The following is a 72,089-nucleotide window of genomic DNA, read 5'->3' on the forward strand; positions in this document are numbered from 1 at the left end:
CCACCAAGTTTTGTGTACCCCGGTCTTTCAGTGTCCCGGGAATCCTTGTTGGTGTACGTCACTAAATGTACACATAAATTATTTTATTGTAAGGCCCCCCATGAACGAAAGTACACAAAACTTGGCATGCATTCAGAGGGTGTCATAATGATCCTACACTTTTAATTTCGTGCAGTTTTGACCTTGTCAGCCAGAGATATTGAGATGAAAACACCTAATGTTTTGCTTTTTAATTTTTAACTAGGTGGCGCTATACATGAAATAAGTGGTAATGGGATGGGTTGACATGCCCCCTTAAGACCAACATACAAAAAAAAGGTGGACCTCCTAGGCCCTACGGTTCTCGAGATATTCACAGAAAACTGTCTCCGGCCACCTACAGGCCAGTTGGTGTATAGTAACATAAATTAATTTATTGTGTGGCCCCCCATGAACGGAATTCCACAAAACTTGGTGTGCATACAGAGGGTGTCATAATGATCCTACACTTCCAATTTCGTGCAGTTTTGACTATGTTAGGTCACAGATACCTTCAATTACACCACCTCATTTTTACTTTTTTGTGTTTAACTAGGTGGCGCTATACATGAAATGAGTGGTTATGGAATGGGTTGACATGGCCCCTTGAGATCAACATACAAAAAAAAAATGGTCCTCCTAAACCCTACGGTTTTCGAGATATTCACAGAAAACTGTGTCTGCCCTACCCTCCTTTCGGGGGGTCCAATTCAGCGGGGGGGCTACAGATCAAAACGAAAAACGATGGTTCCATGCTATCCATGTGGGGTTACATGTCCACCAAGTTTCGTGTACCCCGGTCTTTCAGTGTCCCGGGAATCATTGACGGAAATTTGGGCATGCGAAAAAGAAAAAAAAAAAAAAAAAAAAAAAGAAAAAAAAAAAAAAATCTGACTAAACCTATATGACCGCCGCTTCGCTGCGCGGCGGTCATAATAACTATAATGATAAAAGCGTCCACACTGAACATTGATAAACAAAGTCTCTCCTTGTGTTAATGAATGTGACTGCTAAAATTTGAAGGATTCTGATTGGCTATTAGCTTTTTATCGTTCTCAAAATCGCTCTGAAAGTGATCCCCAACAATATCATTCTTCATGTCGTTATCGTTATAGTTTATGTGTGAACGTCGTCATTCATATTAACGAGAACGATATTTGTTTATAGTTATCATTATCGTTTTATGATGTGAATGACCCCTTTACTCTGTTCATCCAAAATATGTCTTTCACACTATCACCCTTCTATCATGTTTTGTGGTTGCTATCCTTAAGCGAAATTTATTTCAACCGCAGGGACGCCCGCCTTGGGAAAGAGCTCAGCGCACTAACAAGCTCCTTGGAAAGATTAGGAAGTCCAAAATCTGATTTAGATCATTTTGTATTTTTTTATTTTTTTAATCATCCTGAAAAAGTGGTGGGGGCTTTCCAACTCGTCCGCCCCAACTCTCGTCTCCTGGAGTAATGAAACACAAACTGTCAGCATGACTGGGTCGGTTCCAGGGCCCCGGTCGCTCACCGCCACTAAATTTACACCCACAGAAATAAAAAAGAAGGAAAGAGATGGAGAGGCTTGTTTTTTTTCAAACATCACCTCGTACCCTTGGTGATCTGACACGTTCCTCGGGAATAAATTGAGAACACGAGGAGAGTGGCTGTCAAAATGCAAACACTGACAGACAGAAAGAGAGAGAGAGAAAGAGAGAGAGAGGTAGACAGAAAGAGAGAGATATTTCACTCCATCTGTTTTGGGTCTACGGTACCTCTGACTCCCGTGTGGTGAAGCATTCGCTGGAAGGGAGCAGATAGGCGATTAGATGATTTAGGTCCAGTCGAGCTGACACAGATAGAACCTCCAAGCCTTGGAGCACAACCTGGCAGCACAGATACCCAGAGAGCCACAGGCCTTCTGAAAGATAAGATCCTCGCCAGCTTAGGCCTCCAAAGTTCCAGTTCCGCACCATGATATGTTTTATTGCATTCTCCTGGACAGTGGAGCTTTAAATTCTTTCCGTGATGGCTGCAGTTGGAAGAAGTCAAAGGTCATCGGAATGACGGGTGCAAGATGAGCAAAGGCTGGGAGAAGGGTCATTGTGTGTATCTATGTGTGTGTGTGTGTGTGTATGTGCCTGTGATGTCCAACGAGATGAAGGCTGACGGGCCTCTGCTGGATGACATCACCTCAAGCAGGAGACGACTCCGACAACTTGACTCCGACAACCACATTTGGACAGGGAGGGCACGCACACACACAGACACACATGCATGCACACACACACACAGCTGGATGTCATCTCTAGGCACTCACGTGGAGAGGGCAGTATCAATAAAAGGGGGGCTTTGGGAAGAAGTTACCGTGTCTCCCTGTGAATTGTTTTCTTTTAATAAAGTGGGGGGAAAAGACAGCAACATCATGGTAGCGACACAGAGGATTTGCCTCCCTCTCTCTCTCTCTGACTCACTCACTCATTTTCTCCTTCTCTATGGCCCCAGGGATAACACTGAAAACACTCAACATCTCCCGCATGTAAATGGAAGCATATTATGGATGATTGCCACTGTAGCATGAAGAGCTGCTCTCACGGGAACATATCATACTGTGAGAGAGAGAGAGACCCTCACACACATAGGCTACACATACACACACACACACACTCCCACAGAGACAGACACACACTCACACAGGTCTTAGGACTCAACACTAGCCTCCGCCCCCCCTCATCTCTCTCTCCCACTATTATCCCCTGGCACAGGATCTAGGACTCACATCAGAGGGCCAAAGCAGGGTGATGGGCACGATCAGCCCGCCACGCCAGCTGGCACGCATGCCAACGCGGCTCTATTTCTGCTAACCCATCTGTGAGCGCTCTCACCTTTGTCACGATTCAAGGCCGACTCGTCTCTCCGCTCCTGCTCTGCAGATGTGGAAAAGCTCTGAAGAGGAGGCGGCGGCGGTGCTGAAAGGCTGTCAGCGCTAAACTGATAACTGGAGCTTTGGCACCGGTGGGCGACTGGAACTTTTATGTGTCAAGTGATGGGAGTCGTACCACAGATAGAGGGAGACAAAACCCCCTAAGACGCTGCAGGAAGGAGCCAAAGCCTTCTTTTTTTGTGTGTGACCAACTGCTTATTGAATTGGTTAGACAGTAGAAGTACTATCAGATTGCTAACTTGAGTCCACTTGAGACCACTGATACCACAGACCACGAAAACAATAACAATAATAAAAAAAAATGTATTCATTGTGTTTCTAATTTGACTAAAGCAATACTGGAAATAAAGAAATAGTAGAATTCTGCTGGGAATTCTGAAGTGAAATGGAAAATAGAAAACAGAAATAGAAAAGTGCTTCTGAAGAGTAAAAGTTGATCAGTAGATTTCAGGGTCTTCTCTTATCATCTGATGTAAACAGTTCCTTGGGTGTTGTGCCTCTCGCACTCAGGGATGGATTACTGCACGGGCCTACCGGGCCCAGGCCCAGGGGCCCAAAGGGGTCAGGGGGCCCCGAAGCCCAAGCCATTGCATGGAATCATTGCCTCAATATCAGCAAATCAGGATGTAGGCTATGAATCTGATTGGATTAAAGTATTGGCCATTCCCAAAATGCACAAGAATACAGGAAATCACATCATACAAATTAAAAAAATTCTGGAGGAGGACCCCCAAACCCCTCTTCCCACATATGCGACAATTAGTGGGGGGCCATTACAACTGGGCCCAGGGGCCCGGAAGTTCATAATCCACCCATGCTCGCCCTGTTTAAGCTGAATCTCACTCCAGTGAACCTCACACAGGCCAGTGGCATGAGAACACCAAACAACCTGCCACCTGGAGCAAGAGTGGAGTGGAGCTCAGCCATCCGCCATCCTGTCCCATCCACACAGGGAAAGACAGTAAATACTTTTACCTCCACCGCTGCCAGGTGATGAGGAAGGTGTGTGTGTGTGTGTGTGTGTGTGTGTGTGTGTGTGTGTGTGTGTGTGTGTGTGTGTGTGTATGAGAGAGCAGAGAAAGCGTTTATCCACATGCAGGAATTCTCCTGGCCAGTATTTGTTTTATGGGAGATGGACAGAGTGCTTTATCTTTTTCCTCTCCTCCTTCACTCTCTCTCTCTCTCTCTCTCTCTGTCTCACAGCAGTAGCACAGGGACCCAGTCTCTCCCAGAGGCAGTAAATACCCTTCTGAGCCCATAACTCTGAAATGACTTGCCGACAGTAATTGACATGAGGTGGGGGTAGGACAGTAGGCCGACGGGTGGGGTAGGTGGGTTGGGGGTTTTGGGAGTGGTGGGTGGGTGGTTTGGTGGGTATGAGAGAAGGGTGTGCGAAACTTGGCAGGTACGGAAGAGGATGATCTAGAGGTCTAGAGGTTCAAGGGCCGACACATGAGAGGACGAGTAGACGCTCCCAACCTCCCTCCGCAAAGCCCAGCGCTGATGGGATTTACTGACGCAGACGTTTACCCCTGAATAAGAGAAAAAACAAGAGCATTTTCAAATCTGGGCAGTAAGACACAAACTATCCAGACTGAGCTGCCATTGAGATTCTGAATGTGCACCAAGAGTGTGTGTGTGTGTGTGTGTGTGTGTGTGGTGTGCGTGTGTGTGTGTGGTATATAAAAGAGTGCACAGAAGCTAGGAAACACAGCTGTGGCCAAGACCTTCTAGCTGAGAGCGTCTGAGAATGTGTGTGTGTGGGGGGGGGGACAACACCCTGCATCTGTTGAGTGAGAGTGCACACACTTTAACCTTCTCCACTGTAAGCGTTCGCATCCCCCCCTCCCAAACAAACAACAGTTAACGAAGAGGCAGAAACTGCTCTCAACCATTCTCTATAGACAGTATCCCTTCCCACTGTCAAAATTCGAATACATTCACATAGCCAAAGCATTTATGTTATGTTATATTAAAAACAAAAACAAACAAACAAAAGGAAAAACAATAACTAGCACTCTCACTAACAACCAGCACTCTCCACACTAACCAAATGCATGCTGGGAGATGGTACTGGTCTAAAAGTACAGCTCCCTAAATTCCTCAAAGGACCAAACCGCTTCCACAGGAGTCAAACACCAGACATCCGCGGCACACTGCCTCCTGAAAGCCACAAATCACACCAACAGCTCTTGGTTTACAGGAAGTGCAGTAGCTGTAGCCATGTTTACAATTCAGCCCTTGTGGCTGCAGCATGGGGGACCGGACAGGAGAGGGTCATTAGTTAGATCTACCCCTCGTCTTCTGCTATGAACTCCGAGTCTGTCTCTCTGTCTCTCTGTCTTTGTCTCTGTCTCTCTCTCTCTCTCTCTCTCTCTCTCTCTCTCTCTCTTTAAATTAAATTGTTTTAGTGCTTTTATTAGAATGGCTGCGGATACCATCTTGCCAAACCCAAAGCCATTGTTTAGAGCTTAACCCTCTAGGCGCCACGGTCGAGTTTACTCGACAAGATGCGGTACTGAATAAAACGGCCGATTTAGTCAAGTAGGGTGTCATATTTCGTTCGACCTCCACTCCACTAGATGGCAGACATGTCATACGTCATCCCTGAGTCCAAAAAAGGTCATGCTTTAAACAAAACTTTCGAGCTACAGCGCATTGAATCAGTGCGTGCAATACCAGAGCTAGTGTGCGTGTGAGCCACTTTATCAGAGCGATATTGTCAACGTCAGCGAGTATTTGCATTAGATTATCGTCTAATGGCATCAAAAAAGTTTACCCGAAATGAAGTGTTGGGTCTTCTATTCGCGGACCCTGATTCTGAAGGGGAATATCTGCCTTCAGAAAATGACGGTGATTCGTTTAGTGAGGCTTCAGATGCGTCCCTGCCTTGCAATGATGCAGCTGGACAAAGTGAGAGTTTAGCTTACACCAAGCACAAATGTTGAATCGTTTGCCCAATGTCAGTGGTGGGAATAATGTTTCACAGGGTCGGAGTGTTAATCGGGAAGTTAGCAGGGTGTTAGTGGTGTGGCGAACGAGGCTGGAGGTAATGTCCATGTAGCGCTAGCTTCTGTCTTCTGACCGTGTGCCTCTCCGCAATTGCGGCGACAGTAACGTGGTGGAGCCTTTGTCTAATGCCACTGGGTATGTTAGACGAGGTCGAAGTGCTCATAGGACAGTTAGGGGGGAACGTAGAGGCAGTGTGGGGAGTCGCAATGAGAATGACAGTAGGCCTAGTCAGAGCTGCGCAAATTCTCTCCACTCGGCGCGCGCGCTAGGCAGATCTGGCCATGCTGCTCGCAGCAGGAGCAGAGGTGGTGACACGGGGCAGGGGAGCCATTAGGCCATGCATAGTCTATCACAAGATGATGGGAATGCCGGCCCTGTATGGATAGGGATAGGGAGTCATTATCTCTACAGCAAAAGGCCTGCTACATAAAAAAAAAAAATTGTCAGCCATTTATTAGTAATGATTTACACTGTTGATTTGCTACCTATTTCCCTGACCATTTAGAACATACACTATGTGTTCTTTTTTGTGTGTTCATATCAAACAATCAACAATCAACAAAAAAACATCAACAAAAACAACAAAAAGAAAAAAAATACTAACATTGTCTCTTGTCTTGTCTCGTCATCTCACTCCTGGTCTGTACCTTGCCGTGGCAAGTGAGCTTTTGAACTAAACAGGTCTTGTCTACTTGTGTTTGTGTGTCATCTGAATAATATATATGTGCCCCATACATGGAATCAGAGTGCCTACTGTATGTAGTAAATGGAAAATCTCTACAGCAAAAGGCCAGCCTACCGCTACATGCATTTGGTTTGTTTCTGCCATTTATTAGTAATGATTTACACAGTTTGTTTACTACTTACTATTTACCTGAGCATTCAGTATTGTGCAATATAGCATACAGAAGGTGAGGGACATTTTGGGGTGAAAGAAGTGGTGCATTTATCATTCAAACATGCGACTTTTCATGAAAATTCTATAATCCAAGATGGCCGCCACTATATGACGTCATAATATGCAAATTAGATACAAACATTTAATTTCCACATAAACTTTGGGTCATCCTTAATATTTCTCTAATTTACAGAAAGTCTCTATCTCTTATCACTTTTAAGATATAGCCTTTTGAAATGAAGATGTCAAAATCGAACGTTTCGGAAAAAAAACCCTCTGGCGCCTAAAGGGTTAAGTTTAAAAATCTAATTACAGCAATGTGTGAGTATGAGTGAAAATGAGTACATTCTCTTTCTCTCTCTCTCTCTCTCTTTCTCTCTTTCTACCTGGTGATCAGACATGCTTTAAGACCGTCTTAAAGCCTGTCCACACTGCTCACAAATATAACTATATAAATGCAACTACAGTATAGTAGCCACAATGACCTATGAAAAGGAAAGATAGATTCTGATTGCCTGTCAGTGTTTCTGTCATACACAAACTTGCTCTGAAAATATATCCCCAATGATATCATCTTTATGTCGTCATAGATTACAATGTGGATGTTGTTGTATTTTTGCTGTAGCTGATTTTATTTTTATGGTCTTCATCATAGCTAGTCTAATTCTCTTACACAGGCAGTTTGGACAAGCCTTTAGTGCAAGCAAGAGGCTGCCATATTGTACTGGACATTCGTGCCTCTGCACAGACTCCTACGTATTGGAAAACAGTCAAACATTACAGCTGGACAGAACAGTGTGAGACACAGAGAGACCTACTCGTTAAAAGTGTGTGAAACAATCACATACACAAGCGTTGGACTGTTCCAGCTATGAACACTGGTTTCCAAATTATCAGGCCACATTAAGTGGGGTGGACACCCGTTTCCAAGGACTTGCAGCATTGGCCCATGCGTTGGAGGAGGCCAGAACTGACTTCATAAGCACTGTTCTGGGGGTGGTGGTGAAGAAACATAGAAGTAGAAACAGACCACACACACATACACTCTTTCTCTCTTCCCCACAAATACACATACACACACACACACACACTCTTTCTCTCTCCCCCCCACACACACACACACACAACATAACAACTGTAAAAACACAGACGTGTTAATATTCAAAAGCTCTCAATATCCTTTCAAAATAAAACAGGGTGGGGAATACAGTCACTGCGCAGCCTTAAACCAGGTCACACACACACACACACACACACACACACGGACACACACGGACACACTCACAGACACACAGAGAGAGAGCACAATACTCCATGTGTACAACACAGATGGGTGTTAATATTCAACAGTTCTAAATATCTTTGCTAAAGAAAACAAACCGGAGCAGCAGCACTAGTAGCACACACGCACACGCACACACACACACACACACACACACACACACACACACACACACACACACACACAGGTCAGAGTACAATTTGTTGTGACCACCATCATAAACAGGCACACTGACAGCAGTCACTCATCACAAAGGTATTGACAATGCTGTTTTGTCTGGCAGTCCTGATTCTGTGTGGGAAAATATCTAGATGGAGATGAAGAATCATGCCTGTCGGGTCTGCTCTCCCTACATACGCCCAAACCCATAAGCATGTCCGTGTTTACTTTGGGTTAGCGAACTATTTCATTTAGTTTTTAGAATGATTGGAATGCACTCTAATATGACCTGATAAGCCTAGCGATCCATTTCACTGTACAACTAATGAGCGGTAATGAAAGGTAAACTAAAATGCATGCACACACGTACACGTACACATGCACACACACACGCAGACACACACACACACACACACACACACACACACACACACACACACACACACACACACACACACACACACACTCAAATATAAATGCACACTTATACACACATTCGCACACCACATATTCGACATGTTAAACTATGCGAGCATATTCACAAAGACATGGGTGAACCACAAAGATATCAAATCTCCACTGAATCATTGTTGCCCTTTTCCCTCTACCCCTGGCCAAGGAAACTATGGACTAGTAGGCGAAGCCAAGGACCGTTTGAACCTAAAAACACATTTGGATGAATGTGAACCACTGCAGTCTTGATGGTACCTCAGTGTTAAAAAAAGAAAGCCTAAATTTGATTGCTGCGACTGCAAACCTCAGTCAGCAGCGGTTGTAATTAGGCAATGGAGATTGATATAGCAACAGCCCTGGAAAGCTCACAGACACTCCCGCACACAGCAACCCCCAGATGGGTCGTCATATACACTACATTACAGGACTTTGCGCTTGAGCAATATATCGTGGAGACTGCCGCCAGCTCACGCTCCAGACTTCAGTCCAGCGGCTGGCGACTTTATATGTGGATTTATGTCAGGGTGAGCACCTGCTAAGATTGAACGAGATTGCAGGGGGAGCGAAGAGGGACGTCACAGGACAACAAAAGACCAGAACTCCTTACTCACAGAAACAGTAAATATATCAGAATCAGAACTTTGACTACAATAGTAAATATATCTGAACCAGGAACCTTTACTTAAATAGTAAATATATCAGAATCAGAACTTTTACTTAAATAGTAAATATATCTGAACCAGGAACCTTTACTCAAATAATAAATATATCAGAATCAGAACTTTTACTCAAATAATAAATATATCTGAACCAGAAACCTTTACTCAAATAGTAAATCAGAACCTTTACTCAAATAATAAATATATCACCAGGCTGGGGGTCACTGGACAACAAACTACTTAGAACCTTTATTTAAATAATAAATAGGCTATTTCAAAATACCATGAAGGAGAGGGGATTGTACAACAAAGAACAAGGTACCTTAACTCAAGATTATAAATATTTCAGAGCGTCACAACACCACTAATTCTGGTATCCATACTGCAGTATGCGTACACAACAATGTCGGAGTGAGCAACTTCACCCAAAAGCAAGTCTTTCAGAACGAAAACCATGATGGGTATAATCAGAAACATTTTGTAAAAAGAACATATTATCATTACTTTGTGAATTGCAGTGTGCATCATTTTGAGTATCTGATAATCTGGAATTATGTTCTTTCACACAATCAAGGCAGACTTTCAGAGGGTTTCATTTTGTGACCATTCTGCCTGGATGACCAGAACTCGCTGACTCAAAACAACTATGCAAGAAGTGGAAATGTTAAACCGAGTGTGCATGAACTCTGTGGCCTCCAACCCAACCCAACCCCTCCATAACTCTCACCCCACCTCACTCCATAACCCCTCCATAACGCTCACGCCACCTCACTCCATAACCCTTCCATAACTCTCACCCCACCTCACTCCATAACCCCTCCATAACGATCACGCCACCTCACTGTATCCAGGTCTGAGCCAAGCGAAAGAGACGAGGCCGTCCAGAGGACAGGAGGCGAGAGGAAAGGCAGTGGAGAAGGAGCTCAGTTGGACACACAGACAGCTCAGTGTGTCATACACACACACACACACACACACAGTACACATACACACACACACACATAGTACACACACACACACACAGTACACACACATACAACACACAAACACACACACACACACTCGAGGAGCAGCTCAGTTGGTCTCCTCTTGGCCGGGGCTGGCCAGGATTACTTTCATCAGCAGGCTGCAGATTAGAGGCTAATGAGGAGGTGGCCAAAGGCCAGTCAGAGGAGCGTAGCGTAGCACCTACATACACACACACACACACACACACACACATGCACACACACACACACACACACATGCACACACACACACACACACACACACACTCACACACACACACACATGCACACACACACACACACACATGCACACACACACACACACACACACACACACACTCACACACACACACACAAACACACACACACTCACACACACACGCACACACAGACACACACAATAACACACACACACACACACACACACACACACACTCACACACACACACTCACACACACACACACAAATGCTGGCGTAGCATAGCAGTAGAGGGCAACCAGGGAGTGTTTATTTCTTAGGTGCTCCGGGTGAGTGGTAAACAGGAACTGACCCCAAGCAAAAGCAAACAGACGAATAGAGCTAATGACAGAGAGTGGCAAAGAGGGGGACAGAGGGATAGAGAGAGGGGATGGAGAGAGAGAGAGAGACAGAGAGAGAGAGAAAGAGAGAGAGAGAGAATGAGAGAAACTAAGAGGAGGTGGAGAGAGAAAGAGTGGGAGAAAGGGGGAGAGAGAGAGGAGGATGAGACAGAGAGAATGACAGAGGGTGGCAAAGAGGGGGACAGAGAGATAGAGAGAGGGGATGGAGAGAGGCTTAACACTCCTTTATTGAAACAATATCAGGTGTTTAACCACTACACAATAAAAACATGTTAAAACACATACAAGTTACAAGTTAAAAAGAAACATCACAGAAAGCTCTCAATGTCATCAACCATCCTGTAAAAAGCGTATTCAGACTTGATTCTCCCCCCCCACCACGCCCCTAAAAATCTCCACAGGATTGGTTGAAACTCGCCCCGCCATCTTGTACTTCCTTGACAACCAGATTGCCATTTTTGCTGCACCCAACAAGAAATTGACTAAACACACTTCCCTTTTCCTTTTGGCCTTGTATACAACCCCTTCAATGAAAAATTGAAAAGAAAACACTACTCCTACCTTCGCTACCCAGGCACTCAGGAGCTCAAAGAGCTCCCCCAGTCTCATCCAACCCACAAAAGGGACACCCCCTCCCAATTGCCGGATTCAGGTGTGCCACATGTCTGTTTGTAGCTATAGCCCCGTGGACGAGCCTCCATTGTAGATCGGCCGTACGTTTCTCGATTGGAGGCTTGTAAAAAGACCTCCAAGCAGGTATAAATCCTGCACCAAAAACTTCTGGCCACCTCCCCACCCACACAACTGTGTTTACACTGTTACTCAACAGTATTTATGTTATAGGTACTCTATCATAACAGTGTATAGTGTGTGTGTGCGTGTGTGTGTTTCAGTATGTGTGTGTGTGTGTGTGTGTGTGTGTGTGGCCCTGACTGAGAACAAGTCAAGGGTGGTGGTACAGAAAAGCAGAAGGCTCAGCAGCTGGTGTTGAGAGAGAGACACACACTCCAATATCATCAAAAAAGTGTTTATGCAGCGGCTGACTTCAGACACTCTGAGTAAGCTCTGTTGGCCTGATGCAGTATTCATTAGCTGAAGTCAATCTTAAGTAAATGGAGGGTTGGAATAGTTGGAGAGTTTGGGGTTTGTATTGAGTGGCTGAACTGAGGGTGGTGTGGTCTCGCGGTGGCTGGGGGGTGGGGGGGTGGCATGGTTCTCTGTGTAAACTGATCAAATTGATCTGAGTAGTGCAAATGAAGAACAAGCAACTCAGATGAAAAATGTGCAGGGCAAAGCTCAAGCTGACGCCAGCATGGCCCGTAGTATACAAACGCGCACTCACCCACACACACAGACATACACACACAGACATACACATACACACACACACAGACACAGACATACACACACAGACATACACACACACACACACACACACACACACAGATGCACACATACACACACACAAACAAACACAATCTTCCTCTTTCTCAGGAGGACACACACACACACACACACTCACTCACTCAATCACACAGACACATCACATTCACTCAAGATAATAAAACTCAGGCACACACACACACATACACACACACACACACACACACACACACACACACACACATAGAGAGAAATAGAGAGCCAGTCGGGAGACACACACATCCCGAGTGAAGTGAGTACACAAAGTCCTGATGAGTGGCTCCACTGGGTCCTCGGGACAGCTGAGGCAGGGGAGCGATGGCAGCCGCCACACTGCAGATCTGTTTACAGAAACACGTCCACTGTCTACCGATCTTTAGCCCCTCTCTCTCTCCCTCCCGAGTTTAGTTTAGTTTACTTTGTTACGTTTATGTCTTTCAACAACTGTGTACAAAATGCATTAATCACAGAAAGAGAAGAGATGCCTGATTATTCCACATTCAGTTACAATCTAATCTCCATCTGTGTCTGAGGGGCTGTGTGTGTGTGTGTGTGTGTGTCTGTCTTGCTGTCTGTGCGTGCCTTACCCATCACCTTTCTAGCTACAGTCTGTCTGTACAAAGATCTGTAAAGCTTTCTTGGCTTTAGTTATTTCTATCTTAAACCTGTTTATTGCATTCCCTCTCCCTGACAGCCGCAATGTCTGTTTTTCTCATCTCCCCTCTATATCTAGTACTGTATCAGTGTTTATTAGTGTCAGTGTAAGTCTCTACACCTAGCTGCCTGTGTATATTACCTATATTAATATATGTGATGGTATCTTGATGATGTCTTATATCCTTGTTTCAACATAGCTCTTGCTTCCCATCACTCTGAGATCCACTAAAATGTACATTTCTCTGGCCTTCCTTCAATATCATATGTGCTTTACAGTAATGGCCTCCATCTATATCCTATCTAAATCCTAATCTATGGATTATAAGTAAGTATATATAAGTATATATACTCTTTTGATTCTGTGAGGGAAATTTGGTCTCTGCATTTATCCCAATCTGTGAATTAGTGAAATACACTGCACACAGTGAACACACAGTGAGGTGAAGCACACACTAATCCCGGCGCAGTGAGCTGCCTTAATCGTGCCGTCCCCATATCTACATGTATATGTGTGTCTTGACCTCTCCCTCTCTGCCTCTGTGGCTTGTCCTGTCCCTGTCCTTCCCAAACACATGTGGTAGCTGGGTTCCCTGGGAGTTTGGACATGAGCTCTGACTCATACTGTATGCTAGGGAGGGAGAACGCTGTGAATGTGGGTTGGGGTAAGGTAGGGTGAAGGCTCTCTTTCTCTCTCTATCTCTCTTCTCTCCCTCATCCTGTCTCTCTCATATTCTTTTTTTTCTCCTCTGTTGGGAGCGTGTTCTGTGAATTTACAGTTGTTCGCCTCTCTGCTGATATATTTACTGCCCGGTCATGGCTAAAGTGATGGGAAATGGGAGGGGTGGGTGGGGGGGAATGGAGGAGAGGAGAGGAGCGAGAGGGAGAGAAACTGAAGCCCCAGGCGCCGGGCCCAACTAAACGAAAGCGCCTCGGCAGCACTGCACTGGACTGTGCTGGCTCACAGCTCACGGCTGGAAACAGCTGCTGCGCGTGGGACCAACGGACACTGATAGAGACAAAGTGTCCAGCAATTACCTCCATTTAATTACTGTGGTGACAGGACCCAATGGAGAGAGAATGGAAAGCATTGTGTTGAGGAATGAAAAACAGACAAAGGAGAGTGAGAGAGAGAGAGAGAGAAGAGAGAGAAGAGAGGGAAGAGAGGGAAGAAAAGAAAGAGAGGATTTTTTCGTTAAGCCCCCAGTCATTTAGTCGGAGAGTCAGCCAGAGAGACATAAGGAGGATATGAATCAAAGGAAGGAGCGCTGCCATCTAACACACACACACAAACGCACGCACGCACACACACACACACACACAAGCACACACACACACACGCACACGCACGCACACACACACACACAAAAACACACACATGCACAGACAAAATGAAATACAGAGGTCTGGATAGAGAGGAGAGAGAATAGAGGAGGAGGGAAAAGAGTGACAGAGAGAGACAGTAAAAAAGAGGAAGAGAAACAGGGGAGTGGGAGTGACAATAAGAGATAGAAACTGAGAAAGAAAGAAAGAAAGAAAGAAAGAAAGAGAGAGAGAAGGAGGGAGGGAGAGACTGAAAGCTAGGAAATATACACTTATTCCCAGGAAGATACGTGTTCTGTGTCATCCAGTGCTTCAATGAGGTTGAGTTGAATTGCAATTATTTCTTAACCAATCTGACTCCAATTCTATTATAAAAGTTAGCCACAGATATACTGTTGGCTACTGTATGATGTATTAATAGTAATATGTACTTCCAAAAGAATTATCTCTATCAAAGGCTTATCTGTTATATAGGATCCAATCCAACACCTTTAGCAGTTAGTTTTCAGTTCAGTGACTGTTAATATATGAAGTTTAACTTAGTTGTTCAGTGAATCTTTGGCAGTTTATATTAAAGGTGCCATGTGTAACGTCCGCCAAAAAATCAATTCATACTCCACATTCCATAAAAGATGGGGGCAGTATACCTCCAGAAAGTGAGTTGGTCTACCCTAGAGTAACAACCGAGAAACGTGTATTGCAGTTTGGCTGGCGGTTATGTTGCCCGCATACCGCCTCCCATGGCCGAAACTGGTATTATCAAACCTGTCAGGCTGTGGCTAGTAATTTAGCATGCTAATTCAGGTTGATATCTCTGCAGCACTATACCTTGTCATTTTTTTAATGACATCATCGCCCTTATTTCTTCTCATTCTCTTGATGTGTGTAGCTAATTTTTTGGATATTTTTACCTCAATTCTTACACATGGCACCTTTAAATCTAGTTTCAGGCTAGGCCTAGCTTTCCGCTCAGAGGCTTGGTGCAATTTACTGAAAAAGTTCAGGGACTGCTCTAGTCTGACGAGCCCTCAAAATATATGGAGTTTAACTAAGAATTCCTGTAAGGGACGTCACAGACGCTCGTCAAGATGAGAATTGCATTGGCCATCAGTCAATTTGGAGAAATTGACTGTATGTTAATTAGTTACCCCTGTGTGGTAAGGAACGTTCTTTGTTTGAGATGTGGGGTGGTCATTTGGCTGCTTTGATCCAAAAATCCTGGCCTTACACAGAGAGAGAGAGAGAGAGAGAACGAGAAAGAGAGAGAGAGAGAGAGAGAGAGAGAGAAAGAGAGAGAGAGAAATACAGAGAGTGAAAATGGAAGACAGAGAGTGACAGAGGTGGTGTGGATGTGGACACACACACACACACATGCAACACACCAAGGAGAGCCAGCAGGCCCCTCTCCTCCTCACCCTACACCCCCCCACCGCCCCCACCTGCCTGTTCCTGAGGAGAAGACGGAGTGAACCCAGGGCCTGAGAAAAGTGCTGAGGACTGCAGAGCAACGGAGAGCAACAGGGTCAGGTGCTGAGTACTGCAGAGCAACGGAGAGCACAGGGTCAGGAAAACAACCAGGCTGAAGACAGCACACAGGGAACCAGAGATGGTCGGGTTCAGGTGACACAGGCAAGCGGCCATTTAGACTCTGGGCCCATTAGACAGCAGCTTCTTAGCTGCCGGGCTGAGGACCACAGGTTGACAGAGACGGGGTCAGGAAGCTGTGAGTCGAAGAGCAGGGCAACAAAGAGGGATGGGAAGTGCAAGGGTCAATGTCATTGTCCACACTGACAGACTCACACGGACTGATAGATAGATAGATAAATAGATAGATACTGTAGATAGATAGATAGATGGATAGATAGATAGATAGATAGGATAGATAGGATAGATAGATACTTTATTGATCCCCAGGGGAAATTCAAGGTGTCAGTAGCACACAGACAACACACACACATTCACTAACAGCAGAAAAAGTAATTAAAAGTATATAATATAAAAAACAACTACGCAATAAGGACTGATGTTAAAAGAGCAGAGGACAGCAGAGAAGAGAGTGGCTAAAGGCCTTTACACACACAATCTGTTCAGGTTAGAGATTTCCTACTGCAGCATTCTGTATTTAAAGGAATTATCAGGAGTAAAATGCACTTTAGATCAATTTACAGATGATTGGGAGTACATACGTTGAGTTGACATCCAAATCATGTCATTCGGATGTGTTTTGAGAAAGTTCGATGTTACCGTTTTTAGTCAAAACTCGTTAACTTGGAAGTGACGCGGGCATGTCATGGAGTAACACGCTCTGGAAATTCACAATTTCGTCGCCGTTTTTTTCAAAAAAAAAAACATAGTCCAGTCCATACAACTTCATTTCAATTTCGAATTTCGAAAAAAAAAAAAAAAAACGGCGACGAAATTGTGAATCTCCAGAGCGTGTTACTCCACACTCAGCAATCGACTCCTACGGACTTTCCCCTGAAGATGGCAGCAAAGATGGCAACATTTCCGGAAAGGTACTGGCTTGATGAAATTCATTCTGGACTCTCTATCCGACCACATAAAGACCACGGGATACTTCGGTTTGGCTTTAGGGACCCTCTACTCACTACCACGTAAGTGTAATGTTGTTTGGAACTGTAGAAGAGGTATAAAAATAGCGTTTTGTAGCGGCGAAATTACATGCCCGCGTCACTTCCAGGCTAACGAGTTTTGACTAAAAACGGTAACATCGAACTTTCTCAAAACACATCCGAATGACATGATTTGGATGTCAACTCAACGTATGTACTCATACATACTCACACATACTCACACACACACACACACACACACACACACACATACACACACACACACACACTCTAATTTTAATGCCTTATTATCCATTTGCATTTTGTGCATTTTGTATCTCGCTCCACAGTAGGTGGATGGAGGTTTTGTAATGGTATAATAATTGAAGTGTAACCTGTCTTCATGTTGCCCACGTCTGAGAGACTGGAGAGTGTGAACTCTGCAAACCCACAAATTATCAGGTTACAGACCACAAAAAAAAACTGATTTTAGTGCAAAGAAGCTTGAAACTACAGCCAGGCAGCCATGAGACTGAGACTTGAGACTGAGCAGGCAGCCATCTTGGCTCTCGAGACACAGACCAGGTTACATAACTGCTGGTTAATAAATAGCAAAGTCAGGAAACTACCAACCAAAGAGCAGAGAGTGAATGGGGAGCCAAGGGCAGACAACTGCTTCCTGGACGCCGGGAGCGGAGGGTCTGGACAGAAGATTCAAACAATGTGAGGAGGAAGTCTGCCTCACATTCCTTTTCTCATCTGTGGCATATACAGCTCATTGTTTACCGATCTGCCGATGATCAAGCCCTTGAGTCTGCATATCTGGAGAGAGCACAGCGGAGCGGTCAGCACAAACACAAAGCTGATGTCAGTTTAAACGGAATTTGATGGTGCAATGGAGATGAGTTAACATGAAAGGATGAAAGGAAGAGAGGTTGAGGTGTGTGTGTGTGTGTGTGTGTGTGTGTGTGTGTATGTATGGGGGGGGGGGGGGGTATATGTGTGCCTCCAGGCTGCTCTAATCACAGGCACAGCTGTGTAAGAACACACAAGCCCAGTTCAGCTGTGAGGACCCAGGCCTGGCTGGACTGTGTCGGACCGGACAAGATGGAACCCCTTTCCTGACCACAAGCCAAACCCTGTAGCCCACACCATTACAAAACCTCCATCCACCTACTGTGGAGCGAGATACAAAATGCACAAAATGCAAATGGATAATAAGGCATTAAAATTAGAGTGTGTGTGTATGTGTGTGTGTGTGTGTGTGTGTGTGTGAGTATGTGTGAGTATGTATAAGTGGGGGCGGGGGGTGTTTTAGTGTTTTAAAAGCGTGCAGTGTCAGACATAAAACAGGAGTGCTTTTCCAGAGGTGTGATGGTGTGATGGATGGATGTGTGAGACCTTCTCCACTCTCTCTCCCTACCCACACTCACACACACACACACACTCACACACTCTCTCTCTCTCTCTCACACACACACACACCTACTAATCCCCCACTGTGCTGCTGAGAGAGGAATGAGGGGATGAGGAGGGGTAGAGGAGGAAGAGAGAGATAGAGTGAGAGAAACAGACAGACCGTAAAATGAGAGATGAGGGAAAGGGATAGAGAGCAAAAGATGAAAAGAGGACAGATAATAAAACTGAGTGGAGGAAAAACATGAGAGACAGAGGAAGAGAACATTTTATGTACATGTGAAATGATAGAAAGTGTGTGAAAAAGGGGGAGGGAGAGAGAGAGAGAGAGAAACAAAGGAATTTGAGCAAGCCTCCATACTGCTGACCCGTTCACTGCATGCTGAATGAACAAGATCCACTGAGTCCAGCTCGTCCATCTAGCAGTCTCCCCATAGACAGCAGTAGCCCTGCCACCCCACTCCAGAGAGAGGACCAAACCCAAATCATCCCCCTCATGGATTCCAATGGCAAGTTTGTGGAGGAGAAGATACTTCTCCCAAACCACTGGACAAGGAAATTATGGTGCGCTAACAGTAGGCCCTGGACATCCTTTCAGAGGAGCGGTTGGGCAGCCTCAGTGGGCTATGACCCGAGAACCCAACAGGAAAGTAGCCATAATTCTCAGGAGGGTGATAGAGAACACCTGGAAAAATCCAAACACTTGCATCATGACAGGTACTAACTTTGAAATCATTGGTCCAGCCTTACCAATCAGAGATTCCTAACGTTACTTCCTACTTCACCTAAACTTTACAAACTGACAATAAATAGCATCAACTGTCACGGAACAATGTATGTGGGTCTACCTTTGATGTAAATAAATTGATGTTGATATGATGTAAATATTTTTTGTATATTCCCAACTGCATTTTTTGCATTATTGCTGCTTCTGTTTATCACATTAAGTTTTGTTTCCGTCTTCCCCTCTCGTCGCTGATTGGCCTGACATTTTTCTTGACTGAGGGAAACGATTATGAATTATGGTGTTCCAGACTAGATCTTCCTGAAAGAAGATCTAGGTAGGTAGGGCCATGCTAAGAGAACACCTCTTCCAACTTCCCTGACTCCAGAATAGTCATCTCCATACTGCTGCCGAGAACTGACTTCCACCCAGACAAGAAGACCAATGGCAGTGTGTCCAGAGACTTTGCTGTAAAACAAACAAAAAAATGTCTGACTCCCGCCCTAAACCAAAAACCCCTCTTTGACCATGTCCACCTGCACAAAGAAGCAGTACCCACTTCTGCAAAGACTCTGAAGGATGTCGTCCATGGATATGACGCACCAGAGAGCACCAGAAGACTAGTGCGTTCCAGCACTGTTCGTTCACTACAAGCCGTCTGTATCTGTCCCTGGAGGGGTGGACACAGTGGCTGTACGCCCAAGCTTGGAACTTGCGTATGTAGCAGGCCGAGTAGAACTGGTGCTGATGCGATTGCGAGAAGACCCAGTAGCCTTTGGCAGTGATGTGCGCTGACTGAGTGTCCCTGGCGTAAGCGCGCCAGACAGATGCGGACGTCCACTTGCCTCTTGCGCGTCTATTTGGCTATCATGCATTTTGGAGTCAAACTCGAGACACAGAAAGAGAGAGAGAAAGAGAGGGGGGGGGGGGGGGGGGGTTCTTCTCAAAGACCTCACCTGCGCTGAACACAAGAACCACTTCATGCCTTGGGAATAACCCCACCCAGCAGTGGAATATAAATCTGTGTGAGTGTGAGCATAGGTATTTCCTCCATCTTAAATCAGTCCTTCAGCTTTCCACTCCAAGCTCATCATTTCCAGGCCTTGGTCTGCAGACTTAGTGGAAAACATCTAACACGCATAAAACGGTGGCTAAAGAGCTTTTTCACCCCTTTGCACTTAAACATAAAAGTTTCAGTTAATATTCTTACGGAGCCCTATATCGCACAAATATAACAGTAAAATGCAACTAGATACCACAAAGAAGTAGTGTACGATATGACTGCCGTATAGCCACCTGCAAAGACAATAAATTAAGCACATCTCCCATGTTCTCTCCATGCCTTACTCCTGCAACTCTTTGTCTTAATAAAGTCTCAGATGTTGTCCCCTTGGTTACTTAATCAGTGTTTAACAAATCAAGACAATAATATTCAGTCTGCATGTGAAGTGAAAACTGTCAGCTAGTCCTGGATGGAATTTCATTAAATTTGGCCGTGGTTTCATTAACTTTTAACCTTCACATCAGAAGTTATTGGCATTAAACTGCATTTTACGTGCCCATTGGCAGCCATTTTGTTGAGTGAATCAAATGAAACTTAAGGACATGTGAGCAAATGTGGCCACATGTAAGCATAGCCCACCAAATTGAGTTTAACCATAGTTAAAGAGGTTCTTGATAAAGAACATAAATTACAGCGTCCCAAATGGACAGAATTTCACGAAACTTGGCGTGCTTCTGGTTCCAGAAATGTTGTGCCACTCACACCTTCTTGTCTCAAGATGTTGGCAATTGGAGTGGCCATTTTTAAATATTTTTTTTATTTATTATTATTTCCTTGAAAACTTATTTTAAGCTATAGGCGGGTCAATATATGAAAAAAAACACCTAACCTCAAAGAAATTGATACAAAAGGTTTTGCAACTGATTATGATACCTTTAGATGTACTTAATAACATATTAAAAATCTAGTAAAATCTGACCACAGTAAAGGGGTCATTTTCAAGATGGCGTCCAAGCTGGCCACCAGAAGCTAATTTGGGATATCTGAAGCATTATTCAGCCTAGGAAAGTGTTTTTCGTGTTTAATCAGATTTAAAGGTCACCAAGTCATATATGTCACACTAAATTGTCACACTAAATTAACAGTTCATCATTTTCAAAGACTTGTCATTTTCAAGATGGCGTCCAAGATGGCCACCAGAAGCTAATTTTGGCTATATCTGAAGGATTATTCATCCTAGGAAAGTGTTTTTCGTGTTTAATCAGATTTAGAGGTCACTGATTCATATATGTCAGACTAAAGTATCAGTTCTTAATTTTCAAAGACTTGTCTTTTTTTAAGATGGCATCAAAGATGATCACCAGAAGCTAATTTTGGCTGATTTTGGCTAATTCTATATCTGAAGCATTATTCAGCCTAGGATTTTTTTTTTTTTTCGTGTTTAATCAGATTTAGAGGTCACTGAATCATATATGTCACACAATCCTTCATTAAATCATGCCACCCTAAAAAGATGTTTGTGGCGTAACAAGATGTCATGAATTAATTATAATCTATTAAATTGTAATTAGTCCCTCCTTTTACACAACTTTCCAACAATGCTGCCAATTCAGTCTATTTAAAGCATAGAGAACGAAAGACATCATTTCATTACTTTGTAATTTGTATTTTATTGAGATGATGAAAATGCCTTCGTATTTTGTATCAAAATACTTCAGTGTTGTGTATTTTTGTATTTTCAAAATACTGTAAAATACTTTCTGTGAAACACTGTGATGACATCTATCTAACTATCTATTAAGCACGAAATCTCGGTCTGTCTGTGGCACCCTCGCATGATCAAGCCCCTGTGATACCGTTCTCGGCAACTAGGACCAAAAGAAGGACTTGCCATCCTTGGAACAGTATCCACTCATCAAAAACCTTTTTGTAAGGTTCAATACCATCATTCCGTCTTCTGCTCCAGTAGAGCGTTTATTTTCCTTTGTTGGACTGAATGCAACACTGTTTGAGAAGTTAGTTGTGCTTATAAAGGCATCAACTGAGGAGACACCATTACACACACCAACCTTGCTCCAGCAGCGAGATCACAACACATGATTGGCACGATGTCTTCACAACACCATATGACTGGCTCATGTATTCACATCACACCAAATGATTGGGTCAATGTATTCACATGTCGACATTTTGCCATGGAAGGGGTGGGATATACATGGATTTCTATGCAACGTCACGAAAACATGCGTGCGCAACCAAGAGGCAGAAAGCACCATAGAACAGCATAGAGCAGTGCTGTCCATGAAAAGAATAAAATGAGTTTTTGTGCTGAAAACTGCACCAATTCGAAATCACGAGAATGTTAGAGAATGGTTAGAGAATGTTCAATATGTTCAATATCCCTAACGGAATGCATGTCTTCGCCAAAAATTAAAAAATACGATGTTAATAATAATGCAAATGAACGGCAAACTCTGAAATATAGTCTGAAATGAGATGTTATTATCATTGAGACAACAGGGGTATACAAAACAAATCTGATTGTAGCTTACAGCAGCTGACTATTTAGGTTAAGTTTATAACGTTGTGGACAGCCACCAAGCGTCTTCTGCCCCACGGCTGTGCGTGCATCTAGTTTTGTTGGTAAACGGGAAACCCGGGTATATGTGTGACAACTGTGTTACAAACTAACCCCATGCATTTCTATGGAGGATTTTTGGAGTGCTGTGTCTCCTCATTAGAAAGTCTCTGCTTGAGTTCACAAGTTTAGATCACAACACTTGAGTTTGCTATTTTACTTTCTTTTTACTGTTTTACAGTTTTTTTCTAGACTTTAAGACTGTCTATGTTCTCTGCCCTGTGAAATATTTCATACCTCAAACAAGGACATTTGCAACCTCTTGCACATTTTACATAAGAAATGATTGATAATGTCATAATTATTGGCTTCTAATGGGCTTAACTGATTGGATGGTATTAATGTGACAACCTGTTTTTTTATGTATTTACATTGATAGAGGTTGTGCGCACACATCAGTTTCAGGTGTATACAAAATTATTCAACTGTGATGAAACTCACAATTTCATTTTATGGCTGGTGTATTTTGTAGTTTATTTTGATACATTTTTAAGGTGGGTATTTTATTTGGAAATACATTTTGATGTATTTGTGCCCATCCCTGCTGAAAGTGAGAGAAGCAAAGAGATAGATAACTTTGATAACTTTGGGGGATTGCAGGTTTCCACATCACAGCACTAAAAACATGGGCGGCCAAGTCTATCCTTTCCCCAGCTGAAAGTCATACTCCAGGCCAGAGTTCTCCCTCTGCCCCTTCATTGATCCCCTCGCAAATTCCGTCGGATCTCTTCCACAGTGTCCCGGGCCAGGACAGGTCCGGTTTCATGTTGTTCCGCCTCGACACGGAGACAAGAGGAAAAATACCACAAAAGAGTCGAACAAAAAGACCCACACCCATGAAAGGATTATCATGACCACGGACCCTGGGCACAGAATCAGAATGCCTCCCTGGGACGCACGCACGCAGGCAGGCACAGGCGCCAAATAGCCTACAAGCCACTCGCAAAGAGCCCACAGTCAAGACTAATAACTTTTGAAAGAAGTTGTGGTAGCGCAGGCTACTATACGTGTAGATCTAGGCCTACTTGTGTTGGATTTTACAACAGCATCGAACGCGATTCAGCCAATCATTATCAAGGATCTGAACTATCCGTTTTAGAAGGTCATGTCTTGTTTATGTCGTAGGCTAGGCCAGTTTTTGTGCTCTATTGTGACAAACCACGAATGTCGGTGAGTGGTAGCTAATAGCTTTGTGGCCTACCTACTGGGACCGTGCCCCAATCCAGGGACCGGATCAAGTGCCCTGGCACATCATTTAAAATCGCCCAAATCTAAACGTGCACCATGTCATCCGAAATATCTGAGGTAGGTCCATGCATCCAAGTAGTCTGCAACAAAAAAGTATGTAGGTATTTTACGAGACAAATTTAAACATGGGAGCTAAAGATGCCTGTAAGAAAGCCCTAGGTTTAACTTACATCACTCCTAGGTTTAACTTACATCACTCATCAACAAATGAAATTCATCTTATAGCCTAATCACTCTCTTTTTTTATATTGTCATTAGTCGAGATTTTATTAGCTAAAATTGGTCAGAAATTGAGCAAAAAATAAACTGTGAAGGGAATTATGCATGTAAAACATGAAACCATGTAAAACAATTCTCATCAATTAACTTGGTTAATAGGTGTTTATACTTAGCCAATGTTCCCCTGGTGGACCCACCACATTATTAGGCTTTTAAATCAATTCAGACATCCCAGTTCATGTAAAAATATTTATCAGATGTTTACTTTAGCTCAATTACAAATTATATAGATATCATTTATGGTTCATATTTGCTGTGAGATCACATTTACGATCATATGATTTTCGTTTTTTGTGAGAAAACAGGCACAAAAACCTTACCAGGGTTAACTAGCCTACTGAGTTATTCACACAATAATTTGTCTCTCGCACCAGAGCCTCATGCCTGAGGAGTCCTCCCCTGTCACCGGTGAAACAACCAAACAGAAGAAAAAACAACTTGGGACACAAAGCATGGAACAGATTTCAGCTTCACTGTTAGTTGGAAACATTCTTGTAGCCACTTGAGTTTCAGTTCTTCTTGTTATCAAAGTATTGTGGCAACCCAGTGGGTGGCCTATGCCCATGTCTTAGCATATGACTGCAGCTTTGCTGTTGAACAACTTATATTAGGTCTTTTTCGTTTGTTGGTTCTTGTCAGTGGTGCTGGGACCATGGGCGAGTTATCCTGCTTGTCAACAGACCAGCCACTCTCTGATGAGGCGCTGGAGGGTGAGGGAACGAAGCCAGAAGACATGGCACCGAACTACAGTGCATCATAGGCTGCCATAATCTGACCGTACAGTAGCAAAAAACACATTAAGGACCACATTAATTCACAATCCTCACTTTAACTCAACTTAACTTTTGTTGCCTGAATTCAAAAGCTAAATCATTTCAAACAGAATACAAAAATGGCCCATCTCCTTTAGGATTTATGATGCTTCATTATGTCCATATTACTGGTACTTTTTGGCATCATTTTGCAGTCATATCATCATACTCAATCAATTATATGATATGACTCAAAGAAAAAACAATGATGTTTGTATTACTTTCAACCTCCGTATGGTCCGCTGTTTTCCCTTTTGCAGCATTTAAGGCTGCTTACGAGCACGCGAAAGGATCAAATCCAGCAGAGCAGACGAGTTCAGAGCAGAACAACACAACCTGTGATGATGGTGAGCACAGACAGACAGAGGCTCTCCACTGGCCTCCCAATGACACAGTCCTGGGGACGTATAATGTCCACTGGGTCTCTGGCTGCTGTCGGTCTCTGGCAGAATACCTCCTGGAAATGAGAATGAAGCATATTATGCACATTTAATGTATTTTATATGTATAGACTAGAGGAGAGAAGAGTAAATGTCAGGTTTGTAAAATAACAACTTATTTGAGTGTTATCTTGTTTTGACATTGTCTGTGAGACTGTTTGAATAGAAACCTTTGTTTTCAGATGATGATGAGGCTGGAGATGAAAGCCCCCCCCTCCCCTTTCCTCTGTGTATCTAGGTGACCCTGAGACTGAGTCTTATGTCCACTTTTATAGAACCCTTAACAGAATTCTGCATGCCGATAACATTCCCAGTTTTGGGGAAGAGGAGCTCATGAGGTAAACACGGTCACGTCGCCACAACCTGACAGTGTCCAATATTCTGTCAGTTTTTTTTCTGTTGAAAAGCTCCTTTGGGGAGATTTGGGGTGTTTTGATTGTTATGTATCCCGTGATGTTGGATTTTGAACTTCAGTATGCACCAGTACATGGTTATATATACAGTACATGTATCCAGAGCTTGTAATGTTACAATTTGTCGTAACTTTCTATGTAGTGTAGATTTATTTTCAAAGCTTTAGAATGCTTCAGTTATCTACCATCATTGTGTAGCACCCTCTTCTGGGACATAATGGCCTGACAACTACCAAAGACAAACAAAATTGTCGCTTGGGTCAGGTGACCTTGAACCACTGTTTACTCTGAATAACTGCAGGTTCTTCCTGAATGTTCCAGATGCTTCAGAAATACAGTATCATGTCAATGATTCAAAACATTCAGGGCCCTAAAAAGTCAGGCAAAATGCAAAGTCTGTCAACAAAAAAAAATCTTGTGCATGAACAATAGCTATGGTTTTACATGTGGGAGTATTGAGCTAACTCATCAATTTTCGCATTTAAGGTCACATGTTGAGTTTGTAAATTGATTTTGACTGGATATTAAATTAGCTTTAGTTAAACTTAAGACTTTGCACTTTGCCCATCTTTCAAATTACTGCCCTTTGCCATCGGTTAGTAAAACACGATGACATTCTGCTTCAAGTGAAACTTTTCTGAACTATATATGGCAATTAGATTTTGTAACAGAAGATCCCTGAATTTTCTGCATGGAGTACCCAATGAGGAGAAACACAGTGAAACACTTGATTACCTATTATGCCAAGGGAGCCCATCTGGTTGGACTGCCATCCAGACGGCTGCTGAATTCTGCCAGATTGTTAGCATCATCATCAATAATGTTATCTGATCTAAGTATTTTTAACACTTTTTCAGTGAATTTGCATGCTCACAGATGCATGTGGGGTGTAATGGGGTGTGAGCCCCTAAAACATTTTTTACAGAGATTTTTACAACACTTTACAAAGTTGTCTCCTTCATCCAAGGGAATGATGATATGACGAGCCCTTATTCCAAGCGGCCATCCCTGAATGCTAGCTACAGGCCACGCTGCAAATTCATTTCATCACCAAAGATTCAGCATATAAAATCCACTAAAACCAAGAAGACTATGGAGATAGAGGATCACATCAGAAAGGTTACTCAAGCATACACATCTGTTAGTAAACTTCTGTCAACTTAAGTAGAGACTTCCATGCATGTAGTTGCATAGATGACCTGTCAAAGTCAGTAGAAAGTAATGGTTTGTGAAAACTAACCCTATGCATTTCTATGGAGGATTCTTTGAGTGCTGTGTCTCCTCATTAGAAAGTCTCTGGTTCCCCCACTTGGCAGCCACTTTGGGAAGTTATCGGGCAGCTATTTTCCTATTCAAGTGAATAGGGAGGCATACAGGAAGGGGCGGGATATGTGTAGAAAACTGGCATATTGGTGTTACAAACTAACCCCATGCATTTCTATGGTGGATTCTTTGAGTGTGGTGTCTCTTCATTAGAAAGTCTCTGGAGGAGGTGTATGTCAAGGGTCTGAAAGCTCAGTTTATTCTCCATTACCATATGCATCACTTTGGCCTCCCAGCACACCGGTTGGGAGTATGTTAAGAGAGTGTTCCACCCCCCTTGTTAGAAAGAAACAGAGAGAGAGAGAGAGAAGGAGGAAGAGAGAGGAGGAAGAGAGAGAGAGAAAAGGGAAATATATTGTAGCTCCTCGAGTCTTCAGATCTCTGGTCCCCCTTCTACAGGGCCTGCCAAAGTTGAGCAGGGGTGGCCAAAAACAACATGAGGCTGAGGGGCTTCAGGAGGCTGTGCTGATGAACACACACACACACACACACACATGCTGCCCTCATAGCAATACCTGAGGATGCAAGTGATGGACAGATGGCAAGGAGAGTGACGTGAGGAGATGGAGAGACGGGGTTGAGACAGACAACAGACATAGAGAGAAAGACTGAGGAAGATTGATGGAAAGACATGAATAGAGAGAGAGAGAAAAAAAACAGGGTAAGAGAGGAGGGGAGGGAGAGACCTGTTCATGCCTCCACCTAGACCCCACAGGAAAACTACCTCCCAAAGACAAGGACCGCATCGAGAGTTCACGACAGTGTCACTCCCTGCACAGCAGGATGAAACCATACGCCAGCAGAGGGAGGAGAATGGGGGGTCAAGGACTAGGAAGGAAATAGGGCTGCATAAGGACTCTTCTGTATGTTATACAGCATTTGGTTTTGAAAAGGTCAACTGTTTTGTATTAACTTCACAAACTACCTTTAATCTATAACTTCTGACAGGGATGGAGAACTTTGAATGTAGTTTTGTGGTATCAATTTATACATATTGAATGAGCGTTTCATTGCCAGTGGGCGAGGGTAATAATGTCTCCGTCAGGAGTCTTTAATGCCACCTCTGATGAACTGGCGGCCTGTGCCAATCAAAGCAAAGCAGGTATCGGATTACTCAAAAATGTATCAGTGGTGACACAAAACCAATAAGATGTAAATGGCTTCTAACTCCAGCGCTGACGTAGAGTTTGTTCAACAAGAACATGCATGGAATATCAGACGTCATTGGCTTTCATGACATATAAAGGTAATTTGGACAAAAGGGGGCTTTCGAATGTTGCGTTTACTACTATGATTCCAAGCCAAGAAAAGTTTCCCATCCAATTTAAAGGCAAAGAGTACATGATGTCAGCAATGACTGACATAATGATGTCTGAACAAGTACAACTCAGACATCGATTAATCTAATTTGTTTTATTTCATTTGGTTACATTAGAAGGTGGGATCTGGAAATTCTCCCTGTGAAGCAACACTCCCCTTAACTCATTCATGGCTACATTAGGCATTCTTTTCAATTCCCCTGAAAGTCTTGTTTTGTCTCTGCTTTAGTTGTATATTTTTGCCAGTATACCCTGTCACAACAACAGCAAAAAAAACCCCAATTGTTTTTGGAGTAGCTAGATTATATTATTGTTTTCTGTGATTTAGCCGATTCTGCAAGAGTGTTGAATGTGGAAACAGAGTATATTTGGTATGTGTTTTGTCCATTGCTTTCTGGATCTTTATATGAATCTTTGCTTTTTCTCCCGGTCCATTAGGGTCTAAGCAGGGTGACATCAGAGCACATGCGCGGGTAATGAGTGGTGGTAAATCACAGGTTAACCGGCAGGGCCCTTGGGCTACGTTTAGAGAGCAGAGCTGAGCGCGGACCAAAAAAGTAAAAGTCACCATTACACTGATTTGTGGTTGTGGTTTTTGTATAAAACGCAAACACCTTTTGGTCACACGTGCAGAGGGCTTCTATACGGCTCCCCAGAGTCTTTACCCCAAGGAAACACACATACATACACGCACACTGAGGTGGTCACATGTGTCGAGGTCTTCCATGCTTCTCTCCTGAGTTTTTACTCAAGGAAACACACACACAGACATAGACGGGTGCATACTGTACACGCGGACAGACACAAAAGGACACACACGCACACACACACACACACACACACAACCCATGGTGGTCACACGTGTAGCCGTCTTCCATGTTTCTCCGCTGACTCTTTACCTAGGGGATAAACACACACACAAAGTAACAGAGGATCCATAAATAATGAGAATGTAGGCCACCTGCTCTTTAAAACCATTCCGAAATAATGGTTGAATTGTCCAAGGAACACAAAAAGTGTTCCTTCCACACGCCACCAACTCCACATGGCCAATTGTCAAAAACAAGCAGCCCAAACAACTGCTTAGCCTGTCCTATTTAACTGAAAACTAAGCTCCTGATTTGTTGAAATCGATAGTTGGAACCCTCCCACATTGAGGTGCCAACTAGAGCACCACAGTCCTCCGAGAGAGCTTATGGTGCTTTCGAGATGTCTCGTAAATCCGCCGCCCGAGTTGGAAAGTGTAAATTACCCAGCTTTCTTGCGGCATTTTGGGCAGGCACGCCCACTTTACCTCGGAGTACTTGAGGGTACCCGAGGTGGAAGTACGACCTTACAACAAACATGGCTGCGCCCATAGTTGAGATGAGATGACATGTATTTTTTTTGCATAGTACTGTGTTGGTCATGTTAAAGTTGATGTAATGCTCTTACACACTAGATTACATTGCTGCTTCAATCCGGTCACCAATTCATGCATTGCACGGTCTTGCTGTGCCTGCAATACAATGTAACAATTTGTTTTCCAGCCGTTTAGCTAGAGGCTACATGTAGCACAAAACAATAACAATGACTAGCCTCCTGCTAATGCCCCTCGTGGCTCGAGAGAAAGGCGTTCCTAAAGCCACTCATTGGTACATGTTGTACGGGTGAGTGTACGATGATTTACGAGACATCTCGAAAGCAGCATTAGTTTCCAGAAGTAAATTTCCCATTAATTTCTCCCATTGACATTTTGGAAAAATCCGTATCTAAAGAGTTTTAGAGCATGTATTAGGCTAATCAGCTACGGCGTAACTCATAAGCATACAACATATAATTTCGAGTGAAAAAATGAAGAGAAAGTCCAAAAAAAGTCAAACGTACAAGACTGTGTACATATTTTCATTTCCAAGTGAAGGAACTACTCATCCCATAAACCACCGCGCCTCACTGAATAATATATAAGCAATGCACGAACCAGCGCGAAATCATTTCCAACCGGCGACAGTACGAGAACCCTTTCCTCCAAACAGTGATTTTTATATAGTGAATGTGCAGTTATTTCAGGAGTAATCGTGTAAATAATAGTGTTTTGGTATTGAATGTTATATTAACCATTGTGTATTTTATATAATGTGTGTGTGTGTGAAAGCGGTTAACGTTAGCAACATTGTGCAGTGCTTCGTATCCGACTGCCATCCTGATGCATGGACCGGTGCATGGTCTGCTCTTGGACCACCATATTCAGTTTATTAACTTGCTGTGAATTATTACACAAAATGTTCATTAAATGTACGAAGAAGTATTTCTAGGTTAATGATTGATGATGACTCGTACAGTATGAAGGCTACAGTAGCCTAGCTAATGTTAACTAGCATTACCAACCTCCCTGCAAAACTCACCACACAACTTTGTAGGTCTTGTCCCTCATGCTAGCCCTTACAAAACCCACAAGCTAACCCTCGGACACACAACAGTCAATAATGTGACCCGATTTAAAGTGGTTTTCACCCCTTTGGACACTCTTGATTTCGTCCTTGAAACAGTGAAATATTCATGGGGTCACGGACGGTTTGCTAAGCATCCAGCTTGTGCTATCTAGCTAGCTAGCTAGTTCAAAAGTTTAAGTACTTAATGAGGATATACAGGGCTTTTTATGCCTTGACTAAGTTGATGTTGCCTATAAACAATTCATGTTAATAGAAACAACAAGGTCACTAAAACATAATATATTTCATACCTGTGTTGCAGCATGTATGCTAATGTTAGCAGCATTATAATGACATTCTAATGTCTGAAAGGCTAATGATTAGCCTATCGGCTACCTGAAAAGTTAAGTGTTTAAACTAGCATTTACAGTGTTCTATTTGATGGTGTATTGGCCCTGACTAAGTTCGTGTTATATATAAACCACAATCCTTGTTGATACAAGTACCAATGTTCATCTAGAAAGTTTTTATTCACATTAAGATTTCCGCCATAGGCAGTAAAAGACTCTGCCATCTTTGTCAATAATTTTCGCTGAGAAAGTTTCAAACTATGATCATAACGGCCTTTCCACCAATCAGAGGCATCACTGTGGGATTGTTCAGGATTGTGGGTAATGAAGTACTTATCCAAGTGTAACCCACATGGATAGCCAACTTGCCCATTGTGATGTACCAATAATTCTTTGGTGATACCCTTCCCTGGACCATTTGTGTCTACGCCATGGATACCTCGAATTCCCTGCTGTGATACCCTTCCCTGGACCATCCTCATCGCCATTCTTCCTTGCAATATTCCCAGAAATTGAACCCCCGCCTTCATCCACTTTCCACCCAGTGACTGTGGTAGGATCTGGGCAAATACACCCACACCCACGGACTGTGACATTAAGGAATTACATCCACCACTATTTTTTATTTAATTATTTATTTTGAGTGCACTCTCTTTTATTTTTGGGGTTTATGTTTATTTTGTTATTTTAAGTTCAGAGATCTCAAGGGAATTATTTATTGAAAAGTTACCTAAGTGCCGGCACTTCTGATAAACTGATATTATAGTTATATGTTAAGAATTGTATTTTTATTGTATAAGGAAAAGTGATTTAACACCATAAGTATATAAATCAAATAAGAAGCAATAGTAATAAATTGAATATAGAGTCAAATAAAATAGTATAACATATAACGATTAAAATAGATCAATAAATAAAGGGTATATCAAATAGGGTTTAAATAGACTATAAATAGATTTTAAATAGAATATCAATAATACAGTCAAATGAAATATATATATATATATATATATATATATTTACTATCACAATAGTTTTTTATATTTCCACTGATACCTTAGAATAGAATAATATATGATTGCATAGAGTGAATTGAATGATATTTGAATGTTATTTGAATGTCTTGATTAATGACCCTAATTATGCAGGTTGAGAGTCGTTCTGATGGTTCTACAACACTTTTTGGGTCGTTTGGTGGGTGCTTCGTCTCCCCCTAGTGCTTCTCTGCGGAAAAAACGAATTTGCAACTTTCTGGTCCCGGACCGAAGAAATTAGTGATGGGCGAACATAGCCTTGTGAAGCTTTTGAAGCTTCTTCCTGATTGTATCGCAAAATGATCCGAAGCATCAAAGCATCGAAACAACACAGTGACATCTGGTGGTCAGCAGAAATGACAGCGGCTATGAATTCGACACACCCGAACGAAGCTTACAACATGAACATGAGGGACAGAATGGACACATGCATAAATATTAATAAACATAAATTAATTAGAACTAGGGTATAACGTTTGAATATAGCCTAGTGTGTTCACCGTTTGAATTTACGTGTGTTCAGTTGGTTTTAACAAACTGCAGCAAGAAATGCAGCCGTCTGCTATGTGGCAATATCAATTTACTTTAAATAAATAAAGTGTAGGCCTTATCCAATAAACTGCCATAGCCTACTCATAACCAAGAGGCCTTATTTGGGTAGTGTGTTTTAGACCTAAACAGGCCGTTGTTAGAAAAAAATAGTTCATTAACATCCTTTCTTGCCGTAGGTCTACGATAGAGTAGAGGTATCGGTGAGGACAATAAATCTGGCGGCGTGGGTTCAATCCCCGTGAGTCACTTTACGAGGAATTTTTATTAGGCTTATGCAATAACAAAAAATATTTAAAATTTGACTTCAAAACTTTAAAAAGTTCTTTAGCAACAATGATTGCTGAGTAACTAAGACACGTAACACAGGTTTTGTTAAATTAGAGCAGCTAGAGAATACAGCAGTGTTGCGGACTGTTGGGTATCAGGGCAGCAGCAAACTTTCGAATCCAGCAAAACCCTTCGGTGACGTTTGAAGCTTTGACGTCACCAGTCACGTGCTTATGCCAATTTGATACAAGCTCCAACACACTGTGTCGAAACAATTTGCTTCACAGGAGTGATACAAGCTTCGGTGCCTCAGTGTCGAATGTCCCATCACTAGAAGAAATCCGGATGTGACTCGAAAGGCCTCGAAAATGTAGTCAACTGCAAAACTGACTCTGACTTGGCTTTGTTGCTGCTTAAATTGTAAGTAGCCTACCCTTGGGTGAACTTCGTTTTTGTAATGTGGTTTGATAGTCTCTTGAACAATGTGTTTGCTCGACCGTTTTATTGTGAGCCCTGTATGTGTTTAACTTGGTTTCGTGATGGCTAGCTCGCTAGCTAGTGGCGAGCCCAAATCAGGCGAAAACCCAGAAACAGCGAAGGAATAACCAGACTTGCATAGGGCTTTTTTAAGTCTACCATGTATGGTTACGTTTTTATGGCTTATACCCCAATTGTCAATGGAGAAATTGTATTGAATTCTTACTTCCGGAATCGGCTGTGGGCGGGACTGTGATGCTCTACTGTCACTTGGTCTGAAAGCTCTGCAAGTCGCTGAATTTCATTGCAACATTCCATGGCCTGTCGTCGCTACATCACCGCAAGTCTCCTCCTGGGTGATTAGGGTTCCCGAATACCGGAGAGTGGGTGGAGGAGGAAAAGGAAGGAGAAATAAATGTAGTCCAAGGTCAGGGGAACCGCGGTGAAAAGCATTAAGTCAAAGAAAACGTTGAAGTGGTCAAATGACAACACCACTGTTTGTTGTTTTCTATTAGCTACAAGCGGGCTTCTCTCTCTAGATATATGAAATTAGGCACTTTTCCTCCTCACATTTGTAGGAACCAGTAATTAGCCAAACAAAGTTGTATTAATCCAGACCTTCCTTAATGATAGTTACAAACTGCCTTGTTGCACAGACCTTACTTTATAAAAGCATTTTATTTTAATTGGTAAAAACGTATACAGTACCTATGGTTCCCCTCTTTCCACCTACTCAGAGTGGACCTCTATAAGCAGAGATCGGCCTCCAACTGCACTCCACCTGGGCTCTAGGGTGGCGGCCGCATGGGCCGAGTGCAGGCCAGCACACCCGTGGCTTCAAAGGGGCCGAAGCCTTGTCCTCAGCCTCCCTGCTTAAACACATCTGCAGAGCTTACTGTTAACAAGCACGCGAGCCCAGGGGAACACATGCAAACACACAGGCCACCAAGGAGAGCCAGGAGGGGGGGGGACTGAGCAGGTACACACACGCACACACTGGATTTGATGTTGACACCAGCTTCCAGCCGGCACTTAAAAGACACACCAAAAATCACAGACGCAAAATGGTACTCAAACTCAAACGCTTACACACAAAACACAACACAGGAGTGTGTGAGCATCTGTGAGTGCGTCACGTTTGGGGGTGCAAAGGGGCCATGTGAAGCCGGAGCATTTCTATAGACCCTTTCAACAAGGTAAACAAAAACAATGCTTGAACATTCTATTTGGGCCCCAATCTACTTCCTCTGCATTAAGATAACATATGGAATGTTAAAAAGGAAGTCTTGTGGGGCCAACTATGATGCTGATAATGGAACTCTCTTGAAAGGGTCCATTGCCATTCCCACTGCCTCTGGAGCAGTTATCAACAAGCTGCCCACCTGTTCTCTCTCTCTCTCTCTCTCTCTCTCTCTCTCTCTCTCTCTCTCACACACACACACACACACACACACACACACACACACAAAAGAAAACCCTCTGGCCTTAGCCCTCCAGGAAACCCTGCGGCCCTCAAGAGCGGACTCTGACCAGAGGGAGAGAGAGCATGTGTTTGAGAGAGATTGAGAGAAACAAAGTGAGAGAGAGAAACAGAGAGAGAGAGCCTCGGCAGGGGCCAACCCTGCTAAAGACATCACCACCTCACAGATGTTGGGATGCAGGGAGCGGCACTAGAGCGGCCATCACATCGCATTAGATCCCCGTCACGGTCGCCGTTCCACCTCTTCAAGCACACACACACACGCACACACACTCGTGTGTTTACGACTCCGCCAGCATGCTTATGGAACAACTGATTTCTATTAAGCACAGTGGGGGGAAAAAAACTCTGGCACTGTAAAAACATTAATCTCGAGAGACCATGTTTATGACTGTCAGGACAAATTGGCTGAGTACTTCGTCAAAAGGCCAGAGAACCTCCATAGTACTGAAGACTAAAACCAATATTTATGGCACAAGATGTCAAACCACACCATGCCGCATCCAGCACCACCACCCAAATACCATGTGCCCCCCACATGCCCCCTTTTCCCCCCAACACCCACACAAAGTATAATCACAGAGCCATGGTCAATTAGAGATAGAAGGCCGGCACTGACAAGCCATTTGTTTTCATTAAGACTGCCGCTTTGCTTGAAGGCAGTCTTCTCTGCATCTGTGTCTCAGAGTGACTTAAAGAGAAGCCGAAAGCCTGAGAAACTCGGGGAGACATGACTGATTCATTACTGAGCTCCATCTCTACACAAACACACACACATACTGTGACACAGACTCTCGTTCCCAGCCTCCCTGTCTCGACATATGATTGTGTCAGGCGGAGTGTTTTGCCTCTGAGCATCTATGGGGGGATTGAAGGGGCCCATGTTTGCTTTGGCATTCTGGGCTACTCCACGGCCTCCACAGCTTGGACCATCATGGACCCAATGGACCAAAAATCCTGACAGTGACTGACAACCCTGATTATCCTCCACCAGCCCCAGCAATCAGGACAACTAGTCAGTCTCACTGCCCCCATGTGAGGGGGCAAGGGGGAGAATGAGACTAATTAAAGACCTTACAGAAACTGTTGCTGTGAACGGTGCCAAGAATGTTGTCCGAGAGTGAGAGGAATCACCTGGCCATCACAAACAATGGCGTAAGGAATGCGACTCCCTGATCAGTCTTCCAAATGCATAATACTGTACATCAGCATCTTCTACAGAACACACATAACGCCTCAAACCCTGGACCAGGCTGTGAGAACAGATGTTAAGAGGTGGCATGATATTATGTTTATTATTGATATTAATGGACACACATATATTTGGGGCAGCCGTGGCCTACTGGTTAGGCCTTCGGACTTGTAACCGGATGGTTTGCCGGTTCGATCCCCGACCATTAGGAGCAGTAGTGCCCTTGAGCAAGGCACCTAACCCCTCACTGCTCCCCGAGCGCCGCTGTTGTAGCAGGCAGTTCACTGCGTCGGGATTAGTGTGTGCTTCACCTCACTGCATGTTCACTGAGCTGAGATGAGCATGCACATGTGTTGAGCCAGTAGCGGCTGTGCAGGATGTCCGGAGGGCTTAAAATCGTCCACACATTCAGTCAATCCGGCCTGTCCATCCCGTCCAAATGCACAGCTCTTAGTTAAAGGAAAATATGGGACAGGAGTTATCTAAACATGGCAGGAGCACAGAAAACTGATTACTGGTAGAGCAGGAGAAGGAGAGGAGAGGGAGGCAACATGACTTTATTGTCATTCAGCTGATTTACTTTCCTCTCAGTTTGGGCTTTCTCCCGTAATGGACTCTGTCATCTTCAGGCAAAACAGAGCAGAGACCAACATGGAAGCAATTAAACGGTTATTCCACCCCAACTTGTCCCGGTCCAGGCATTTTGGGCTTATATGCAGTGCTAGCTTGTGTGTGTGTGTGTGTGTGTATCTTTCCTTTTCACTCTGTGTGAGTGCATGTGTCTAAGAATGTATGTGTGATCACTATCTTTCTCCTATATGTAACTATGTCCTCTCAACAAAGAGTTGTTTGAGTCTGTGAGAGTATATATCCCTTTCCCATCCCTTTGCACTAGCATGTGCATGTGTTTGTGTGTGTATCTCTCTCTTCTCTGAGCGTATGTGTGTGTGTGTGTGTGTGTGTGTGTGTGTCTGTTCCCCTCCGGCTCGTGAGCCTCTATCCAGGGAGAGCCATAAATAAGGTCAGAGAGGGTCAGCTGATGCCTCCATCCTGAACGGCTAATTAAAACCACCGGTGTTGGACGGCAGGGAGCCCGGCTGGCACGCATCCGCTCCGGATGCGGACGATGACAAGACAAAAGAGGAAGCCAGGTGCAAATCCATTGTGTTTTCAGGACCAAAGAGCATTGGATAAAAGCCTTTTATGAAAAGGCTGAATTAAACAGAATACTTCAATCTATCTGTTAATGTTAGCAGACAACCCCCCCCCCCCCCATCCCCAACCCTCTCCAGGGACCCCAGGCGACAGGACTGCATGTCAATGGGCATCTTCTCCTGCAGTGAAAAGGGGCTTCAGAGAAACAGAGAGGCCTTCTGCCCCAGCTGGAGACCGGCTGCAAAGTGCCATGGCAGCAGGGCAGAGACTGCATGGACGGGCAGGAAGGAGGAGAGAAGTGGAGTGAAAAAGTGGCGGATGTAAGTGAGGAATGAATAGAAGGAAGCCAGCAGCCATGAGGTCCATTACCATCACTTGAGAGAGAGAGATGTTCATGAAAGAGCTCTTTTTTTCTTTTTCATGCATTCATTCCTTCCTCTCTTCTCAATCTTTCTTTCAGAACTTCAAGAATGCAATTAAGGCTAATCAGGTTATCCAGCTGGTCGAACTCCCACCCAGCTAGTGGTCTTTCACAGTCTCTTCCCACACTGAATACACTTCACACAGAGATCTGACTGTGGCTCTGAGGCCGTCAAAGCTTCTAAAAGGGACACCTCAACATAGGAAGAAAAGCCTCAAACAGCCTTTGCCCCCAAAAGCGCCAGGCTTAAACAAGGGAAGCGTCTGCCACTCCCCTCTACGCCAGACAGCGGGTGCAGAGAGGTCGATCTGAATCCATGCCCCATCCCTCACCACATTCCCACAGCAAGGTCCCCCAGTGATAAATCACCCCGCAGCCAACAAAAAGGTGGACGAGCAGCAGGAAGGAGCCCACAAAAGATCAGCTGGGCCTGGAGGGTGTGTGTGTGTGTGTGTGTGTCGGGCATGGGGTGTTATACTCAGCTCACAGGGCACCCCAACCCTGGTTTCTGACATGGGAGTGTTTCTAAGCTGTGCATCAGATCTGCAAGTCCAGTCTGAAAATAAAAAGTGGAGTTCTGGAATACACCGTCAACACACACACATAATTGCATTTCCCTGGTTTTGTACCTGCACTGAACCTAATGACAATAGAGATTCTAATATAATCTTAAGAATAAATGGCAAAATGTGAATGTCACTATAGAAAAGTCTGGTCACAAATTTTCTAGAATTTAGTCGAGGTTTGACAATATCTTTTACTCTGAATAGGAACAACCTGCCCTCTGGTGAACACTGTCTGAACTTACAGTTGTGTATAAACCTTAGTTCACCTAAACTTAAAAAGGCAGTTTGGTACAGGGGGTATTTCAAGTATGTGGTTTAGACCAGTGGTTCTCAAACTGTGGTACAGGTACCACTGGTGGTATGCAAATTCCTTCTATAGTGGTACTCTAGGAGTCTCCAAGATTGTTTTTTTAAAGATCACATAATAACTTCAACATTTTATCAAAATATAAATTCAAAAGTACTTAACCACACAATCACTGAAGTTAAATTTAAACTATTTTAGCCTATATTCATTTGTATATCAGTCAGTAGGAGCCAATAGGCCTACTAGGCTAGTTTAACTGTATGGAGCATTAGCAAATGGTTGCTAAAGCTAAACTGTGATGACAAGCAAAAGAAAAGGAAGCAGACATGATGGATCAAAAACATTTATGCAATCATGGCTCCAAACTGGGAGTATTACAAAGAGAAGTTTGGTGAATATGTCAAGTAGAAACTGAAGTTGGTGACAATTAGCCCAGCACAAGTGACTAGTGGATCTTCCATGGCACCTGCAAGCAACAAACGGCGCAAAACAGTGCCCTGAAGTGCCCTTGAGCAAGGCACCTAACGCCTCACTGCTCTCCGAGCGTCACTAGCAAGGCAGCTCACTGCTCCGGGTTAGTGTATGCTTCACCTCACTGTGTGTTCACTGTGTGCTCTGTGTGTTCACTAATTCACGAATAGGATCAATTCAGAGACCAAATTCCTTGTATATACAAGTATACTTGGCCTGGAAACCTGATTTACACATTTTTTTTAATGTCCTAACCGGAGGTGGTGCAACACAGAGCTCTGCAGCACGATGAGCAGAACTTTTGTCGGGGCACCCGTTTCTATTTCCTTTTTGTCACTCACATTTTATTTTGAAAGTTATATTGCGTTGAAATGACGCAATATAACTGCGTGTTTAACGGATTCTGTGTGGACAGCAAGCACTCAATGATACACCCGAGTGAGATACTGGCATGCAGTTAGGACAAGCTGCTACACAGTTCACTTACAGTGGGCTATCATTACACCATGCTTGGATTACCTCCGTCAGCAAAAAAAGAATACAAACAAAAACTTAAACAACAAAAAACTATTACAAGGAATGTCCAGGGAATAGCAGGGAAGATGGTTACTTTAGATTGTAGTGAGGATGGTACAGGAAAAAGGTGGCCTTGTGTTAAATTAGTATATATAGTATATAACTGTTTGTTAAATAAAAGCCAGTTTACTAGAAAAGCTATTAGAAAAACAACCGCACAATGATGAGCAGAAATCCCCTTCCCTGGTTTTGCTGATCATGGAGAGCCAAGACTGAATAAAACAAAACAAACAAACAAACAAAAACATGACGAATTTCTCAACTTTCAAATTTGTATAAACTTTCCAACATTCCATTATGGAATAATTTGAACACTCCCGTCTGCCTCTCCAGTTTTTGATATGAGAGAGAGAATCCGATCCAGAGGCCTGGAACGGGACTCATTTTAGGGGTGTGTAAGAGAATGCTATGAGTAACTGGTGACGCTTAAGGCCCAAAGGGAGGTGAACGCAGAAACTCTCACAATCAAAATTTCATACACAAGCAAACTTATTCACACCCACACATAAATAAACATAAACACACACACACACACACACACACACACACACACACGACAAAGACAATACAAAGACACACACATACATACACAGAGACACACACATACACACACACACACAAGGCTGTGTACACAAAGACATACACATACATACACAGAGACACATACACACAGACACACACAAACAAATAAACGCACGCACACATGCACAAGCCCGTGAATACAAACAGACAGACACAGACACACACAGACACATTCACACACACACTTATTTACACACACGCAACCCCGTGTATACAAACAGATAAACACACACACACAGACATACACACACACACCCACAAACAGATAAACACATGCGTGCACGCACACACACGCACACAAGCCTGTGTTTACAAACAGACACACACACACACACACACACATTCATCAGTCCAGAGTGACTCCCTCAGGGAGCTCCACCACCACTGGGGCACAGTCGTCAAGGTCAGCCTCAAAGTCCCAGCGGAACTTCTTGGTCAGATGAACTTTGAACTTCTCTGCCCTCTTCCGAAGCGTGCTGTCCATCCCAGGCCCAGTGGCAAACTGGAAACAGTCCTAAAGAATGGCCAGAGAGAGAGAGGGGGGGAGGTTGCCAGGGTTTAGACACACTGATAATGAAAACAGGAAAATAATAAACCATTTGCCCAGTAAATGAACTCATGCATTTTTATCATCAAAGTCATACTGAGACATGGTTGTGTTCCATTGAAACAACACGAGGGACATCGCATTACAAGATAACTGTTTGTGGTTTGTGTCAGTATTCTTTTGCAGACATGGCCCTCTAGTGGCCATTGTGGAAACTGACCACACTAACATGGAGGCACCTGCAGTGACATGCAATTTGCCAGCTGCGATAACATCATGGATCACTACTACATCAACGTTCCTTTTTCTTGTCTCCAACACTAAGCTTCCATTGTCGTCTATATCTGATATCTGTGTTTTCCAGCATCTTTCAAATCATTCCACTGTATGTTGATTTTAATGGTGATATACCAGAAGTAAATCAGAACTTTACCAGTATAAGTATATATATATACTCTTTTGATCCCGTGAGGGAAATGTGGTCTCTGCATTTATCCCAATCTGTGAATTAGTGAAACACACTGTAGAATTCTGGGGTATTCTTACTGTATTCTGATGTGTTCATATGTTACTTCTGTGTGTAGTATACAACAGGGAGAGGTCCATATTATTGTACATAACTGTGCCTTAGGCCTGTGTACCAGCAGGAAGGTCATACAGGCCGATGTTTAGGAACATCCGAGGAACATCAGTGATAGTTTTACTGTTTGAGCCTGTGTTCTGTTATTCATTGTTGTACCATCTACAATAAATCATCATCTAATCGCCGATCCTGATCCCGCCGTCAAGCTTTATTGACCATTTTCAATACAGACATTAGAACTAAAACACAACGCAACAACCAGAGAATCCAACAACACTCAGCACACAGTGAACACACAATGAGATGAAGCACACACTACTCCCGGCGCAGTGAGCTGCCTGCTACAACAGCGGCGCTCGGGGAGCAGTGAGGGGTAAGGTGCCTTGCTCAAGTGCAGTTCAGTCATTCCTACTGGTCGGGGTTCAAACCCTCTGGTTACAAGTCCGAAGCGCTAACCAGTAGGCCACGGCTGCCCCATAAGTAACCGACTCAATCAAATGTGTGCAGATGAGATTGGTGTACCTGCAGGGTGGTCGTGAGGAAGTTATTCTGGGAGACAATGTCCACAAAGAAGTCTGGAGGGATCTCTCCAAGCTGGTGGTACAGCACGCTGATGAGACCCAGGAACAGCTCCTTGTGCGTGCGCATGGCCTCCTCGGAGCGGCACAGTAATAATAATAATAATAAGCTTTATTTGTATAGCACCTTTCATACACAGAATGCAGCTCAAAGTGCTTTACATTTGAAGCATGTAACACAATAATAGTCAGTCAGTCATTATCAATCACTTTTCTTTGCTGTTTATGATCTACTCAGCAACATATCAAAAATATAGAAAATGACGTCATAAGTCTGGCAGCCTTAACCCTCTTACCCCCCACAAGCACGCCATATGGCAACTGTGGCAAGGAAAAACTCCCATATTCCAGGAAGAAACCTTGAGCAGAACCTGACTTAATAGGGGGAGTCCATCTGCTTCTGGCTGGCTGCGCCCTCCAATAGTAGCAGATGTAGAATAATCTGAAAAAGTAGTCTACAGGATAAGATGAGTTAACTAAAAGCTTTCCTGTACAGGTATGTTTTCAGATCTTTTTAAAAAATATTTACTGAACTCGCCTGCTTGATGTACAGAGGCAGGGTGTTCCATAGTTTGGGGGCATAATGGATAAACGCAGCTTCTCCACTTTGTTTGTGGAGCACTTTGGGTACGATTAAAACATTAGAATGGGATGATCTAAGTTTCCTTTGTGGTTGATAAGATATTAAAAGCTCAGAGATATATGAAGGTTCTATGCCATTCAGAGCTTTGTAAGTAATTAACATAACCTTAAAATCAATTCTATAGGAAATAGGGAGCCAGTGCAGTTCAGCCAACACAGGGGTGATGTGTTCTCTCTTCTTAGTCTTAGTTAAAAGTCTAGCCGCAGAGTTCTGTATGAGTGCCAATTTCTTTAGATGTTTTTTGGGAAGACCAGTGAAAAGTGCATTGCAGTAGTCTAACCTGCTAGTGATAAAGGCGTGAATTAGTTTTTCTGCATCTTGTTGAGTTAAAAAGGGCCGCACTTTGGCAATGTTTCTCAAGTGGAAATAGGCTGTCTGAGTAACTTTACTGATATGGGGCTTAAAACTTAACTCTGCATCTAAGATGACACCGAGGCTTGTTACTTTTGGTTTGACCTGGTGTGCCAAGTTCCCCAGATTACTAAGAATAATATCTCGCTTTAGTTTTGGTCCAGCCAGAAGTACCTCTGTTTTGTCATCATTTAGTTTCAAAAAGTTTTTGCTCATCCACTGATTAATGGAGGTTAGGCATGCAGTGAGGGAGCAAAGGCCATCTGGGTTAGTTGGCTCCACAGAAATATACAATTGGGTATCATCTGCGTAGCTGTGGAAGTTTACATAATGCTGACTTATGACGTTTCCCAATGGAAGCATATAGAAAATAGCAGGGGACCAAGGCAGCTCCCCTGGGCCACACCAAAAGGCAAGTCATGTTTTTCAGATACATGATCTCCTAGACTGATATAAAAATCTCTGCCAGTAATGTAGGTTTGAAACCAGTTTAGAGCATTATCAGAGAGACCCACCCACTTCGCAAGGCGGTGAATTAGGATGCTATGATCAATGGTGTCAAATGCCGCACTCAAATCCAGAAGAATAAGGATTGAGACTTTGTTTGAGTCAGTAGCTAGTCTGAGATCATTGACTATTTTTACTAGAGCCGTTTCTGTGCTGTGATTTGATCTAAAACCTGATTGGAATTTTTCAAGGATACTGTTTTTGTTGAGGAAGGTATTTAACTGATTACAAACAACTTTTTCAAGTACTTTGCTCAAAAACGATAGATTTGATATAGGCCTGTAGTTGCTCAGATTGGTATGGTCAAGATTTGACTTTTTAAGTAAAGGTTTCACAACAGCGGTTTTAAAAGCAGTTGGAAATATACCTGTTTCTAATGAGGTATTTATTACCTTGAGAAAAAAGGGAGCTAAGCTATCATATACTTTTTTGAGGAATGTAGTAGGGATTGGATCTAAAACACATGTTGAGGAGCCGGTTTGAGTTATAATTTTACCAAGCTCAGATTGAGTAATAGTGCTAAAGGACCTTAATTTTGGGGGTCTGTTTTTGGGTGTACTATCAAACATATTACTTGTGTTACCAATAGCCTCCCTTATAGAAATCACTTTGTTTTTGAAGAAGTCTGCAAATTCTTCGCATCTTAGAGAGGATGCCTGACTGAGTGTATCAAAAGGTGTTTGATGCAATAGCCTATCAATGGTAGAGAACAACACCCTAGAGTTTCCACTGTTTTCAGCAATTACCTTAGAGAAGTGGTTCCTCCTCTCATTCCGAATAGCTCTATTATAATTTGCTATTTTTTCTTTTAGAATGGCACGGTGAACCTGTAACTTAGTTTTTCTCCATGTTCTCTCAGCTTTTCTACATGATCTTTTTAGATCATGGATATTTTCGTTAATCCAAGGTGTCAGTTTGCTACAGGGCCTTTTTTTAGTCTTTAAGGGTGCCACTCTGTCAAGCAGAGCGCCTAATTCACGATTGAGAGCCTCTACCATTTGATCAATGGGATGATGTAAAATATCTAAATTTATGGAGTCTATAAGAGCTATGAACTGCTGTTCTGCTCTAATGTCCAAGAGTCGCGATTTGATTGCAATTTCGGGATGAATTTTTGGAGTATGTAGTACTATATTAAAAGATACACAATGATGATCAGACATATTTATATCATTTACTGATAAGTCTGTGACTTCTATCCCTCTAGAAATGACTAGATCGAGGGTGTTGCCAAGGTTGTGGGTGGGTCCTGTAACATGCTGCTTTAGCTCTAAACTGTCCAACACATTAAGGAACTTACTGGCTTTAGCATCAGTTGTCTTATTGACATGAATATTGAAGTCGCCATTTACAATTATCCGATCATAGCTAGTGATGATGAGCGACATAAGTTCAGAAAACTGGTCGAGAAAGCCAGTCCATAGTTTAGGAGGGCGGTATAAGGTTAATAGAAGTACAGCTGGGTCAGCCTTCAGAGTGAGGGCAATATACTCAAAGGAAGCGAATTCGCCAAAGTTGACTCTAGTGCAACTATATTTGTTTGAGAGAATGGAGGCAATTCCACCACCTCGTTTGCCTTGTCTAATTGAGTGGAAGAAATTATAATTTGGGGGACAAGTCTCAACAAGAACAGCTTCGCTGTCTGAAGTCAGCCAGGTTTCAACAAGAAACAGAAAATCCAATTTTTTTTCACTAATAAAATCATTGATTGCAAAGGTTTTGGTAGTAAGTGCACCTATATTTAGTAAACCCATGTTAGCTGAAAATGCCTCTGGCTTTTGAGGAATATGCTGAGGTATGGAAAGAATATTTGTTAGGTTTCTAGTTTTAAATTTGTCTTTTCTTTTTACTATACGTTGGGTACAACGTTGGAATAGAACTATAAGCATAAGTCATGCTATTGCATGACGCAGCTTGATCTATGGTAGTAGTATTGTATGTTACCCTGCAGAAAACATTCTCAGACCCATCCACATGTATAATGCCAATACCTGTGGGGGGGGCGTGAATCTGTAATATTTTCTACAGAATGTCAATGCCTCAGTGTGGACGCTATGTTGTCAGAGAGTAGCCTGGCTCCATGTTGGTTTGGGTGGAGACCAACACCCAACAGCACCAACAGCAAACTCTTCCAGTGCTCAAAAGCGTCATACACGTTCCCAAGGAGGAAGCACGCAAAAACAAACTGCAGCTCGCCTGAAGAAGATGTGACACCCTGGCTTTGCCATGCCGTGAAGCGTTACGCCAGAGACTTTCTAATGAGGAGACACAGCACTCAAAAAATACTCCATAGAAATGCAGGGGGCTAGTTTGTCACGCCAATATGGCCGTTGTCTACACATATCCCACCCCTTCCTCGGCAAAACGTCGACATGTGAATACATTAAGCCAATCATGTGGTGTGATGTGAATACATTGAGCCAATCATATGGTGTGTTGTGAAGACATCGTGCCAATCATGTGTTGTGATCTCGCCGCTGGAGCAAGATTGGTGTCGTGAAGCCTTGCGCACGCGCAGTTCGACCCAAAGACTGTGCCCGATGAGTGCCCATAAAACGTTGGTATATGGCCGCCGAGTGGAGGGACTTGCCTAAAAGGACTTTGGTTACGCCTCTTCCTCCCTCTGCCTGTATGGTGCTCTTGAGCACTAGGCATGTTGCTGTACATGTCATATTGCATTTTGACCTGCAGGAGGAGCTGGAGAGGTCCGGTGGCTAATGAGGGGCATGGCTCTGTGTTAATGGCCATTGGAATTAAACCGGTGTCCTGAGGTCTCACTTGCGCTCTCGGTTCTGCTCTGGCCTGACGCTGTGGAGGGCTGGCTGCAGCGATTCCCGATTGCCTTTTCTTTATGCACTACACATACACTTTGCTGACGTGCATGACACTTTATTTTATCTTTGGTTGCTTCTCACTTACTGACTTATGTAAATATTTGTAAATAAATTAAGACTATTATTTAAAAGTTGCCCGACGGTGTCAGTCTTCCCTATGTCCATTCCCTTTGAGCCAAGTTGTTTGTGACACAGAGCACAGTGGAAGAGAGATGACGTGATTAACAAGATCATCGCGGCATGGTCAAACCAAATAAATGAAGTTAGCAGCTGCTGAAAACCTCCAGCAAAGGGCCACTGTTCCTTCAGTGCTCTTTGAACACAGAAAATCAATGATAGATATGCCCAGGGAAGGTTCCTGTGTCTCTATAGTCATTCTAAGCAGGACAATGTCAGGACTGACTGCAGTGTAGAGGAGAGACCAAGACTCATGTCGCTCACTTTTACATCATCCATCTTAGAGATTGCTTTCAAAAAGTTTAAAGATTAGTTTAAGCGCTGTAAAACCATACCATTTAATGGTGCTTTAAGCGATGCTGGGTAACGTCACTTCTGTTGACTTTAAAACAAAACAGAGAGCTAGCTTGCTACTTCCTCCCCCTCCCTCCCGTGCTGCTCCCGTGCAATTGAAACTCTCCTAAACGCGCATCTCGTCTGTGATTTGCTGGAACAGTTTGTTATGTTTTTATGGGCTAGGTTTGCCCAGGTTGTTTTTGTTGCCGTTTTTGAAGCCTGGGCTGTCCACAGAGATCGCGTTTTTTTTACAGTGTATTCAGGACACAGGTTGGTTAGGTGATGTTTGCAGTAAGTGACATGAAATGTTTTAGCCTAAAAAACGCACCTTTAAGTTGTGCCAATTTCTTAGCAAGAACTGTAGATGACATACAAGAGTCTTGTTTAAAATAGAGATAGATAGATAACTAGATAGCTAGATACATACTTTATTCATCCCAAGGGAAATTTTATTCATCCCGAGGGCATCCAGTAGCTTATACAACCTTAACACAACATACACTATATATCTCAAATACATAAAAATCACTCACAGAAATATAAAATACAGAGCATGTGAAGTGATTACCAAGGTCTGGTATGGACTGACCCATTGTGATAAGGTGCTATGGTACTGTAGAATGTGTGCAATGATGGTAGTGCAAAAGTGAATAGTGCACAGATCAAACAGTGGCAATAACTCTCCTGAACGCACATCTCGTTGGTTATTGGTTGGAACACATTTTGCCTTTGAGTGGTTGGCAACACTCGTTGTTAGCAATTGTTTTTGTGTGCAGATCTCAGAGCCTAGGCTGCCTAAAGAGACACGTTTTTTGGACGGCCTGCTTATGGGGCGGGCAGCTAGCGGATCGTTACGAAAGATTAGATGAATGTGATCATTTATGTTTGGGCCCGCAATCGCTGATACAACCTTTAACTATGACAACACACAGAGGGTGACAACAAGTAAGCAGACATCCGCCTGGGGGTATTCCATCAACCTCGCTAAGGCGGCGCTTAACAGAAATAGCCTGGCTTAAAATAAGCGTAGACTTTCACTTGGGGCTGAAGCCATTCCATTAACACAAGTTAGCGGCATCTTGGCCTTGTTTATTGCAGCTATTGTGGGCGTCGGAAGACCACACTAGCTGCTTGTGAGCCTCCGAAGACAGTAGGAGACATGAAGTCTTTCATTGGAGCAGTTAAGGTAATGGCCCGTGTGATCCAACACTGCTCTGCCCTCCTTGCTCCCCTGGACGATGCCATCGCAGGGAAGACGTCACAGCAGTACATTACGTGGACTGAAGAAGTACACTGTGCCTTCAATAAAGTGAAGGAGTACCTCTCCTCCAGCTGCTCAGTCACTCTGCCACGTCCAGACGATCAGCTATGGATTGTGTCTGATGGCGCGGTTAGGAAACCTGGCATAGCCGCTACCCTGTACATAATGCGGAGCAAAAAACTTGCCCTTGCTGGCTTTTTCAGCGCTAAGTTACTTAACCATCAGTTAACATAGCTGCCCTGTGAGGTGGAGGCTCTTGCCATTGCTGCGGCTGTCAAACACTTTGGCCTCTACATCATGCAGTCATCACACAGGGCGTGTGTGCTGACCGACAGCAAACCATGTATGCAAGCCTATGAGAACCTGTGCAGGGGTGAGTTCTCTGCTAGTCCCCGTGTGTCTACATTCCTCTCCACGGCAAGCAGATTCCAGGTATCGATCCGACATGTGGCTTGCGCTGCCATTCTCCCATCTGACTTTGCCAGTCGTAACCCTCCTGACTGCACTGACATGGCGTGCCAAGTGTGCAGCTTTGTACAACGAACTTAGGACTCAGTCATGCGTTTGCTGTCCAGTAATGATATCCTGGCTGGTCGCGCAAGACTTCACAAGCAGGACAGCTTGGAGGTCCCTACAGTCCGAATGCCCTGATCTGCGTCGCACCCATGCTCATCTCACTCAAGGGACACGACCGTCTAAGAAAATTACCAACATCAAAGACATCAAAAGATACCTTAACATAGCGTCCATAGTCAGTGATGGCGTGCTCATCGTGAAACGTGATGAGCCTCTCTCCCCATCAAGGGAGTGCATAATTGTCCCTGGACGGCCTGGTGACTGCTTTACACTTACAGCTTAGTCATCCAACAGCGAATCAGCTCAGAAAGACAGTAGGGAGATACTTTTTTGCCCTTGACCTTGACAAGTTCGTCAGCCGGGTTACTGATGGCTGTCATTCCTGTGCGGCCCTTCGTCACTCCCCCCAGGTCACTGTAGAACAGTCATCATCTGATCCTCCAGCTGCTGTTGGCATCACCTTTGCCGCTGACATCATGAAACGAGCACGCCAATTAGTGCTAGTGGTACGTGAGTGTACAGTATGACATCCTTTTTTTTTTTTTTTTTTTTTTGTTTTTTAATTTATTTGCAAACATCATTGACATTACAGAAAATGCAACATTACGACATGCACATGAATACTACATACAACAAACAGACGTACATTACATAAACACATACTGTAACTTAACAAGACATCACATTGACTTGGCTTCCACAAACATAACACAACATAACATTAATAACAGAAAGGCTAAGGATGATTTGCGTCCAGGATGATTACAGATATGATTATCAGGGATGAAATTGATGACCGGAATGAAAAGAAGGGGGGATGGGAGGGGGGGTTGCGGATGGTAGCTCTAAGAGTGTGAATGAGGTGGTGTTGGGATGGGGGTGGGGATGGGGGGTGAGGGGTAGTGAGTATGTGAGGATGTATGTGTGTGTGTGTGTGTGCGCATATGTATAAGGCTGGCTTGCTGTTGGGCCAGGAGGAGAGAAGCTGGAACATAGAGAGGGAGGGTTTCAGAGGAGAGGAGTTGTAATTATTCTATTAATGATAAGTATAATAATAGGAATAACTGATTGCCTGGTTGATTGCCTGACTGATTGAGTGTATGACATCCTTTACAGTGGCCATGCTCGTGGAAGATGAGGGTAGCCAGACACTGCGGGATGGACTCATCAGGCTATGTGTGGAATTACGCCCCCTAGATGGTCCATTTGCTGTGATCCGGACGGATCCAGCCCCTGCCTTTAAGGCCTTGGTCATTGACTTGCTCCTTGCCCAGCACAGAATTTCACTAGAGCTGGGGCGAGCAAAGAACCCTGTCGCAGAGAAGGCGGTGCAGGAGCTAGAGGAGGAATTGCTCCGGCAGCAGCCACAGGGTGGCCCCATATCAGCGAGACTCTTGGCCATAGCGACTGCTTGCTTAAACTCCAGACTCCGTTCATGTGGCATGTCTGCTCGGAAAATGTGGACACAGAGAGACCAGTATCTGTTAAAGATCAACAGCTCAGTGATTTACGCCTATCTGCTCGCCAAAAAAGCTGGTATTGTGTTTCCTGAATCCTTACATTCAGGCATTCAAATTAAACTTCATTAAAAAAAACATGTATTTTTTTTCTCCATTTTCTACCAATGTATGATGCTTGCATGAGGGAAACATCCCAAAACAATAGCACCTATATAATTGTTGCTGTTTTAGGAAGTATTTCTTTTCTTATGCAAGCATCATGCAACCATGCAAAAGCAATGAAACTAATTATATCTTACATTAGTAAAGCAGTCCTCTGATGTGAATGTCACAAAGCATTTAAGTGAAAGTAATTGATGATAATGATAATGATGTGATAATGATAATGACAATTTGATTTGGAGGGAGTGGGGTTGGGTACGTGTAGATGAGCCCTATGACCCCAAAGTCTGCCATGACTGGGCCTCAGGTTAAAGAAGTTTGAGAAAGGCTGGTTTACATAACCTGCATCAGATTGAGGTTTGCAGTGATGCACCTGAAGGCACGGGTTGAGGACCCAGTCAGTTACGTCACAATATGCACATTTGTTTAAATTCATACCTACGTAATCACCATGACCAAAATTGTACTTTTTTTTTACTTTGAATCTTGAAAAATAAATATTGACCTACCTACCGACCCATTTTTTTTTTTTTTTTGGCTGTTACTGCAAACAAGAATATTTTTAAGGATGGCCTCATGAATTAAATGGGAGCCCCCCGCTTTAAATGGGAGCCCCCAGTATCAGTCATCAAGGCATCAAAATCTGCCACAAACACTTACAACACACAACATCACTCATAAACACATACACACACACACACACGGACAGAACCACCACTGTTCAAGAGACCATTTTGGGGCTAAATGTGCTTTTTCTCATTGGGTTGTTTTCTGTTTGTTTAGAGCAGAATGAGCCACTGCGGTTCAAAGGGCCCATTTGGGTGAAATTATTATTATAATTTATGTTATTATTATTTATTATTATTTACTATAGGGTTCTAGAATAAATAAAACAGTGTGTTTGAAATAATGGAATTTGTGCTCTCTCATGAAGCTGGGTCGATGGGACATGGGGAGGGTTGGTTTGTTGATCGGGGGGAGGGGGCGTGGCGCCACAAGTAATTCAAGCAGACGTAGGACTTTCATGTACTTCGATCAGGGGGGAGGGGGCGTGGCACTGTGCCAAAGTCTCACTCCTTGCAAACTTCAAAACTTGAGAGCCTTGGTGATGTTGTTCTATTCTTAACGTATTCACATGCGTGGAGTTGTAAATCAGCGTATGTGTAGTTTGCCTAGATGGGTGGTCTATTTGGATATTTGTTCGACATGGGTTCAGCATTTGGTCTCTGCTGTTATGATGTATCACACCGATGTCTCCCACTGGTTCGGCGAGGGTGTGGGGGAGAAAGGTGGTCACGCCAGTCCTCTGGCTAGTTATTGTTAAAGCCTCATCGGCGCATGCACTGTAGCCTGTCTCTGCCCCCGTTTATTCTGTTTGTGTCTCAGTGCGATTGTCGTACTTGCCTGCTCCGGAGTAAAGTTATCTTCAACTACTTATACACTCTCGGTTGTGAGTTATTCCTAACTACTGGCAGAGAGAAAAAAAATGATAGTTGCCTACAGAAATTGGAGAATAATGAAAGCAAACATTTAAAACAACAATGCTAATGGTTTGAAATCAATTGCGAGTTTGATTGGCTTCACTCTTGAACACATAGACTATACAGTCTATGCTTGAACAAAACGAGTGAATGAATAAATAGTATAAACTCAAAAACAACTTTGGCATATTCAAAACTGTAATACTCTCATAACATTAGTCCTGCATTCTGGCCTGTGTGTTGTCCTGTTGTTACCCCTTGCCCTTCCAGAGAAACAGATGTATTCAAATCATCGTTTTGCTTGCTTAAATGCGAACTCAGAGTGATGTTAACCTACAGTAGGCCTATTTAAGTTAACGACGTGGTTGTCGTGAGAGCACGATTCATTGGCGCTTGCAGTGTTCGGCCGTAGGCTATGTCTATGTGCGCACCTGCCAGGCTAAGAGCCAAAGAAATCCCCCTGTATATTCACTCCAAGTTGGCCTACCATAACTTACCAACTCTACACTGTAGACCATAAACTGGCTATTTATATGACCAATGTATTTGTTCAACTGTATGAAGCAGAATTACGCACTACTTGGAACGTAACACATTTTTGTTGGCAGGAGAGAGAATGACAGCGATTAACAAATTGCACTTGTTGCTGGTTACCAATAAATAGGGCCTACTATATATTTTTTTGCAAACAACAAAAACAGAAAGGATGGAGACAGCAAAGCTAGAGATGGGCAGGAACAAGGTCAATTGGTAGAAATGCTTGTCAAAACGTTAGGAGCTGGATGTGTGGATGAATGAAGCACAAGTATGCTTTATAAGCATGCACACTGTTTAAAGTTAGGCTAGGCTACACGGTAAACTAAGTAAACCAAAGTTAAATTTAGCTTTTTTAGGGCTGGATAAAGTTGACCAAATGGATATAGGCTGTTAGGCATGAATAAAGTAGGCTACTTTGTTGCTCAAACCCTTCCAACGTGGGGACGGATGTTGACATTTTCCGTATTTTGCATGAGAAACCCGGGAAATCTCCCTTATTTTCATTGTTCAATGTTGACAGAGCTATGGAACGAAAGAGAGCGTTATATGGCGACAGAAATCAACAATCAAACAAGCCACTTTGATTTTTTGCTGTTTTCATTAATACAAAAGATGGGTGACCCCCCCCCCCCTCCTAGACAAAAAAAAGTTAGGTGACCCTCCCCTCAACAAAGAATAAAAAGACATGACCCTCCCCTATTTTCCTCCGGTGGCCCCGTTTATAAATAACGAACGGTCCCTTAGTAAAACAGTAGTAAAACAGTAGTAAGCAGTAGTGGGCAGTCAGTACTCAAACATGGACATGGAGAGGGTGGAGAGGCAGACAGACTAAGCAGAGAAGTCTATCTCTCCTCTTCCCTTTAGTGAGGCATTGAACAGTTCAATGGCCCTAGGAACAAATGACTTCCTCAGCCTTTCAGTTGTGCATGGCAGTGAGCGAAGTCTCCAGCTGATCAAGCTCTTTTGGTTTTTGATAGTGCTGTAGAGCGGATGACATTCATTGTCCAAAATGTTGATCAGTTTGTTCAGGGTCCTTTTGTCAGATAGTGAAGTGATGCACTCCAGTTCAGCTCCCACTACAGAGCCAGCCTTCCTTACCAGCCTGTCAAGTCGCCCAGCATCCTTCTTCTTTGTACTTCCTCCCCAGCATACCACTGCATAGAAGAGGGCACTGGCCACAACAGACTGATAGAACATACTGAGGAGCTTGCTGCACACATTGAAGGACCGCAGCCTCCTCAGGAAGTACAGCCTGCTCTGTCCTTTCTTGTAGAGTTCATCAGTGTTGGCTGACCAGTCCAGTTTATTGTCCAGGTGGAGACCCAGATACTTGTAGGTGCTTACCACCTCCACATTGACCCCATCAATGGAGACTGGTAGCAGAGCGGGCTTAGACCTGCGGAAATCCACCACCATCTCCTTGGTCTTTGAAGTGTTTAGTTGAAGGTGATTGAGTTTGCACCACTGCACAAAGTCCTCCACCAGGCTCCTGTACTCCTCCTCTTGCTCGTCCCTGATACACCCCACAATTGCAGTATCATCAGAAAACTTCTGCATGTGGCATGACTCGGTGTTGTAGCAGAAGTCAGATGTGTACAGGGTGAACAGGACTGGAGAGAGCACAGTTCCCTGTGGCGCTCCGGTGCTGCTGATCACAGTGTCAGAGAGGCAGTTCTTCAGTCTGACGAACTGTGGTCGCTCGGTCAGGTAATCTGTAATCCAGGTTACCAGGTAAGCGTCCACACCCATCTGCAAGAGCTTGTCTCCCAGTCTGAGGGGTTGGATGGTGTTAAAAGCACTTGAGAAATCAAAGAACATGATTCTCACAGCACTTTTCCCCTTGTCTAGGTGAGAATGTGTCCTGTGTAAAAGATAAGTGATGGCATCGTCCACACCCACTTTCTCCTGGTATTAGTATTACTGTCACTGAACAGCCTACCAAATGTGCATGACCCTTTATCAACTGCAGACATATGTCTTTCATTAAAGAGTATAACTAAAAATGCCATTATCAAGGTGATAAGCTATGTAGCCTTAATACGAACCGAGCGAACCTGTGAACACGCAAGAATTTGCTTTGGTAGGCTATACCGTCTCGTTGCATGTTACACCACCATCGAACGTAAATGACGCAGAGAAGCAAGATTCCTAGAACCACACGCATGTGAAGTTAAAACATTTTAAGTCGCATAATCTTCTTTGGAGCTAGTGAATGTGTAAATCCATGCTTGGTGACACTGTCGGAAAAAAACATTTCTAGGCACTGGTTGACGGAACCATCTTTTTGGACTCGTTTTCCGACTGATTGTATTTTTTTGCAACACAGCTTAATTTAGCTTGAAAGTTAACCTGCTACAGAGGTTTCACGTTAACCACATTAATGGAACGGAATTCTCACTAAAATTAGCGAGACTTATCGAAATAAGCCAGGTTTGGCCTTTAGCGAGGTTGATGGAATACCCCCCTGGGCTGTCCCTCATATGTAGGCCACCTTTAAGAAACTGTTTAAAGGGCAGGTGCTACAACTTACCTACAGTAGTACGTTAAGCGGCTGCTGAAGGTAGTGCTGCTCCAGAAGGCAGCTGAGGGCGTAGCTGATCCATGCTACACTGGGTGATCTGAGCAGACGTTGCCCCGGGAGGGTACATTTGTTTGGGTATGTGGGAGTTATAAACCAACAGTAAAAAAATATGTTTCTTTCTACATGATGTTACCCCCTGACGTTTTCCATATGCTTATGGCTATCACACTCCACTACAACAGTTGCCAAATTATTTAAACTAATTAACGAATAAGCGAACCTGGTGCGCATGTAACCTCACATGGATAGCATGGAACCATCGTTTTTCGTTTTGATCTGTAGCCCCCCGTAGGACTGCACCCCCCGAAAGGAGGGTAGGGCAGACACAGTTTTCTGTGAATATCTCGAGAACCGTAAGGTTTAGGAGGACCTTTTTTTTTTTGTATGTTGATCTCAAGGGGCCATGTCAACCCATTCCATAACCACTCATTTCATGTATAGCGCCACCTAGTTAAACACAAAAAAGTAAAAATGAGGTGTTGTAATCGCAGGTATCTGTGACCTAACATAGTCAAAACTGCACGAAATTGGAAGTGTAGGATCATTATGACACCCTTTGAATGCACGCCAAGTTTCGTGGAATTCCGTTCATGGGGGGCCACACAATAAATTAATTTATGTTACTATACACCAACTGGCCTGTAGGTGGCTGGAGACAGTTTTCTGTGAATATCTCGAGAACCGTAGGGCCTAGGAGGTCCACCTTTTTTTGTATGTTGGTCTTAAGGGGGCATGTCAACCCATCCCATTACCACTTATTTCATGTATAGCGCCACCTAGTTAAAAATTAAAAAGCAAAAAATGAGGTGTTGTAATCGCAGGTATCTGTGACCTAACATAGTCAAAACTGCACGAAATTGAAAGAGTAGGATCATTATGACACCCTCCGAATGCATGCCAAGTTTTGTGAACTTTCGTTCATGGGGGGCCTTACAATAAAATAATTTATGTGTACATTTAGTGACCGTACACCAACAAGGATTCCCGGGACACTGAAAGACCGGGTACACGAAACTTGGTGGGCATGTAACCCCACATGGATAGCATGGAACCAAACCATTTTTTGTTTTGATCTGTAGCCCCCCTGCTGTACTGGACCCCCCGAAAGGAGGGTAGGGCAGACACAGTTTTCTGTGAATATCTTGAGAACCGTAGGGCCTAGGATGACCAATTTTTCCGTATGTTTGCCTCCAGGGGTCATTTTAACCCATTCTGTGTGCACACATGTACATAAACAGATACACACGCACACACATACATTCACAGTAATCATACGTATGACACATACTCACACAGTAGACATATGTACGCATGCATGCACATGATAACCAACCAACCAACTGATAAGTCATAGTGAAATGTATTTAGTCTATACAATTTGAAGAAGTCAGCTGACGATTGTAGCAAGTTAACATGCATGGCTGATAGTGTTGTCTTGCTACAGCAGTTGCCCAAGCCAGTAGGTCTTCAAAGTATCATGGTTAAGTTTTCAAACATTTCACTGACTGCTGGTCAGGCTCTCTGTGGCCACCTAGTATCTGTAGCCTAAATTGAGGAAGCGTTGCTGGTCTAAAAATAAATAAATAATAATAAAAAAAACGTGTAATGGGGAGGATTGAACCCATGTCGACTGCGTGAAAAAGCAATAGGCTATATAAGCATTAACCTGTTGCACCACAGGAGAAGCATAATCGTGAGAATTGTGAAATAAAATATCAATAAAATATCAAACCCATGTTTACATGTCAGCAACATTAACGTTAATAGTCTATAAGCCTAAGAGTTTTGACTCTCCCTGTGCGCAAATTTTGTGTAAAATATGGACACGTTATAGACTTCTCCTGCCGATTGCAGTGTGGGTTTCAATGCCTGTGTTTCATAAACTGAATTCTTAAAAGAATAGTCTCGACAAAAGGATACACAACACAAGGATACACATTTTTATTTGATTTATTTGCTGATTTATTTGCTCTACAGACACTTCAGGTAGGGGCGGCCACAGCCTAACCTCAGTGAAACGTTTGTAAAACTTAACCATGATACTTTGAAGGCCTACTAAATGGCTTGGGCAAGGGTAGCATGATAACATGGTAGCCAGATAACATGAACAGCTATGTTAACTTGTTACAAGAAGTTAGCTGACTTCTTTTAATCATACAAATGAAGTCAATTTCTGTGAATGCCGTCAGCTGGCTCGTGGCGCAAGTTGATAGACGTCTGATTACCAAGCAAACAGGTCAATTTATTCGTGGTTCGATACCCACGTGAAGTTAATTTATGCTATTTAGGTGTTTGTTTTTTGGGTGGCATATTCATGGTCCAGTGCATGTAGTACTACATACAATTTTTACTTTTAAACATGTCATGCATATTTGTGTGCGTGTCTAGTATATCAGAAAGTGACAAATCTGCAAGCGGCCACATCTGTCAAAGACTCGTCATCAATCATGAAACGTCATCAACGCAGCCAGTAAACACGGGAGCCAGTTGCCATGTAACACCGGCTCTCCGTGGACGGGCTCTGATATTACTATGATGTTGCACTTTGCGAAGAGCCTGAGAGGTGTTAAGAAGACTTTGAACATTAAATGTTCTCCTTTTCAACAGTTTGTAGACTGCCACCAATTGAACATGGGCAGCCTTCCGCTCGAAAACAGGTCCATTCATTCTAATAATATCGAGGAAGTTCACAGCGTTCCAATGAATGTCATCATCTGACCCATTCCGTCGGTTTTGGACGAGAACAAAGTTCAGAGACATGAACACAATACAGGTAAGTTAGGCCACTTCCCGTGACAGTCCTGGCTACTCTAACAATGTAGCCGATTTGGCCGTAAAGATAATTTTTATAGGGTCCCATGGGTGATGGCCTAACGTAAAGTCATTGTTTCTTTTCTTTTTTTTTCCAACCGACGATTAGTATCTAGATGACGCACATTGGGCTCCTCTTGTTATTGGATGTAGGCTAAACATTGGATGTAAAGAGCAACATTTAAGGGTCATATAGCCTAATTGATTTAGGCTTGTTTGGCAAAGTTAACTTTGACTGTCTAGTAGCCTAGTTTATGATAACGTAGGCTATGCCACAATGTTATAACTGTCATCTCGCGTGTTTGTGTAATTACCTCCACAGGAAACGCCGGACATGCGGACAGTTCCCCCCATTGATGTGCTGTGGATAAAGGGGGAGAGGGGAGGGAACTACTCGTTCGGAGGATGTCACCGCTTCGCCGCCTACCAGAGGCTAAACTATTCCAGCAAAAATAATCAAGTCAAACATATCCGACCTGCGCATGTACTTAGGCTCGTCACACCAAACCTGCAGTGAGGTGAACTGTGACTGTTAAACGTCTGGGGACCGAAGAAAGAGCTTGTAGTCAACACCAGGACCACGTATCATTCCACGGACATGAGCATAGACTCTACGTTTAGTAGCCTGCATATAAAAATACAATTTATTTTTCAAGAAAGGACATTATTTTCAACTGACAGTGCTGTAAAGTCAAATATCCACTAGGTGGAGATGTTACTCCATAACGTTTTCAGATGTTTGTCATGTTAGGCCTACACTAATTTCCATAACTTTTAATATATTTTAAATTATACAAACTCAGACTAAGTGCAGTTCCCTTCCTGGTGTCTTTGGCGACCACACCACACCAGCAATAAGGTATTCAGTATTGTGACATTTGTGTGACACTAACATTATGACATTTGGAAGTTGCTTTTGAGGCTTAAAGAAACTTCTCCATTTTTCAAAGCATCAGCGGCCATAGCCTGTATGCATATGGACAGAGATGTGTAGCCTGCAATAGACACTTGAAAGCAACTCGGTGTCATTCTTTTGCCTTAAAATGATGGGTTCAAACTCATATTGATGATGCACAGATTTATAATAGGCAGAATAATGCGCCATGTAGCAGTGGGAACAAATGGGAACTAGTGTTGCTGTCATCATCCGACCCATTCTGCAACACAAGTTCCATAAATAGGAACTTGTGTTGTGTTGCTTTACATCACAAACCTCTTCACTTCACAAGTGATGATACATCACTTACTTGTGGGGCAGCCGTGGCCTACTGGTTAGGGCTTCGGGCTTGTAACCGAAGGGTTGCCGGTTCGATCCCCGACCAGTAGGGAAAATGTGGGTGGGGAAAGTGCCTTTGAGCAAGGCACCTTATACCTTACCCCTCACTGCTCCCCGAGCGCCGCTGTAGCAGGCAGCTCACCGCTCCGGGTTAGTGTGTGCTTCACCTCACTGTTCACTGTGTGCTGTGTGTGTTTCACTAATTGCAATAAATGCAGAGACCAAATTTCCCTCACGGGATCAGAAGAGTATATATACTTATACTATATAATTCTACCTCACAGTCACTCACAGCTATCATTCATGAGTTCCAGATTATTTGCCATATTTTAGGTAGCTTTGTTAATTTATTTTCACATACGGTATCTTGTTTCTTCTTACTCAAATACATTGACTCTTTTTTATGTGGTAAAAAAAGCAGTTTAGCACAGTAATGAACATGTACAGTAGGCCTAAGGACACATATCGTGTTTCCATATCCCTAACATGTTTCCATATCCCTAACGCTAATGGATGAATGGGCCTACAACATGACTGGGCTGCAGCTGACTGATGCTATGTGACGTAACCCTTTATAGTGGATTTACACTGATACAACACTTTATTGGACTGCTACAGCATTTAATAGTGGATTTGTTCCAACACAGTCCTTTATATTCGACATCGCCTGGCAGCATTTTATAGTAGACTTACACAGAACAGAAGCTATGTGATACAATCACGACCTAACCAAAAGCATCAGGCAGAAAATCCCAGGTAATCCATCCGCTCCAGATCACAGGCCTCAGATGATTTAAGGCCACAGGTGTGTGTGGAGAGACATGCTGGCTTCAGGGTATTCACAACTGGTCAGTTGGACACCCTTCAAAACAGATCAGCCAATGGTATGTGAGTAAGTCCCTGGTGTCTGCTATAGGGACAGGATATGACCGGGCCACAGGGCATGAGAACCGTGCGTCCACCCCTGTGACCCAGCCCTGACGACGGCTATACAAATATGAAAATTATTTTAGACCAGCACAAAAACGGCTCCTTCTCTTATGGGTCTGTTCTGAGCTGTGGCCCTGCTATTCTAGGACACGCTTTGAGTCTGGCCCCATTATTCCCACACACACACACACACAAGCGCACATTCCTCTGTTAGTGACACTCTTCTGAAGGGGGACATTGGAAACTACTCCTATCAGATGGACAGTAGAGTAAGTGTGTGTGGTGTATAGATTCAGAATATCCCTTCATGAGATGGGCGTTAATGAGTGTGTGTGTGCAGTACTTTAGTGTATTCTCCTGAAGAGTTGTTTTTCTCTGAACACAAATTAGTTTTTTAGTGTGTTCTCCTGAAGAGTTGTTTTCATCTGAGCTCTGTGCGGTTATTTAGTGTGTGTTGTTTTCATCTGAGCTCAGTGCAGTTCTTTAGTGTGTTGTTTTCATCTGAGCTCAAGACAGTTCTTTAGTGTGTTGTTTTGGTCTAGGCACAGTGCAGTTCTTAGTGTGTGTTGTTTCGGTCTGAGATCAGTGCGGTTCTTTAGTGTGCGTTGTTTTGGTCTAGGCACAGTGCGGTTCTTTAGTGTGTGTTGTTTTTTCATCTGAGCTCAGTGCGGTTCTTTAGTTTGTGTTGTTTTGGTCTGGCACAGTGCAGCTCCTCAGCCCTGAGTTTGTGTGGAGAGGGATGCCTCTCGTTAACCCCGCGTCGACCAAAGCACCCCCCTGTCTCCCCGGAGACACCCGCTGGCAGGAAGGAATCTTTCCCACTGGATGGCCCTTTTCCTGGTGACCTTTGACCTATGCTATGAGGGATGATGTGACCCCAGCCAGCACAGCTGAAGCAGGTCTCACCTCCGGTGTGTGTGTGTCATCTATCCTCCAGTCTAAACCTGGCTCACATCTGAGCCCGAGCCCGGTCAGATGCTTTGTGGAGCAGACGAGAAGTGCGCACACACACACACGCACACACACACACACACACACACACACACACACACACACACACACACACCAAACTAGCTGGCCATCAACACTAATGAACACAAACCCTCCCTCGACCTGACCTACTGGATTACTGGATATAGCTTCAGTGTATCTGTGCTGCTGGCTATTCAATCCAGAAGATCATGAAAGTCTGAAAGCCTAGTCTAGTCTGGTGTGTGTGTGAGTGTAAATACGGTGTGTGTCTATGTCTGGTGTGTGTGTGTGTGTGGGGGGGAGTCTGGTGTGTGTGTGTGTGTGTGTCTGGCATGAGTCTGGTGTGTGTGTGTGGGTGGGTGTCTGGTGTGTGTGTGTGTCTGGTATGTGAGTGTGTGTGTGTGTGTGTCTGTCTGTACCAGTGCTGCTCCATGAAACAATGTGCTGTTCTCTGACCTTCTGTGCAGTAAATACATCCTAGAGTTGTACACACACACACAGATAGACAGACACACACACTCAGACAGACAGACGTTCACACACTCGGCCCCCAGCCGACAGCACAAAGAGCTGGGGCAGGTAACGGCAATGGCACCCAGGGGCCCGCACTGAGATTAGAGCGAACAGTTTTCCGGTTCCTCTGCTGCTCGGGGGGTTGAGACTGAGGCCGAGATTAGAGAACGCGTTCCGCAGCCTTCCGGTTCCCCCGCGGCACTTTGAGGAGAGGGGAAGCCCATTGAGGAGGAGGAGAATCCGAGCGTGTGATTACTGACGGAGAGAAGGGGGGGGGGGGGTTGCTGGAGGGAGAAACCTGTGTGTGTGTGTGTGTGTGTCTGTGTTTGTGTGTGTGTGTGTGTATAGTGTGTGTGTGTGTGTGAGACTGTGAGTGTGACTATGATTGTGAGTGTGACTGTGAGTGTTCACGCAGTGCACATGCCTGTGTACATGTGTGTGTTTGTGTGAGTGTACATGCATGTGAACGTGTGTGTGTGTGTGTGTGTGTGTGTGTGTGTCTCACAGTATTGGGGTTTCGCGTGTCAAGGGCCCTTTGAGGATTCGGTTACTTCCAGACGGAGAGCAACAGGAAGTCTCCTCACACGCGACGATCCAGCGCAGACATTTACTGCCCTTAAGGAGGGGCTCCACATACATACATACAAACACACACACACACACACACACTACACACACACACACACACACACAGGCTGCTGGCTGCACCTGCTGATAGTATGGAAGTTGAAGCGCGGAGGGTCTGCTGATCTGCTTTCTTCTCCTCCTATTCCTCCTTTCTTCTCCTATTCCTCCTTTCTTCTCCTATTCCTCCTTTCTTCTCCTGTTCCTCCTTTCTTCTCCTCCCATTCCTCCTTTCTCCTGGAATGGAGGGATCTGAGGGGAAGATGAAACAAGAAGAAAAGGGTCCTGGTGTGTGTGTGTGTGTGCGTGCGTGCATGTATGTGTGTGTGTGTGTGTGTGTGTGTGTGTGTGTGTGGTAAGTCTGTCTAGATACTCGGCCAATCCATCATGCTTCTCTCCATCTGTTACTGTCTGTGAGTGTCTCTCTCTCTCCCTGGAGAGAACGTTCCAGAGGAACTGTAGGAGGCTGATCCCCAATGGTCCTGATGATGTCAGAAGATCCCTAATGGTCCTGATGATGTCTGATGATCCTGATGATGTCAGAAGATGCCCAATGTTCCTCATGATGGCTGATGTTCCTCATGATGCCCAATGTTCCTCACGATGGCTGATGTTCTTCATGATGGCTGATGTTCCTCATGATGGCTGATGTTCTTCACGATGGCTGATGTTCTTCATGATGGCTGATGTTCCTCATGATGGCTGATGTTCTTCATGATGGCTGATGTTCCTCATGATGGCTGATGTTCTTCATGATGGCTGATGTTCCTCATGATGGCTGATGTTCCTCATGATGGCTGATGCTCCTCATGATGGCTGATGTTCCTCATGATGGCTGATGCTCCTCATAATGGCTGATGTTCCTCATAATGGCTGATGTTCCTCATGATGGCTGATGTTCCTCATGATCCCGATCTATTAAATAAAATCAGAATAAAGAAAAAATTATTAGAAATCAGAAATTTAATTATTTTAATGTATATGTCTGTGGATCAACACTGGGACCCCTAGCGTCCCCAGGCGGAAAATCGACCTTGCAGCATTGGGACTACCGTCCCGGTAAGAGAAGTGAGAAACAAGAAACTTGTTTTAAATCGTGTTTCTTACCTTGTAACATCCACATTGTTCTGCCGAACATAACCATTTCAACTGCGGAACTGCACAATGCACAACTTCTCCAACAGAGGGGGAAATATAGCTAATCCTACCAAGGGGGGCTTTAACCAGTATCCCCAAACACTGACTGTTTTTCAAAAGACCGTACCTACACTAATATGGCAGCTGAATCTCACACCAGTGTGTGTGTGTGTGTGTGTGTGTGCCTGCCTGCAGCTGTCTGTATGTGTTTCTGTATGTATATGTGTGGCCATGGAGGTCCTGGTCTCTCTTTCTCTCTCCCTCTCTTTCTGTGTGTGTGTCTATGTGTGTCGGTGTGTCTGTTTGTGTGTGTGTGCGTGAGTGTGCATCTGTGTGTGTGTGTGTGCGCCTGTGTGTGTGTTTGTGTGTGTGTGTGTCAGGAGCAGAATCCCCATGCTGAATGAGGATCAGAGCGGAGATCAGATGGAGACACACACAAGAGAAAGGAAACGCTCAGACAATCCCCTTAAACAATCCCGCACACACACACACACGCAAACAATCCCCTCCAAGCCCCCACATGGCCTCAACACCCCCCCTCTCTCTATCCCCCAATTTGTCTTTCTGTCTCTAGCCCACCTCTCCTGTCTTCCTCCCTCTCTCCCTCCATCCTGATTGTTTTCCTGTTGGTGCCTATAGCTCCTCTGGGCCCTCTGTCTGAGGCTGGTTTCCATTGGGACTTACCCATCCTTGACTTTGTCTTGCTCTCTCTCTCTCTCTCTCTCTCTCTCTCTCTCTCTCTCTCTCTCTCTCTCTCTCTCTCTCTCTCTCTTTCTGCGGGTGTGTGTTTTTATGTATGCGTATATATCTGTGTACATGTGTCTTTCTATGTGTGTGTGTTTGTGTATTTGTGTATGTGTGTCAGTGAGCCTTTCTGTGTGTGTGTGTGTGTGTGTGTAAGGGGGTAGCCTCACTCATCCTGATCTGACATGCTCCTCTAGAGAATTTGTCCGGAATTCCAGCAACCGCCAACCGTCACTGCCGTGTAATGTACGCCAGATCACCCATCCCCACACACTCACATGCACACACACACAGTGAATCACACACACACACACGCACCCACACACTCACACACACACACACACACACAGTCACTCACACACACACACACGCACACACACACACACACAGTCACTCACACACATACACGCACACACACATGCATGCACTCACACATGCACACACACATGCACGCACACACACACACACACACGCATGCACTCACACTTACACACACACACATGCACACACTCACACACACACACTCACACACATACACACACACCCGCACGCATGCGCGCACACACACACACGCACTCACTCACACACACACGCACACTTACACTCACAAACTGATAGAGTATCTGCATCAGTGTAACAGACACATGAGTCTGGAGCCCAACACACCCTGCTGTGCTCTCTTTAGAACAGCCATCCTATTTTATTATCTCTCTCTCTCTCTCTCTCTCTTTAATATTCAACTGAAAGGTGTGTGTGGATTATTTCTGAAGTGTTTGTGTGTGTGTGTTTAGGTGGTGTGGTGAGCAGTGTATGGGATGGGTCTTTGGAGTGATTAGCAAGAAGGCTAAAAGCCACGACTGCTAGCGTCCCTAACATGTCCAACAGGAGGGACACTCTAGGGTCTGTCGCTAACACATCTCCTAACATGTCCGACTGAGGGGATACTCTAGCATCTGTCGCTGACACATCTCCTACAGCGTCGGATGGATGAGGTACTCACTACACTACGACTGCAGTAGCTACTGGTGACTGTTATCAGCAACACAAAATGTGCTTGTGCACATGGACACACACACACACACACACAGACACACACACTCATCACTTACACAGAGGCCCTGCGGTGACCCCTTTCTGGAAGGGTCACTGACACCTGGCCTGAGAACTAGAGGCTTACACTCCCTCTACCCTCTTTCCTCCTTCTACTAGCATGGGAATACCCATACGAACCTCTGGGCGAATTGTAAGTGTTCTTACCCGAGCATAGAAAGTTGCTATTATGATGCAACATTTACCCTCAGAGATTTTCCCCATAGACTGTATAAAGAACACTGAAACTATAGATTGTTTGATTGTTTCTAGAAGGAACCAGGAAAATAATGCACTCCTCAACTGTTTAAACCTGATGTTCTGACCTGTGAACATGATCATGTGTGTTAGTTTACAATCTTGTTCTGTAGTTCAGGCGTTCTCACATCTCTTTTCTGTTTGCACCTGATGTTCAGTGTGTCTCTGTTCAGATAGCACCTGCTGTTCTAACAGTGTGTTCCCTGTTCCTTTTACACCTGATGTTCTACCAGTGCGTGTCTGTTCTGATAGCACCTGATGTTCTAACAATGCATCTCTGTTCTGTTGGCCCATTTCCAGGCCCCCTGCACTCACAGAAGTCAGAGGTCAGATGCACTGCTGCGTGGGTAACACTCCTCACTTCCTGCCAGAGAGCATGCTGGGATAGCCAGGGAGATGTATTATCCTCAAAACATGTTGACCCTCATCCACCTTGCTCTTAGTCTCACACACGCACACACACGCACACACACACACACACACACACACACACACACACACACACACACACACACACACACACACACACACACACACACACATAACACACAAACACACACACACACACACACACATACAACTTACACAATGGGCTACACATATGGGATCAGCATAGAACTGCATGACAAATAAATCTTGACCTGTTTACCAAGGTCATGTTGTACACATGTACACACACACACCCACACAGGCTCAGCAGTATTCAAACACACACATACACATGGGATTAGAAGTATTCACATATACACACACACACCACACACAAAGGATCAGCAATAGTTGACATACTGAGGGTGTGTGTGCATCCATCCTGGTTCTCTGGCTCCTGATATTATAACTCATCAAACTCTTATTACTCACTAACAATACTCTATTACTCACTAACACTCTATTACTCACTAACAACACTCTATACTCACTAACAATACTCTATTACTCACTATCAATACTCTATTACTCACTATCAATACTCGATTACTCACTAACACTCTATTACTCACTAACAACACTCTATTACTCACTAACAATACTCTATTACTCACTAACACTCTATTACTCACTAACAATACTCTATTACTCAACTAGATGTACCGCATAGCGGTACAAAATATGACCGCCGCTCAGTCCTGTACATCTGTTCCGCGAACATAAATCACACTAATCAATTTCTTCTACTCTATCCCCCACTCTTGAAAGTTTTGTGTATGCTTGTTTGGCATGCCTGTGTGTGTGTGTGCGGGCCGCACAGCAAGTAGCCTACTGGCGCTGCAAAGGTGAATAGATTTGTAGCACTAGCCAAAAAATGTGTAGCATTGTTATAAAACCTTTAAAATCTCTAAACAATCACAACTAGTAGGGCAGTTCATCCATTGTAACTGGACTGATGAAAGGTCATGTACAGTAGGCTACATTGTATTTGGGGAAAGCAGAAGGTATCAGTTTTACATTTATTTATTTATTTATTTATTTATTTATTTACAAAACAATCCCTGTCATTCCAATGCAGTTTTCAACAGCTATCAAGAAGAGAGGTCATGCCATGGATTTTTGTGAATGTTTCTTCTTCTACATTTGCAAGATTTTAGTCATCTTTAGTTCATATGATATTCAACTTTATTGTCAATGCACAAATTAAATACCAATAGTCTAAAACGAAATGCAGTTTGATATCTAACCAGTGGTACAAATAACTGACATGTCCAAAAGGGCCTTCATGAAATGCGTCGCTAGACTGTTCACATTTTAACGGGCCAAGTTGAGAGCTGTGTCCGTTATACTTTGTGGGAAAAATACTGATTTCCACATTGCAACTACTGAATCCATGGTCAGGGACCACCAGCAATGTCCTCGGACCACTGGTTGAAAACATCTAGCTTACAGTATCAAGCGGGCTTAAGCTCCCACCTCTTGGCGAAAAGTTGTAATACATTTCACCCAGCTGTGTGAATCACAGAAAGCGCGAATGAAGTGGGCACTTCTAAATGGGACCCACTGTATGCTACAGTAGCCTAGCTGAAGGTCTGTGGCTAAAGCAGCCATAATGAAAGTGTTATCATTGTTTGGATACTTCACACACACACATGCTTTTTAATCGCATAGACTACAACTACCAAGCTGGAATCAAAGCACACCGATTCACCTCTCACACCCTAAACACGCACTTCAAACAAACAAACAAGCGTCTCAGTCTCACGCATGTATAGCCATAGGCAAAACTATCAGTCATAACGTTGGTATAAATCGCACAGAATGATTTTTGTAGCACGTGCAACAGGTACAGCCCTGCCCTGGATATCGTAACATCCCCAATTATCACCACTTTTGTTCGGAAATTCTAAAACAACGATGTTTTTTAACACTTCAAAATAACATTTGCTAAATGAACCTTACATTTTTCAGTAGCCATAGGTGTGTAGATTTGAACAAAATCTGGTTTGATTCTTAAAGGGAGCATTTACTGCCTGAAATATCCGATTTTGTTTAACATGCTCGGAGTTATAGTACTGGCCTGATGGGTCGCCTATTTACGCCATTTCAACGGCATATGAATGGTTAGACTGAGAATTCTCGTCATGAAACTAAAATTCCACTGGAGCTCCAAGCGGATGTGTACACGCAGCCTTACAACACTGTTTACAGCTCTTCGAGTCACGGTAAAATGTCATTTTTGGTACATTAAAACCTGGCTAATTTAGATACACCTATGGTGTGGGTGATTGCGTTTCTTTAGGAATCCGCCGCCTTGGTTTGTATAGAAATGGATATTAAGTGACACATACACGCAAGATGGCGGAAATACGGGACCGACGGTAATAGGGGGAGTTCCGATACGTCTCTCAAAGTGCGCTCTAAAACATTTGGTTTAAATGGAGATGTAGATCATCACGGGTGTGTTAATAAATCTACACTGTGACGAGTTGACACAAATGATTCACTTTGACAAATTTATGTAGTCTAGTCAATTACATCGTCTCAGCCCTAGTTACCTTACTTTGAGCCATGCTCTTCCTTAACGTTACTTGAAACATCTTTAAATAGAGGATTGAAGTAGCGGTGTTTGGGAATGAACGTCAGCTCAGATGCTTTTTGAGACTTTTTGTGGTCTTAATGCAACACTTTACAAAGCACTGACAGGGCCACCAAGGACTGTGAGCGAATCAACACCAGAAAACCTATTTAGCAAGCAGAAATGTCCCTGCCTGTTTAGGATGCTTCATAGACAGGTTATCTTTCAGGTAGGCCTATATTTTCCATTAGAAAACCATCATGTTAGCGAACACGTTGTGGCTAACTCACTTAGCTCCTGTAGGCTAGTGTCAGAAAAGAATGAGATGACAGCCAAAAGAGCCTCCATCACTCAACCAATGCTAACGGTAGGCCTAACATTATTTTACCTACTGTAGGTCGTAGGCTATTGATATACGTAACTTGTATAAGATTACCGTACATGCAGTAAAAACCAAGCATGTCTGATAAACATTCTCAGATTTATTTCGGCTTCAAGAAGAAATGGGAATTACATTTCATGTGAAAATCATCCTACCCTTATTAGACGTTCTCTGCGGTAAACTACAGTGTTGTTCTTGTAGGAAGTGTCTATGTCTTTCCAACCCACTTTAGATTAACTTCCAACAAAATTATGTCTCACTGCAACGATGTGCCATCTGGTGGACAAACGACTATGTAACGCCAATACTGGAAATGCAGCCAAATAATGATGAATATTTGGTTTTCTGAATTTGTAATTATGTAACGGCCGTTCTAATTGCCGATACCAATAATATGTGCGTACCTGTGTGTGTGCGCGTGTGTATATGTGTGCACCACCATCTACAGGCCAATGAGTGTACAGTCACTAAATGTACACATAACTTAATTTTTTTAGACCCCCCCATGGATGAAATTCTGCAAAACTTGGCATACCCCCAGAGAATGTCAGGTTAATCATACACATAAAATTTGGTGCAGTTCTGAACATCTTAACTGAATAGAGGGGCGATTAAAGCAAAATTATATTGCATTTTCATTTTTTACCGGGGGGGGGTGCAAATCACAAATCACTCTTTTCTGATTGGCTGGTGGGGTGGCTATTAATTCTGAATAACAGGACCCAGTTCCTTATCAATGCTTATGAATGGTAACTATAACAACCATAGTAGGACGACGGTTGCAGCGCTCTAATCTTTGGTTGCAGGCTTTGCAACAATGAAATCAAATGTAAACAAGCTAACTGGGCCAACGAAAGTTGTACAACAAGCTGAACTAGTGAGCTTCTTTTTAAACGGAACCGCGTGTTTCCTTACTTTACAGTGGGAACCGGGTGATAAGCGGGATAACGGCCTTCGAGGTGTGTCCAGTTATACGTAATTAATGGACTCGGGCGGAGGCAACGTTTTTTGCCCCTCGCCCTCGTCCATTAATTCCGTATAACAGGACACCTCGGCGGCCGTTATCCCTTACACCAATGCCATTCCCCAGAGAGTGAATTATTTTCCTGGCTCCTTCTAGAATTCTACACGAACGTTCTATAGTTTCAGTGTTCTTAAAATTGTTTACAGTAATGGCAGAAAAGTCCCTGAGGGTAATTGTTGCGTCATGGTATAGAACCTTTTTCGAAAATGTTCTAATCACATATTTGTGATCGTACTTCCAGGGGCCCAGCTGCATCTGATCACACATTTGTGATCGTACTCCTCAACAGGTTAAATGCAGAGACCAAATTACCCTCACGGGATCAAAAGAGTATATAAACTTATACTACAGTATACTATACTTATACAAACCAAAGCAGGACTTTGTAAGTGTACAGTTTATTAAAAAGATAGTTTAAAAACACAGTACCGTTCAAGTATACAGTTATGTGACAGTTCAGCTCAGCTAGTCCAATGGGCCGTGCCACTGACACACCCTTGGGAAATGACTAACATTAACAGACATTAACAGACACGCTAAGCTAAGTGGTTTTTGGATCCATGTAGTAGAACCAACGTTATTGTCATTTTAAAACAGTAATTTTTCATTATTCATCATTTTAAAACCTACAAAAAATGGCAAGAGTTCTAAGGGTTAATGCTTAACTAATATTTAACTAATGCTAAATAGTGTATCTTTATTGTAAAGTGTTACCGTATGTACTTATTTATACTGAATATGGGCCAGTGGGGAGAGGTTTTCAAGCACAAACTTTTTATTAAGTAACAGAGCAGCGTGTGAGTTAGTTAATGCTTTTATTAACTAACAGTGCAGTGTGTAACGCGGGTCCCAGGTTGTCATCAGTGATGCTAGAATGTTAGCTGTGTGTGTGTATCAGCGTCGGCGTCATGGGCGGGCCTCATGACAGGCCAATATGCCCCTCTAGCTGAGCAACAAAACATAAAACATAAAAAAAAAACAAAAGACATAAAAAATATATATTATTACGGCTATGAAATTAAATGCATATTGAAAAATTATGTTGAACACTTATACTCAATATAAAACATGAATAACACGGACTGACACTACTATTGATTGTGTGCGCAAACTACCTGATGATGTGTGATTCTGCACACTTGGACGCCGTTTCAGCGAGTACCACCGGCATATTTACACCACTCCAACAAGCATAAATGTTGACTAGTGTATTGTTGAGAAACGACCGGGTCCAGTGCAAATGACAAACTCGAGCTAAGGAGATTGTATTTTAGTGCTTTGGATCACATAGGCTACTTGGGGAGATGTAACTGAGTCGGCATGTAGGCCTACTGTTGTAAAACAGTGCATCTCCAAACTCAAAAATAGTAGCTTAACAGCCAAAGAAAGTGAACAGAGCAGCGCAAAATACTAAAAGCCATGGCGAGTGTCCTGTTAGCTCTTAAACTTTCTGTCATATTTGGTGCAGCTACCTAGAGCTCCTTTGTGAATGTGTTAAAGTCTGTTCTCTACTTCAAAGTACATTTTGAGCGATCACATAGCCTACGCGCAATGTTGCATAGTCGTAAGAGTCAGTTTGTGCAGCTTGCTTTTGAGCAGGATCTTACAAGAACATTTCGAAATGAATGGAAAGACACTGTGATCAGGAGATTTTGCACTCAGAGTAGGCAAATTCTGCTGTAGCCTAGGCCTACTAGCGGTAGGTTCGTTATATTTACTGGTATTGTAACCCATTCAACACTATGTAGTGTATTAAACGCTGTATGCTATTATAGTCTATTAAACGCTGTCTTTTTGCACTATTTTTCCCCATGATCATATTATTTCAGTTATCCAAAAGGCTCAAAGGATGTTCTTTATTATATGGCCATTTTGTAAGATAAAAATGCTAATAAATACCCCCGCCCTTGCCTTGCCCGAGCCTGGTGTGTGTGTGTGTGTGTGTGTAGCTCCCTCCACATCAACCACTTAAGGGGCCTTAAAGACCAGATATGCAGCAGTGGCCAGATGCCCATTGTTTTAAAGTAAAACATCACCATGTACCTTAATTACTGTAACAAGGAGCAAAAAGTAAGAGATTCTGGCCAATATTGTCTAATTTCCAATTCTTTTCACTGACATTTATAAATTATACTAACACAATATTACAGAACTTATGTTAAGATGATGAATCAGTGAGATATTGGCCCTTTGAAAAGTGACACTATCAGAGGCGGTTACGCACACAAAAAAGAGGAAGAAGGTTGACCAGAAAATACCTA

The 72,089-nt window shown here is 43.6% G+C and overlaps 1 protein-coding gene and 2 long non-coding RNA genes across 3 annotated transcripts; 2 read left to right on the forward strand and 1 right to left on the reverse strand.

Moving 5' to 3' along the window:
- Positions 1-5,968: 5,968 nt before the first annotated feature.
- On the forward strand, positions 5,969-32,818 carry LOC121714141. The gene is made up of 3 exons (XR_006033036.1): positions 5,969-5,979; positions 19,463-19,472; positions 32,643-32,818. It is a non-coding gene; the product is annotated as an uncharacterized LOC121714141 (long non-coding RNA).
- Positions 32,819-36,652: 3,834 nt separating this feature from the next.
- LOC121714140 lies at positions 36,653-38,584 on the forward strand. Its single transcript, XR_006033035.1, has 3 exons — positions 36,653-37,520; positions 37,662-37,844; positions 37,985-38,584. It is a non-coding gene; the product is annotated as an uncharacterized LOC121714140 (long non-coding RNA).
- A 2,163-nt stretch (positions 38,585-40,747) lies between these two features.
- On the reverse strand, positions 40,748-42,236 carry aar2 (AAR2 splicing factor). The gene is made up of 2 exons (XM_042099343.1): positions 42,100-42,236; positions 40,748-40,961 (listed from the first exon to the last, which is right to left on the reverse strand). The coding sequence occupies exons 1-2, from the start codon at positions 42,223-42,225 to the stop codon at positions 40,794-40,796; spliced, it is 294 nt and encodes a 97-aa protein (XP_041955277.1). The 5' UTR covers positions 42,226-42,236; the 3' UTR covers positions 40,748-40,793.
- Positions 42,237-72,089: the final 29,853 nt, after the last annotated feature.

The sequence above is a fragment of the Alosa sapidissima genome, chromosome 7 (genome assembly GCF_018492685.1).
Source record: "Alosa sapidissima isolate fAloSap1 chromosome 7, fAloSap1.pri, whole genome shotgun sequence".
In the NCBI taxonomy this organism is placed as follows: Eukaryota; Metazoa; Chordata; class Actinopteri; order Clupeiformes; family Clupeidae; genus Alosa; species Alosa sapidissima.

What these genes read in the sequence shown, in the direction of transcription:
- aar2 (XM_042099343.1), bottom strand. Translation starts at nt 42,225, where the DNA reads ATGCGCACGCACAAGGAGCTGTTCCTGGGTCTCATCAGCGTGCTGTAC. An exon ending in TCCTCACGACCACCCTGCAG is followed by an intron (nt 40,962 to 42,099) that starts GTACACCAATCT and finishes GCCATTCTTTAG; the next exon opens with GACTGTTTCCAGTTTGCCAC.